General features: G+C 47.9%; 6 protein-coding genes across 11 annotated transcripts in view; 1 reads left to right on the top strand and 5 right to left on the bottom strand.

Annotated features, from left to right (window-relative positions):
* Positions 1 to 23604: 23604 nt before the first annotated feature.
* On the top strand, positions 23605 to 28656 carry LOC117861158 (lysine-specific demethylase JMJ18). 2 transcript variants are annotated; one of them, XM_034744667.2, is made up of 8 exons: positions 23605 to 24107; positions 25103 to 25153; positions 25279 to 25356; positions 25669 to 26163; positions 26243 to 26461; positions 26643 to 26804; positions 27145 to 27513; positions 27601 to 28656. In XM_034744667.2, exons 1-8 carry the CDS (start codon positions 23988 to 23990, stop codon positions 28420 to 28422), a joined length of 2316 nt encoding a protein of 771 aa, XP_034600558.1. In that variant the 5' UTR covers positions 23605 to 23987; the 3' UTR covers positions 28423 to 28656. The 2 variants fall into 2 exon arrangements, with proteins under 2 accessions (XP_034600558.1, XP_034600557.1); XM_034744666.2 differs by having other exon boundaries at positions 23606 to 24107; positions 25660 to 26163.
* Positions 28657 to 31634: 2978 nt separating this feature from the next.
* Positions 31635 to 34165, bottom strand: LOC117861052 (uncharacterized). Its single transcript, XM_034744519.2, has one exon. It carries the CDS (start codon positions 34124 to 34126, stop codon positions 31838 to 31840), a length of 2289 nt encoding a protein of 762 aa, XP_034600410.1. The 5' UTR covers positions 34127 to 34165; the 3' UTR covers positions 31635 to 31837.
* A 3560-nt stretch (positions 34166 to 37725) lies between these two features.
* On the bottom strand, positions 37726 to 38142 carry LOC140223183 (uncharacterized). Its single transcript, XM_072294728.1, has one exon. It carries the CDS (start codon positions 38140 to 38142, stop codon positions 37726 to 37728), a length of 417 nt encoding a protein of 138 aa, XP_072150829.1.
* A 4644-nt stretch (positions 38143 to 42786) lies between these two features.
* On the bottom strand, positions 42787 to 44423 carry LOC117861053 (uncharacterized). Its single transcript, XM_072294466.1, has 2 exons — positions 43226 to 44423; positions 42787 to 43146 (listed from the first exon to the last, which is right to left on the bottom strand). The coding sequence occupies exons 1-2, from the start codon at positions 44113 to 44115 to the stop codon at positions 43065 to 43067; spliced, it is 972 nt and encodes a 323-aa protein (XP_072150567.1). The 5' UTR covers positions 44116 to 44423; the 3' UTR covers positions 42787 to 43064.
* Positions 44424 to 44573: 150 nt separating this feature from the next.
* LOC117861054 (uncharacterized) lies at positions 44574 to 46848 on the bottom strand. Its single transcript, XM_034744521.2, has 5 exons — positions 46504 to 46848; positions 46166 to 46383; positions 45277 to 45405; positions 45006 to 45137; positions 44574 to 44913 (listed from the first exon to the last, which is right to left on the bottom strand). Exons 1-5 carry the CDS (start codon positions 46823 to 46825, stop codon positions 44800 to 44802), a joined length of 915 nt encoding a protein of 304 aa, XP_034600412.1. The 5' UTR covers positions 46826 to 46848; the 3' UTR covers positions 44574 to 44799.
* A 21031-nt stretch (positions 46849 to 67879) lies between these two features.
* LOC117860466 (uncharacterized) overlaps positions 67880 to 70365 on the bottom strand; it is a 6867-nt gene continuing 4381 nt past the window's right edge. For all 5 annotated transcript variants that reach the window (XM_034743760.2, XM_034743763.2, XM_034743761.2 and 2 more), the window contains 8 exons: positions 69646 to 69711; positions 69445 to 69537; positions 69296 to 69352; positions 69081 to 69209; positions 68917 to 69007; positions 68738 to 68826; positions 68323 to 68513; positions 67880 to 68208 (listed from right to left, as the gene is read on the bottom strand). In XM_034743760.2, the coding sequence (XP_034599651.1) occupies positions 68094 to 68208; positions 68323 to 68513; positions 68738 to 68826; positions 68917 to 69007; positions 69081 to 69209; positions 69296 to 69352; positions 69445 to 69537; positions 69646 to 69711 (831 nt within the window). In that variant the 3' untranslated portion in view covers positions 67880 to 68093. The remainder of the gene's footprint in view (positions 68209 to 68322; positions 68514 to 68737; positions 68827 to 68916; positions 69008 to 69080; positions 69210 to 69295; positions 69353 to 69444; positions 69538 to 69645; positions 69712 to 70365) is intronic.

The raw sequence follows: 70365 nt of genomic DNA, 5'->3' as shown, positions 1-70365 counted from the left end.
TCAGTTGTAGCTCTTCCCTCAGAGTATTTCCCTAAGATTTATCAATCTGTGGAACTTATAACACAAAATCTATTTCAACTAGCATTGTTAGTATTAAGTTGGTGTTTATGAGAGATTCTGATCCAATCTACTAAGCATGTACAGACAATAACAGATAGAACAAACGTAACCAATCTAGAGCAACCTAGACTATGCATGTGTTGTAATTCTGAGCATAGATAGCAAAGCAAAACAGATAAGATCTTAGTAAAAAGCATCTTTAAATCTACACCTCCAGTCCAGATCCCGAAACCCCCACCTTATATAAGAAAGATCCTGCCACGATCACCTCTATCAGCGTAACCAGGTTAAGGGCATGATCATAAGAACATGTCATATTCATCAATAGACCAGGCATGCAAATCTGGTCATCACAACCACAAGAACACCCTAGGCAATTTATCATCTATTCATAGATGGAAAAGCAAGCAAATCCAATAAAGCATAAAACCATCAAAGGAGATACTTAGATCGCAAAGAACATGAACACATCTATTACTTCACCATGAATAATTGTACATCACAAGATCACCACCGGGATCCTACCTTCATCTTGATGACTTCTAGCTCTAGAACTCCAGTGTGATCTTCCTTGCAGGGTGATCACACCGGCAGAGGTTTGCCTACGCTAGCCCCCGACAACTACACAGCCCTCGGCTCTTCGGAGAGCTGTCCCTCAAGCTCCTTCTGCTTCTCTGCTACTTCACGTCAAGTACGTCATCTTGGATATGAGGCTCGGTGGATTTTTCGAATTATTTATAGTCCAGAGAGCGTGTGTCAAAAATTGGAAGGCGAGGGGGCGAAGGAAACCCCAGACCGATCGGCTAGGGCCTTCCTTTTAGCCCCTCGCATCATGCTTCATCTTCAAGTCTCCTCTGGAGCTTTGAAGTCTTTTTTTCACTAACATGTGGGCATGGCATGTCGGTTGCTTCGGGATGAGATTGATCTTCAATGACATTCCAAATCTCCGCTTGATCTTCTTTGATTCCTCTTTGATCCCGAAGTGATCCTTGCCATATCTTCACAAACTTAGCCCTTAAGTCATCTCGGAGGATTGCTTGCCAAAGATAGGCATCCGAAGGCTCCAGAAGACCCTATGCCGATCGGCCTGGGCTCCTCTGGGCCGATCAACCTAGGCCCTTCCTGAGCCTGTTGGCCTCCGTCTTCGTCTGGTTTGATGCTTGTTCAGTGCTTTATCCAAAAATATACTTTTAGGTCCTATTCCCTACAAAATCAGAACATCCTCCAAAATATGTTGCATATGTGAAAATGACCGGTTCATTAGGTGTAATTAATAGTTTAGGTATTAAATTCATATCATTATTGAAGATAAATAGGGGTAAAAGTGTGTCAATAGTGAGCGTCAATATGTTAGCGCGGGGATGGGTGGCTGGCTGGCTATGGGTGGTTGGTGGTGGACGGGTGAGGTTCCTTTTAGATTCAAAATTTAATCTCATTTTTCTCTCGAATCGTAAATGTGTTTTAGATTCAGTTTGAACCATGATGCTATTTAGAATTTATGCAACAAAACAGGATGTAACATGAATATATTTTGATTTTTTTAACACAATCAACATTTCAAATGCACACTTCAACATTTGAATATACATGCTCAACATTTTGAATATATGGTTTTAACATTTTTTTTCATAAAATGTTGAGTTACTTGTATTGAAAATGTTGAACTAGTGTGTACATAAATGTTAAATCTAGTCTTCTAAATAATTGACTATATTGTAGTAATATCTTAAACATACATTTGAAGAAAAAATATTGAAATAGTATTTTTTTCAAATATTTTTGGTGTGTGTATAAAAAATTTTGAGCCATAATGTTGGCAAATGTAAAAAAAGTTGAAGAAAAATGTTGCTGTGTGTAAAACAAATGTTGAGCTATAATATTGGTGAATGTAAAAAGGTTGAAGAAAAATGTTAGTGTATGTAAAAAAATATTGAGCCAGTGAATGTAAAAAAAGTTGAAGAAAAATATTGTTGCATATAAAAAATATTGATGAACATCAATAAATGTTGGTGAAACTTAAGCTCGGCTTGAGGGAAAATGTTGACGAATATTAAGAAATATTAGTGAATGTAAAAAAAATGTTGCTACATGTAAAAAAGTAAAGAAAAAAATGTACAAAAAGAAAAATGTGGGTCAACCTCAATAAAATGTTGGTGTTTTGAAAAATGTTCAAAATAATTTGATTCAAAATATTGTTATGTGTGGTTTTATTTTGTAGATCTTATTATAAGAAATGCTACGGTTCAATCAAATTTGATTTGGACACTTAGTTTGGAAGCTACAGATTTTTTCTTCGAATTTTTGTTTTGCACGAAAGCTGAAACACGTGTCAGATCTGCTAATTGCACCAGCCAATCATGCGCTGCACTGCCTTCTTTTTTTCATTGTTGTTTGTGTTGTTGGGCCTCCTGTGTTGTTGCTGGGCCTCGTAGGCTGTGCGATAGGGCCTGTTTGGATACCCTGTGTTAAAATTTAACAAGTGTTAAAGTTTCAACACTCTCAAATAGAGTGCTAAAGTTTAACACATTGGGGTGTTTGGATGATGTGTTAAACTTTAACACCTTTGGTGGGAAATGACTCCATTATCCCCTCATTTATGGCCGGCAGAGAGAGAGGGAGGAGAGAGAAGGGTGTTGGGGGGAAATATTAACGATCCCCTAAATGCCGCTTGAAGGAGCAAACGTGAAGGCCCGGGCCCACCTAAGCATAATCAAAACTCCGCCTCGCCCGACCGCGGCCTCAAGGTCGGGAACGCCGGACCTCCCTCCACGAGGCTTCCACCTCGTCCGACTGCGGCCCCGGGGTCGAAGGTGCCCGACCCCTCGCCACAAGGTTCCGCCTCGCCCGATCCCAAGCGCAGGGGTCAGGCTCGCTAGGGCCCCCAGGGCAGGCATCCCCCTCGGATACGGACCAGGTGGGCAAGATAATCAATCCTGTGGGTCCCCCCCGTCGGCCTCGCCATAAATGCGCCGCAGGCCTGGCAGAGAGAAGGATGACCGCGCTCCTCACGCAACCCACCGCAAGTACCCATGCACGACCATACTGTACAAGCTACAGTGCTGGCGGCTCACTCCCATTCGCCGCAGGGTACTCATGGCCTGTGCCGACCGGAGCGGAGGAGAGACTCGCCTGTCCTCGGGCCCCGCGCACCCTCGGGTCCCATGCGCCTGGCAGCAAGGATGTGACGCCCTCTCTCCAGGAGCCATCATCAGAACGGCAGCATCCACCATCCTCCCCAACGGACACCGGGATAACGACGAAACGCCTTCATCATAACCCGCCGCCTACGAATGCCGAAGAAGCTATCTGTAGGGAGCGACGACAGTTGGCACACGGCCGCCTCCCCCTCCGGCATGCACGCCGGCGCCCGTCAGCGGCCGGCGGAGGCGTCGGGCGTCTAGGAACTTGTTCCTCCCTTCCTGCCGCATTCTTTACCATGCTACGCTCACACTTTACGGTCCTCTTCGCCCGATCCCAGCTGCAACTCTGGCCACTCCCCTTGCGATATAAAAGGAGGAGGGGATCGGCTTCTTCTCCCACAAGCCACAGCACACTAGTACGCTCCCTGAGAGCACAAGCACAAAGAGACTTGGGACCAGTCCCTCTCTCGTCGATCTGTAACCCCTACTACAGAACCCCGCGTGGGCAATACGAGCATCCACGATACTGGACGTAGGGCTTCCTTTACCTGAACCAGTCTAATCCGTGTCTCCCACGCCACCACCTGAGGCCTTACGCGCATAAAAGAAATTTACTAGTCTAAGTCTTGATCCGCCAATCTTGACAATGACAGTTGGCGCGCCAGGTAGGGGACCTTTGCGCGTACTTTCCCAGCCTCAGATGGCCAATTACGATAGTAGCTTTGCTCCGGGCTCCCTGATCCAATTCGGGAGCCTGGACTTCCTCGCCACTGGGGAAGGGATCAAGCTGATCCCTGTCCTCGTCCTGCCCGCTCGCCCGCCTGCCCCCGGTCCTGCTACCGGGACAGCGGCGAGCGGCCGCTCGCATACCGGAAGGACCTCGCCAGGGGGACGGCCCTTCGGGCTACGCAACACCACGGGGGCTTACGGACGCCTCCTAGCGCGATCCATGACCGCGTCGCCCGCGAGCAACGAGCTCGTAGGCGCGACGAGGACGATCTCTGACACAGGCTCCAACAGCGGGAGCCCCCACCCCTCGCGCGAGTACCTCGTGATCGACGCGCACTCCGAGGGATCCAACGGCAACGATGCCGAGCGGAGACAAAGGGCTCCCCCCTCGCACGCCGCGGCTACGACCGTAGCCTTACCAAGGGCGCCGGAGTGCTCTCAGCAACAAGAGGCGCGCGCAGGCGCGCGCCAAGAAGTCGAGCACCCCCACCACGGGGGTGGAGCACGACAACGGGCGCGCGACGTCCAGCAACGCATCTGCGCGGACGAAGAGCGTCCGCAGCTTTTCGCCCGCGCCAGCCAAAACGTCGCAGCCGCGGCGGTGTTGCTCCGACAGCTCCCCGAATTAGCGACGCCCGAGGAGCGACGGGCACGCCAAGAGATGCGCAACCTGCTCGAATGCGCCGCCGTCCAGCAGGCGGAAAGCTCCGCATCCCGGCAACGCGGGCAGAACGCTAGCAGGGCGACGCCCGACGCGGCCCCGGAAAGGCGGGGGGAATCTGTCCATCAACCCCCTCCTGGGGCGAATCAGGCCACGTCCGCCCGACGGACTCCACCACCCGCGGGAGGCGAGGCTCGATCCGTCCACCAGCGCGTCGGCCTCGTCCGCGACGCCCGCGACACCCTGAACGCGCGGAGACGCTCCCGCGCGGACAGGGAGGACGGGGTAGATCGAGGCTACCACGTCCACCGTGGCGGGCGCTACGACAGCGGGGAAGACCGCAGCCCGAGCCCCGGTCCGGCTGGGCCCCGGGCCTTCTTAGCGCGCATCCTGAACGCGCCTTTTCCGCCGCACTTCAGGCAACCCACGAGTATAGCCAAATACTCAGGGGAGACGAATCCTGGAGTGTGGCTCAGCGATTACTGGCTTGCATGTCAAGCCGGCGGGGCAGATGATGACTTGTTTATCATCCGCAACCTACCCCTCTTCCTAGCCGACTCAACGCGAGCTTGGCTAGAACATATCCCTTCGAGACGAATTCGCAACTGGAATGACCTGAAGGAGGTTTTCATAGGGAACTTCCAGGGCACGTACACACGCCCCGGCAATTCCTGGGACCTCCGGAGCTGTCGCCAGGGGGCGGATGAGTCCCTCCGGGATTATATCCGGCGCTTCTCCAGGAAGCGCACCGAGCTCTCCAACGTCGCGGACGCTGATGTCATAGGAGCTTTCCTAGCAGGAACCTCCTGCCGGCCCCTCGTCCACGAGCTGGGGCGCCGAGGCCTGCGAACCACGGAGGAGCTCCTCAATATCGCCACTAGTTACGCCTCGGGTGAAGAGGCTGTTGGAGCAATCTTCGACCGCTCCAAAGGCAAGGCGAAACGGGAGGAGGATGCTGGCGAAGGCACCTCCAACCGCCAGCAGAAGAAGAAGGGCAAGCTACGGCGTGAGGCCCCCCTCGTGGCCGCAGCCGAGTGCAAGCGAGGGCCGCCCCCCCCCCCCCCCCCCCCCGAGGGCGCTCCCGGCTTCTTCGACAAGTTGCTTGAGGGATCGTGCCCGAACCACGAGTTCCCCGTGAAGCATGCCTACAAAGACTGCAACCTCATGAAGAGATACTTCATGGGCAATCCGATGAAAGGCAACCGGAAGTAGAAGCCCCATGAGGAAAAGAAGGGCGACGAAGAGAAGGAAGACGGCTTCCCCAAGGTGGACGGCTGCTTCATGATCTTCGGCGGCTCCACGGCATACGACACCAAGCGCCAGCAGAAGCTGGAGTGCCAGGAGGTCTACGCGGCTGAGCCAGCGACTCCGGCCTTCCTGGACTAGTCAGGGCCGGCCATCACCTTCGACAGGTCCGACCACCCTGGACGCGTCCGGCATCCGGGGCGTTACCCTCTCATCGTCGACCCCATCATCGGCACGACGCGCCTCACCAAGGTGCTCATGGATGGGGGCAGCGGCCTGAACATCCTCTACGCTGAAACTCTCGACGCCATGGGGATCGACCGTTCCCGCCTCCGTCCCAGCAAGGCGCCTTTCCATGGCGTCATGCCAGGGAAGCAGGCGATGCCTCTCGGGCAAATTGACCTGCCCGTTACGTTCGGGACCCCTTCCAACTACAGGAAGGAGGTCCTCACCTTCGAGGTGGTGGGGTTCCGCGGAACCTACCATGCCATCTTGGGACGGCCATGCTACGCAAAGTTCATGGCTATCCCCAACTACACCTACCTCAAGCTCAAGCTGTCGGGGCCCAACGGGGTCATCACCGTCGGCACAACCTTTCAGAAGGCGTACGAGTGCGACGTAGAGTGCTGCGAGTACGCCGCGGCCATCACCATCATGAGCGACTCGGCAGTCCAGCTTGCGGAGGCCACCGAGGACCGGCCCGACTCCAAGCAGCCGAACATCTCCTTCGAGCCCGCTGAAGGTATCAAGGAGGTCCCCCTCGATCCCGGCTGTTCCAACGGAGGAGTTGTGCGGATCAGCGCGGCCCTATCCCCCAAATAGGAAAGCGCGCTCGTCGACTTCCTCTGCGCGAACAGTGTCGTCTTCGCGTGGAAGCCATCGGACATGCCAGGCATTCCGAGGGAAGTTGCCGAGCACTCCTTGAACATCATGGCTGGCTCCAAGCCAGTGAAGCAAGGATTGCGCCGTTTCGACGAGGAAAGGCGCAAGGCCATCGGCGAAGAGCTCCAGAAGCTTCTGGCGGCCGGGTTCATCAAGGAAGTGCACCACCCCGAGTGGCTAGCTAATCCTGTCCTTGTACCAAAAAATAACGGGAAATGGAGGATGTGTGTCGATTATACCGGTCTCAACAAAGCGTGTCCAAAGGACCCATTTCCTTTGCCACGCATAGATCAGATAGTTGACTCAACCGCCGGGTGCGAGACCCTCAGCTTCCTTGACGCATATTCCGGCTACCATCAGATCGCGATGAAAGAGGCCGACCAGCTCGCTACCTCCTTCATCACCCCCTTTGGTCCCTACTGCTACATTAAGATGTCGTTCGGCCTCAAAAACGCGGGGGCTACCTTCCAGCGATGCATGCTGAAGTGCTTCGGAGACCTCATTGGGCGGACCGTTGAGGCCTACATTGACGACATCGTCGTAAAATCCAGGAGGGGCGACCAGCTCGTTCCCGACCTTGAACTAGCCTTCGAGAGGCTGAGAGATAAGCGTATTAAGCTCAATCCCGAGAAATGTGTGTTCGGAGTCCCAAGGGGCATGCTGTTAGGCTTCATCGTCTCCGTGCGCGGCATCGAAGCAAACCCGGAGAAGATAGCGGCCATTAGCGACATGGGGCCGATCCGGAACATAAAGGGAGTTCAGCGTGTCATGGGATGCTTGGCAGCTCTAAGCCGCTTCATCTCGCGCCTCGGCGAGCGAGGGCTTCCTCTCTATTGGCTCCTGAAGAAGACTGACCGTTTCAAATGGACCAGCGAGGCCCAGGAGGCACTTGACCGACTCAAGGACCTCCTGACGAAGGCCCCGATCCTAGTCCCGCCTACCGATGGCGAGTCCCTCCTGCTCTACGTCGCGGCGACCACCCAGGTGGTTAGCGCGGCCCTGGTGGTGGAACGAGAAGAGGAGGGACACGCTCTCAAGGTGCAACGCCCGGTGTATTTCATCAGCGAAGTCTTGTCCGAATCCAAGACACGTTACCCGCAGATCCAGAAGCTCGTCTACGCCATCCTTATCACAAAGAGGAAGCTGCACCACTACTTCACCTCCCACCCGGTAACAGTCGTTTCATCATTCCTGTTAGGCGAAGTAATCTGGAACCCAAATGCTACAGGGAGAATTGCGAAGTGGGCGCTTGAGCTCATGGACCAGGGTATCACCTACGTCCCCCGCACCGCCATCAAGTCCCAGGCACTCGCCGACTTCGTGGCAGAGTGGACGGAGATTCAAACACCATCAGCGCCAGAGAAGCAGGAGTATTGGACAATGTACTTCGACGGGTCACTGATGAGGGCCCGCGCCGGAGTGGGTCTCGTTTTCGTCTCTCCCTTGGGCGTGCGCATCAGGTACATGATCTGCCTCCATTTTCCTGCATCTAATAATGTCGCCGAGTACGAAGCCCTTCTCAACGGACTCCACATCGCCATCGAGCTGGGCATCCGTCAGCTGGACATCCGGGGCGATTCCCAGTTGGTCGTCGAACAAGTCATGAAGGAGTGGAGCTGCCACGACCCCAAAATGGAAGCCTACTGCAACGAGGTTCGTAAGCTCAAAGACAAGTTCGACGGGCTAGAGCTCAACCACGTCGCAAGGCGCTTCAACGAAGCCGCCGACGAGTTGGCGAAGGCGGCATCCGGACGAATGCCTTTCCCCGACGGCGTCTTCGTTAGCGACCAGTTGAAGCCCTCAATCTGTTACCCAAAGCTGGCAGGGGTCGGCGAAGCACCCCCGGCCCTGGGATTGGGACCCGAGTCAGGGGAGGTCGGCAGCGCGCCACCTGTCCCAGACCCGAGCACCAGTCCTGATAGAGTCGGAGTGCCCGATCTTTCGGTGAGTGGAGATAAATTCGACTTGGTGGAAGTAGACCCTCACAATCCGACTACGACGAGCGAACCCAAAGCGCCAATGCAATCGCTGAACCAACTCCCGATGGTTACCAACCTCGCCGGTGCGAGATCAGCCTGATCACGAAGATCAATTCCTGTCCGCAATCGAAGAACGAACAAGAAAAAGAGGCGAGCAATCTAAATATCACTCGAAGGTGGAGTTCTGAATCAACAAGGACAGCGCGTATTTGCGTGTGTTCAAGAGTAGCTAAAGCTAGATGTAAAACAAAACTCAAGTCGTAAACAAAAAGGACTCGGACTAAATAAAGGGGGCGCAGCCCCTGGAGTCCGAAGGGGTCACGCGCGCCCAACCCTAGGCGCCCCACCTGGGCTGCCTTGTTGGGCCATCTTCCTATTCCGATGGGCCTTCGTTCTTTAACACCATGATGAAGTTTAAGTCCCTCGCACGGACCCGAGTGATTGGCCCAACTGGATGATCAACTGTAGGCGCCTGAGGTGGAGGAGCAACTGGAGGCGCCTGAGGTGCTGCTGGTGTAGATGTACTTGTGGTGTCCTCATCATCCTCCCCTTCTTGAACTAAAGTCGTCCTCGACGGCAACTCCTCATCTTCGCCCACATACGGTTTCAAATCTGCAACATTAAAACTCGTGGAAACACCAAACTCCGCAGGCAGGTCAAGGATATAAGCATTATCATTAATCTTGGTTAGCACTTTAAAAGGACCAGCAGCACGTGGCATCAATTTAGAACGACGTAAGGTAGGAAAACGATCCTTTCTCAAATGCAACCAAACCAGATCACCCGGTGCAAAAGTAACATGTTTTCTCCCTTTACTACCCACAACCTGATATTTAGCATTAGCAGCAGCAATGTTTTGTTCAGTTTGCTCATGCAAGCTAATCATTTGATCAACATGTGCAGCGGCATCTATGTGTGGGGCATCCTCGGCATTAATTGCAAAGAAATCAATAGGCGCCCGAGGAATATAACCATAAACAACTTGAAAAGGACACATCTTTGTAGAAGAATGTGTTGCATGATTATAAGCAAACTCAACATGAGGCAAGCAATCTTCCCAATGTTTCAAGTGTTTATCTAAAACAACCCTAAGCATTGTGGACAAGGTTCGATTAACCACCTCAGTTTATCCATCAGTCTGAGGGTGACAAGTGGTGCTAAACAGCAATTTAGTTCCCATTTTATTCCACAGTGATCGCCAAAAATGACTGAGAAACTTAGCATCACGATCAGAGACTATTATATTTGGAATACCATGCAAACGAATAATCTCGCGAAAGAACAATTCAGCAACATTGCTAGCATCATCAGTCTTATGACAAGGTATAAAATGAGCCATTTTGGAGAAACGATCAACAACCACAAAAATATTGTCCCTCCCCTTCTTAGTTCTAGGCAATCCCAAAACAAAGTCCATAGAAATATCAAGCCAGGGAGAAGTAGGAACAGGCAAAGGCATGTACAAACCATGGTTGTTCAATTGTGACTTAGCTTTCTGGCAAGTAGTGCAACGTGCAACAAGGCGCTCAACATCAGCGCGCATCCGGGGGCAAAAGAAGTGGGCAGCCAGCACTTCATGCGTCTTGTAGACGCCAAAGTGCCCCATGAGACCGCCTCCATGCGCTTCCTGTAACAACAAACGACGAACCGAGCTAGCTGGAACACACAGCTTGTTAGCGTGAAACAGGAACCCGTCCTGTATGTGAAATTTGCCCCATGGTCGGCCATGAATACAGTGGGCGAAAGCATCTTTAAAATCAGCATCATCCACATATTGATCCTTCACAGTTTGCAAGCCAAAGATTTTAAAATCTAACTGTGACAGCATGGTATAGCGACGAGACAAAGCATCAGCAATGACATTTTCCTTCCCGCTCTTGTGTTTAATAATGTAAGGGAAAGACTCAATGAATTCTACCCATTTAGCATGACGACGGTTCAGGTTTGTTTGGGTACGAATATGTTTTAAAGCCTCATGATCAGAATGAATTATAAACTCGCGATGCCAAAGGTAGTGCTGCCAAGTATGCAAAGTGCGCACTAAAGCATAAAGCTCCTTATCATAAGTAGAATAATTCAAGCTAGCACCACTTAATTTCTCGCTAAAGTAAGCAACAGGTTTTCCTTCTTGTAACAAAACAGCACCAAGCCCAATACCGCTAGCATCGCATTCAAGCTCAAACACTTTAGTAAAATCAGGCAACTGCAAGAGAGGAGCATTGGTTAACTTATCTTTCAAGGTGCTGAACGCAACCTCTTGCGAATCACTCCAAGAAAAGGGGACATCCTTCTTTGTAAGCTCATGTAGAGGCGCTGCAATGGAGCTAAAATCACGAACAAACCGGCGGTAGAAACCTGCAAGGCCAAGAAAGCTTCGAATTTGTGTGACCGTCGTCGGTGTAGGCCACTCCCGAATGGCATCAATCTTGCTGCTATCCACCTCAATGCCCTGTGGAGTAACAACATAGCCAAGAAATGAGACACGTTGTGTGCAAAACATGCATTTTTCAAGGTTAGCAAATAAATGGGCTGCACGCAACGCATCAAAAACAGCACGCAAATATTCTAAATGCTCTTCCATAGACTTGCTGTAAATGATGATATCATCAAAATAGACAACTACAAACAATCCTATGAAGGGCCTCAGAACTTCATTCATCAAACGCATAAATGTGCTGGGCGCATTAGTCAAACCAAACGGCATAACCAACCATTCATATAACCCAAATTTCGTTTTAAAAGCCGTTTTCCATTCATCACCTAACTTCATGCAAATCTGATGGTAGCCACTACGCAAATCAATCTTAGTGAAAATAATGGCACCACTAAGCTCATCTAGCATATCATCAAGCCGTGGTATAGGGTATCGGTAGCGAATGGTAATGTTATTAATAGCACGACAGTCTACACACATACGCCATGAGCCATCTTTCTTTGGAACAAGTAACACGGGAACGGAGCAAGGGCTAAGAGACTCACGAATATACCCCTTGTCAAGCAACGCCTGTACCTGGCGCTGGATTTCCTTCGTCTCATCCGGATTTGTACGGTACGGTGCGCGGTTCGGAAGCTGTGTGCCGGGAATGAGGTCGATCTGGTGCTCAATGCCACGAAGTGGTGGGAGTCCTGGTGGCAAATCTTTTGGAAAGACATCAGCGTACTCCTGCAAAATGTTAGCAACCGCAGGGGGAATATCCAAAGATGGTGCATCAACAAGTGAAACGAGCACACTAGAGCATATAAGGGCATAGCATGGCAAAGGAGCATCGCGTAACTCATCAAAATCAGCACGTGTGGCAAGCAAAACAGGAGCATTCAACTTGATTTCAGAATTAATAGATGTCGATGGTTCAAGTTGTTTAGCAGTTTTAGCAGCTCTAGCAAGATCATCTTTAAGAATTTGTTCAGGTGTCATTGGATGTATAATTATTTTCTGACCCTTAAACATGAAAGAATAGTGATTTGAACGACCATGATGCAAGCTATCAGTATCATATTGCCAAGGTCGCCCAAGTAATAGAGAGCATGCTTCCATGGGAATAACATCACAATCGACAAAATCAAAATAAGCACCCATGGAGAAAGGAACACGGATGATCGAGTAATTCTAATTTTCCCACCATCATTAAGCCATTGAATGTGATATGGATGTGGATGCTTACGAGTGGGTAAAGACAACTTTTCAACCAGCGTGGTACTCGCCAAATTGTTGCAGCTGCCGCTGTCGATGATGATGCGAATCGACCGCTCCTGCACAACGCCCTTGGTATGGAAAAGAGTGTGTCGCTGATTCTTCTCGGACGGGGCGACCTGTGTACTAAGAACACGCTGCACAACAAGACTTTCATACCTATCGGCGTCGCCCGGGTTGACATGTACCTCCATAGCTGCATGGTCAGTGGCAAGCATCGCATGTCGAGTATCTTCAGAATCACTAGCGGAAGAGTACTCACCATCGTCACGAAGAAGCAAAGTGCGCTTGTTCGGACAGTCCCGAATCACATGGCCAAATCCTTTGCAACGATGACACTGAATATCCCGTGTACGGCCTGTGGGAGGGGCGGCGCCTGTGGAAGGGGCAGCGCTGGCAGGTTTCGCCGTTCGCTCGCGCGGTGTAGTGGTGGGCGTGGGTGGCGCAGGGAGAGCGGGTGAGGAGTTGGATGTCGAGCTTCTTCCTGCAAAAGAGTTATAATATGTCTTCGAGCGGCGTCCCTACACTTCACGTTCAGCTTTGCAAGCATATTCAAATAATATTGTCATATCTGTGTAGTCCTTATAATCAAGTATATCCTGAATTTCGCGGTTCAAACCACCACGAAAACATGCCATAGCAGCGTCGTTTTCCTCCAATAACCCACAACGAATCATGCCTATTTGTAATTCCTGGAAATATTCCTCAACAGATTTGGAACCTTGCTGAAAACGTTGCATTTTATTAAGCAAATCGCGAGCATAATAAGAAGGCACAAATCTGTGGCGCATAGCAGTTTTTAATTGCTCCCAAGTGGTTGGAATGGTATTGGGATGTTTGTGTTTATATTTACGCCACCAAATTAAAGCAAAATCAGTAAATTCACTAATAGCAGCTTTAACTTGAGAATTAGCAAGAATATCATGGCATGAAAATTTCTGTTCAACTTCTAATTCCCAATCAAGATATGCAGCAGGATCATATTTGCCATTAAAAGGTGGAATTTTAAATTTAATCTTGGAAAAGGAATCATTACCGGGACGGCGTGGCACGCGGCGGGCACGGCCTCGGCGGTCGCCATCGTCCTGGTCCGAGTCACCACCATAACCCTGCTGCAACTCTGCGACTGTTGTGTGCAATGCATCGAGTCTTGCCACAACTGAGTCGAGTGTGGCCTTAGCGGCCGTCTGTGCAAGGTCGAGCTGATCACACCGCTCGGTCGACGAGAAGATCGTCGAGTCCAGCCGTTCATGAATCGTCTGAATGTCGGTGACAAGCCCTTCAACTTGTGCCCGTATGCCCTGCAGCTGGTTAGCCCCCGCGTCGACATCATCTGCCATGGTTAGCGCAAATACAAGAACCAAAGCGACGACAAAACAGGGGTGTAACGGCTCACAAGGCGCTCACACTAGTGCTGTTATCAAATTCTTATCCGTTCTTACCACGCACACAGGGGCGAACTGCAACCAACCAGTGGAACTCACGAAAGATTGGAGGAGCGATTGCCTGGAGAAACAAAATATGCTCGTCGTAGAACTATGTGGAGTTCTGGGAAGGCTGCACTCAAATGAAGCATTAGCACAATCAAACAATAATGCAAAGTTGAAAGATAGTGCCAAACACGTAACAAGAGTTGCTGGTAACAAGGGAAATGGAAAGAACAGAGGCAAAGGTGGAGAGGGCGCACCTCTTTTTTTTCTGTTTTTGTTTCACAGAGGGTGCCCCAAAACTGATAATATGAACACAGAGGATCTCAAATATCAAATTGCGGCACACACTTTTTCCGAAAGTACAGGGGTATTCCGGTAAAAAAAAGAGAGATACGGATATGAAAGGCTGGCACGGAATGCGTGGGGGGGGGGGGGGAATTTGCCCCAGAGAGTCGTGACCCAGGGGGAGTCACGGCGCGCGCAAAGGGAGTTTCCACCGGAACAAATCCGAATCACCTTCCTTCTTCCTGTGGGATTCTTCTTCTTTTTTTTTTTGCTTCTTTCCCTTTTTTTTTGATTGCTTTCTATCTTTTTTTTTGACAGGGGAGGGGCGATCGGAGTAGTGGGGTGGCGCGGCGCGGTTGTCGCGGGGGGAGGTGCGGTGGGCGCGGCTGGTAGGGTTGGCGAGTAGCGGAACGGCGGCGGCGGCGAAAACTAGGGTTAGATGAAAAATGAGAAACAAGAGATTAAACACAAGTAACCAGCAACAATTGAACAAGTAGGCACACAAATTCAACAAAGACACTTATTGAAAGAATGTGCGAGGCTAAACGGTTGCTGGGACAAAAAGGATCTAACCTGAAAAAAAATTGTTTTGGTTTTTGTGGACTGTAGGAAGGGAAAAACACTCGGTAAAACTCACCGATCAACATGGAAAGCTGATACCACTTGATAGAGTCGGAGTGCCCGATCTTTCGGTGAGTGGAGATAAATTCGACTTGGTGGAAGTAGACCCTCACGATCCGACTACGACGAGCAAACCCGAAGCGCCAATGCAATCGCTGAACCAACTCCTGATGGTTACCAACCTCGCCGGTGCGAGATCAGCCTGATCACGAAGATCAATTCCTGTCCGCAATCGAAGAACGAACAAGAAAAAGAGGCGAGCAATCTAAATATCACTCGAAGGTGGAGTTCTGAATCAACAAGGACAGCGCGTATTTGCGCGTGTTCAAGAGTAGCTAAAGCTAGATGTAAAACAAAACTCAAGTCGTAAACAAAAAGGACTCGGACTAAATAAAGGGGGCGCAGCCCCTGGAGTCCGAAGGGGTCACGCGCGCCCAACCCTAGGCACCCCACCTGGGCTGCCTTGTTGGGCCATCTTCCTATTCCGATGGGCCTTCGTTCTTTAACACCATGATGAAGTTTAAGTCCCTCGCACGGGCCCGAGTGATTGGCCCAACTGGATGATCAACTGTAGGCGCCTGAGGTGGAGGAGCAACTGGAGGCGCCTGAGGTGCTGCTGGTGTAGATGTACTTGTGGTGTCCTCATCAAGTCCCGAGGGGGTCGACACCGCTTTGCCCGACTCGGCCCCGGGAGCCGATCTGTCCGACCCCGGGGTCATAGAAATCACGGCAGACCCCGCGGCGGGTGCCGACCCCCCGATCGACTGGAGAGACCCATACTTCGACTACCTCGTCCGTGACACGCTCCCGGCAGACAAAACGGAGGCCCGTAGGATTGCGCGCCGCGCCAAATCCTTCGCCATCATCGACCAGGAGCTCTACAAGAAAAGCCACACTGGAATCCTCCAGCGCTGCATCTTGATCGAACAGGGAAAGGCGCTGATCCAGGATATCCACGCCGGAGCCTGTGGTCACCACGCCGTGCCAAGGACCCTCGTTGGTAACGCCTTCCGACAAGGTTTTTACTGGCCGACCGCGGTTGCGGACGCTACCCAGGTAGTCCGCACCTGTGAAGGATGCCAGTTCTTTGCCCGCCAGACTCACCTGCCCGCGCAGGCGTTGCAGACCATCCCTATCACGTGGCCATTTGCGGTTTGGGGGCTGGATCTCGTCGGACCCTTCAAGAAGGCGCCTGGGGGCTTCACCCATCTGCTCGTCGCCATCGACAAGTTCTCCAAATGGATCGAGGCAAGACCGGTGGCGCAAATCAGGTCCAAGCAGGCGGTACAGTTCTTCACCGACATCATCCACCACTTCAGGATCCCGAATTCCATCATCACCGACAACGGCACGCAGTTCACCGGGAAGAGATTCCTCCAATTCTGCGACGACCACCACATCCGAGTGGATTGGGCGACCGTGGCACACCCCCGCACGAACGGGCAAGTCGAGCGAGCCAATGGCATGATACTCCAGGGTCTCAAGCCACGGATCTTCGACTGCCTTAAAAAGTTCGGCGGACGGTGGGTTGCGGAGCTTCCCGCAGTCCTTTGGAGCCTGAGGATGACCCCAGCCGGGCGACGGGCTTCACCCCGTTCTTCATGATCTACGGGTCAGAGGCCATTTTGCCCACTGATCTAGAGTACGGGTCGCCGAGGGTCAAGGCATACTACGAACAGGGAAACCAGGCATCACTCGAGGACTACACTCAGCTAAATACCAGCAGGCCCTACGGTGTTACCACAGCCGCAAGGTACAAGGCCGAGCCTTCAACATCGGTGATTTGGTGCTCCACCTCGTCCAGGACAACAGGGGTTGGCACAAGTTGACTCCCCCATGGGAAGGCCCGTTCATCGTCGTACAAGTACTATGGCCAGGCACCTACAAGCTGGCAACCCCCAACGGGCAGGTCTTCAGCAATGCCTGGAACATAGAACAGCTAAGGCGCTTTTACCCATAGCTTTTATTTCCAAGTTCTGCATAAACTTGTCTTCAATTCCGATAATTCCTTTAAGCTCAGGGGTATCCAACCCTGGCCTCGTTCCAGGGCCGCATACCCCTCGGGGGCTACCAGTTTTGCTCTTCTGCGAAAAAAGAAACCCCGAGTCGTCTCGGTTCAGGCTTTTTCCTTTAAGCTCAGGGGTATCCGACCCTGGCCTCGCTCCAGGACCGCATACCCCTCAGGGGCTATCAGGGGTTCCGACCCCAGCCGCTTGGCACCATCTAAAAGAAACGTTTTTTCTTTTCAAACCGAACACTCCCTTTCTAGACTTTTGGGCGCAAAAAAGAGAAGAATGCGCGAACGGTGCTCAGGCAAGTTTGATCGGACTGCGAAAAAACCTACGCCCCAGCGGCTACGGCACCTTCGCTCATCAAAACTTAATGACGCACCCGACAACGCATTCTAAACTTTCAAGCCCAAAGGAACAGCAAAGGGGATCGGGATCTTTCGCACAACAAAGTCATAAATAGGCCCCTATGGCCATCGCAAAATAAGTTCGAAACTAACATAATTACATTTTGGGCACAAGCCCGGTAAAGTTAACTTGACGAGGGGTCGGCAGGAGGGATGACCTCATCTTCCAGGAGCTTCGCGAGGGCCTCCGCTGGTGCGAGCATCGCTGCATCGATCTCGTCCAGCTCGGCTTCGGAGTAATCGGCGGCGTACCCCTCGCTCATCCCGGCAAAGTTAATGCCGGAATAATGGGAGCCGAAGACCCCGAAAGCTCGCCGCACGCCGACGTGAAGCGCGTCCATGGCGATCTCACGACGCCGACGGCGTACCTCGAGGACACAAGCCGGCAGAGAGCTCGACCCCTCCTCCGGAACCACGCCAAAGTCGTCGCAGACGACGCGGACCGCATCCTGCAGGGCGCTAAGCTCACCGCGCTCCGCGTCGAGCAAGCCCTTTAGCTTGGCGATCCCGCCTGCAGGGATCATCCGGAAAAGCCTGCCATGTTAAGAAAAAACAAACCGCGACACCATGAGAACGCGGGGACGGAAAGCAGACTCACCGTCAGCCCAGGCCTTCAGCTCGCGCTCCCGGTTGGCTCCTCGAGACACGGCGGTCTGGAGTCCCTGCTCGGCCTCCTCTTTCTTAGCCCACTCGGCGTCCCGGTCTTGCAGAGCCTGGTGCCGCTCGCGACGGACGTGCTCGATGGTCTTCTGGAGGGCTTCATACTCCCCCCTCAACCGGGCAAGCTCCTCAGCGTCGTGGCGGGCCCTCTCAGCAGCTGCCTGGGAATCCTCCTGGTCGAGATGGGCCTTCTCGATGACGGCCTGGAGCTTGGCCTCCGATCGCCGTGCCTCATCCAGCGTCGCCCCCTCACGCCTCTGCAGGTCACGGATGACCCCCTGGGCGGCAGTGACTTGCAGGGACAGGTCCCTGGTGCGCTCCCTCTCCGCGTTGAAGCGCTCCCAGAGACCCCACTCCAGCCGGAGGAAATCAGATTTCCCCCGACTGCACTCTTGGAGGGCCTGCAAAGCAACGTGCTATCAGGGAAAAAAGCAAATGTGAAGGTGCTGATCACCAACAGTAGAGGCAACATACCTGGCTGCCAGGGAGGACGGTGTTACCCAGAACCCCCAACGCTGAAGACAGAGCCGCCTGGGCGTGGACAAGGCCGCCCTGCACCGCCTGCCACTTGTGCCACTCCGCGGCGTCGTCCAGCGTGAAGAGATGCCTCGGCAGGTCCTCGCGGGATGACAAGCGGAGGACGGACCCTCTTCACGCCTTGGGAACGGTGGGAACCGAGGCCGAGGTAGGAGCCGACCCTGACGCTGCCGTCGAGGTCGGCACCATTGCACTAGAAGCCGCTGGTACCTGCACGCTCGTCGCCAGGGTCGCAGGCGGTACCCCCGTGGCCACCTCGCCCCCCATCGCAACCACCTGGGGAGGGTCCTCCGTTCCTGGCAGAGTCCCCCCAGCGGGCCCCTCCGCCTCCGCCGCCGGAGCCACTTCTGCGGGGGTAATCGGAGCGGAGGTCCCCGCCTCCGTCGCCATTGCCTCCGCCGCCGCGCCTCCGGGGGCAGGCGCTCCCTCCGCCGCCGATCCCGCCACGGCTGCGGGGGCATCCGTCCCACCTTCCGTCACCGCCGTCTCCTCCACCTCGTCGGTGTTAAGGTCGATCACCTCCCCGGCCTGAGAACCCGGCGGGATCGCGCCCTGCGCTGTGGGGGCGACCAGGGGAACCGAAGGTGGAGTGGGGTCCGCTCCCCCTCCCGCGACCGTCGCCGCCGTCGCTCCGCCAGCCGCCATCACAGGGGCCGCCTCCGCGGAGGGGTCCGCGGCCTCACTAGGGACACCGCCGCTCGCCGCGGGCGGAACCGCGGGCCGCCCCCCGGAGGAGGAGGACAACCGTAGCGCCTTCTTAGGCGCCAGCTGCAGGGCAAGGCCACGAGGAGCTGCGCTGCACATCGATGAACAGACATCAGCAGAAACGAACGTGAAAAGAGGAGAGGAACGAGGTGCAAGGAAGGCCAACTTACGTCCTTGAAGCACAAGGGCGGCGCGCGCGCTTCGACTCGGAGCCCGACGCCGACCCCGGGGCATCCGGCAGCGGCCGCTTGTCGCCGCTTCACTGATCTCCAGCCGCGGGCACGGCGGTGGAGGCAGTCTCCACGGACCTCCGAGGAGCGCCCTGAGCGGACTCCTGAGGAGCGCCCCGCGCCGGCTCCAAAGCGGCGGCGGGGGCAGGCTCCGAGGAGCCCCACGCGGCGCTCCGCGCCGGCTCCGGGAAGGAGCCCCGTGTCGACCCCTGGGGGGCACCCCTCGCCGACCCCTGGGGAGCGTCCCGCGCCCGCTCCTTGGGGGCGTTCCGCATCGACTCCTGGGGGGCACCCCGCGCCGGCTCCGAAGCGGCGGCGGGGGCAGGCTCCGAAGACCCCCGAGGGGCGCTCCATGTCGACCCCTGGGGGGCACCCCTTGCCGACCCCGGGGGAGCATCCCGCGCCCGCTCCTGGGAAACGCCCCGCGTCGGCCCCTGTGGGGCATCCCGCGTCGACTCCTGGGGGACGCGCTGTACTGGCCCCTGGGGCACAGCCCCAGGGCCTGATGGAGCCGAAGCCCGGGCAGGCGCCTCCTCCGCTTCACCCCCCGCGGCCGTCCGCGGGGGTGCCTCCCGAATGGTGAGTGCGCCCGAACGGAAGGAGAAAATCAGTTCCTCCTCATCATCATCTTCCTCATCTTCATCCTCTTCATCATCGTCGTCGTCGTCGTCGTCGTCATCGGACACGACTGACCCCCTCCGCCGCCGTTGGAACTCCTTGGCGGCCTTCTTCCTCTTCTTCGCCGTGTCCTTGTCCTTCCGGCGCTTCTGCGCCTCGGCAAGGAGACGGTTGCGCGTCCGCCACTCAGCATCTTCCGGCACCGGCGGGCGCGAGTCCACGACCCGGGTTAACGGGCCCTACGAACGCAAAGCAGCTCCACGTCATAGTGACAATCGCAAGACACGAAGAAAGGAGGACGACGCCCCAACTCCTTACCAGATCTATGAAGCCCGCATCCGGGCGCATCGGCGGGTGCCCGGGAATCGGGTACTCGACGTCCTTGTCCTCCAGCGCCTCCCGAATCCGTTGCCGGGTCTCGGAAGCGGCGAGCGCACCCGTCGCCAAGGCGGTGCCCTCGATCGGCGCGTCGGGGGTCATGGCGGCAAGCGACCGGATCCGGAGCATCAGTGGCGCCACCCGTCGGGCGTGGTACGCTCCGATGACCCCGGCGCCGGTGAGCCCGCCCCGCTTCAGCCGCTCGATGGCCTGCAGCAGGTCGAAGAACCACTTCTTCTCCTTCTCCACCAGCCCGTACGCCCACACCTCCGGCGCCGTGTCGATGGTACGGCCGGTGAAAGCCGGCAGGGGGGAGTCCGGGTAGTTCTTCACATAGAACCACTGGTTGTGCCACCCCTTGTGGGACGCCGAGGTCTTCATCGTCATGTACTCCTTGGAGCGGGTATGACGAAGGTGGATCCCGGCGCACCCGATCGGCACCGGAGGCGACCGCTGCTGACTCCCCCTCTTCTCCGTCTTCTGGTACAAACTCACTGTGAAAAAGTATTTCCACAGCGAGAAGTGGGGCTCGATGCCCAAGAATCCCTCGCACAGGGCGACGAACGTCGCAATGTGCTGGATCCCGTTGGGGTTGAGGTGCTGGAGCTCGAGCCCATAGTAGTGGAGGAGCCCCTGGAAGAAGCGGCTCGGGGGAGAAGCGAACCCCCGCTCATGGAAGTGAGCGAAGGAGACGACGTAGTCGGGGGGAGGCGTCAGCACTTGCTCCGGCCCCGGCAGTTCCCACTCGCCCGCCGCCGTCCTCTCGCAGAGGAGACCCTTTCGCACCAAGCCCTCGGCGCGCAAGGAGGTGAAATGGGAGATCCCCCAAGAACCCATCGCCGGAGGAGGCGGAAGATCGACGGAGATGGGAAAAAAGGGCGCGGCTTGGAGCGGAGGAAATGAAGCAGGCGCGGATGAGCAAAGCGCGAAGCTAGAGGGCAAAAAGGCTCGAATGCAGAAGGCGGGCGGAACCGGCACGGCGGGCTCCCGTTTTTATAGGAAAGGTATGGGAGAAGCCAAATCGACGCCCCCGCCGCCATAAATGCGGCGCCAGGTACGCCCCTGCCACGCCTATTTCCTTTTCGAAAACCGCGTGCACGATCGGCCGCGAAAACATCCTATCCTCCTCGATTCGCGGGACGGCGCTTCCCATAACTCCACCTCCCGGATGGCACGCCCATGACGTCCCCCACGTTCGGCCCAGACGCCACGACCGCTCCGTTCCGGCCCAAGGCCCACCGAAAGGTAAGGAAGGGATACGGGGCTGAAAACGCCCCTACGGCCCATTACAGTCCAGAGGTTTGAAGGCTGGCCCACCACGGGTTCGACAGCTGCCTCAGGATATCTCCCGAGCAAGAGGTGAGAAGGGATGGGTCCACTAGCGGCCAACACCCAGGCAAGCGAAAGCCAAGGGCGTCCCGACCTCACGTTCGAGTCCCGTCCGGTATAAAGTTCATGGTTTTTCCACGGGGAAAGGCAACGAGCCCCCGGATCCGGTCGAACGGACCCGGGAACTATATGAACTGGCCAACTGGAAATTGGAGTACGCCACCACCTTGGCCCGAGCCGGACCCCCCCCGAACGGGGACCGGGACTCCACTCGAACCTACCCGTTCGCAGCTCAAAGCGAGCACCACGGTTCGTCCAGCGAGGATAACGTGGCACGGCTCAACCCCTCCGTCCTAGCGAACGGACGCTTGAGGGGCAACGACCAAAAGTTGACCTGGCCTCCCAACCGGTCTCCCGCAACGAGCAGGGGCTCGGGGGCTAGCATCGCAACTAACGGCCACGCATGTGGTCACGATTCGTAGGCTCCCCGGCCAAACTGGGATGAAGCAAGCGCACCATAAACAAGATCCGCGGCGAAGCGGCGAAAGAAGCCTCCGGAGGAGCACTTTTGCTCCACCACAGGCTCGGAGGCTACTGTTGGGGGGAAATATTAACGATCCCCTAAATGCCGCTTGAAGGAGCAGACGTGAAGGCCCGGGCCTACCTAAGCATAATCAAAACTCCGCCTCGCCCGACCGCGGCCTCAGGGTCGGGAACGCCCGACCTCCCTCCACGAGGCTTCCGCCTCGTCCGACTGCGGCCCCGGGGTCGGAGGTGCCCGACCCCTTGCCACAAGGTTCCGCCTCGCCCGATCCCAAGCGCAGGGGTCGGGCTCGCTAGGGCCCCCAGGGCAGGCATCCCCCTCGGATACGGACCAGGTGGGCAAGATAATCAATCCTGTGGGTCCCCCCGTCGGCCTCGCCATAAATGCGCCGCAGGCCTAGCAGAGAGAAGGATGACCGCGCTCCTCACGCAACCCGCCGCAAGTACCCATGCACGACCATACTGTACAAGCTACAGTGCTAGCGGCTCACTCCCATTCGCCGCATGGTACTCATGGCCTGCGCCGACCGGAGCGGAGGAGAGACTCGCCTGTCCTCGGGCCCCGCGCACCCTCGGGTCCCATGCGCCTGGCAGCAAGGATGTGACGCCCTCTCTCCAGGAGCCAACATCAGAACAGCAGCATCCACCGTCCTCCCCAACGGACACCGGGATAACGACGAAACGCCTTCATCATAACCCGCCGCCTACGAATGCTGAAGAAGCTATCTGTAGGGAGCGACGACAGTTGGCACACGGCCGCCTCCCCCTCCGGCATGCACGCCGGCGCCCGTCAGCGGCCGGCGGAGGCGTCGGGCGTCTAGGAACTTGTTCCTCCCTTCCTGCCGCATTCTTTACCATGCTACGCTCACACTTTACGATCCTCTTCGCCCGATCCCAGCTGTAACTCTGGCCACTCCCCTTGCGATATAAAAGGAGGAACCTATGGCCGGAGGAGGGGATCGGCTTCTTCTCCCACAAGCCACAGCACACTAGTACGCTCCCTGAGAGCACAAGCACAAAGAGACTTGGGACCAGTCCCTTTCTCGTCGATCTGTAACCCCTACTACAGAATCCCGCGTGGGCAATACGAGCATCCACGATACTGGACGTAGGGCTTCCTTTGCCCGAACCAGTCTAATCCGTGTCTCCCACGCCACCACCTGAGGCCTTACGCGCATAAAATAAATTTACTAGCCTAAGTCTTGATCCGCCAACCTTGACAACGACAAAGGGGTAACCTGGGAAAAAGTGGAGAGGGGGACCACTTTTAACACATTTAGTAAGTTTTAACACCCCCACATGAAAAATATGTTAAACTTTAACACCTAACTTTTAACATAAGTGTTTGGATAAAAAAATATTAAAAGTGAGGTGTTAAACTCTAATACTTCAGAGCCTAAATTTATTATCGCACGGAAGATGTATACGAACCCCCAGCTCCACCCCGCCCCCTCCGCGATGACGTCGAAGGCGTACTATGCCTGGGCGCCAACGCCGCCTCGCTGCCAGCCGGCGCCCCCACCCCGTCATCCCCAACCTCCAGCCACCCGCCCGATCCTGTGCAGCGCCGCCGCATCTTTCATATCCCGCAATCCACGAACGAGCGAGCCAGCTTGCGAGTTTCACTCGGCGTCCAGCCCTAACCGCCTCCGTCCAGGCTGCCTAGACAGAGTCGGAGCCGAACACCGCATCGGGGCCCAACTACCAGCGACGTCCGACTACTGGGCCCGGGGTGCGCGGCACGTGCGACGAGGTCGTTACCCCCTCCCTCCCGTAATTAAAGTTAAAACCAAGGGCGAGGTCTTCTATTCCGCGGTAGCGTCGTCCCCCGCCCACCAAATCTCGCCCATGGTTTCCTCTTCCGTCTCCTCGGAGGAGGCCAGCCCCGCGCGGCGGCGCGAGAAGAGGCGAATGCTCTGCAGCGTGGCGGCCTCACCGGGTCCCGGAGCCACGGCTGCGGCCTCGCTGGTACGGTTCTTCTGCAGATACGCACGCAGATCAGGCATTGTTTGTACCGCGGATTCCTTTCTAGCTCCGCTTCCTTTGTTTTTTTATGTTATTTAAGGAACTATTCTCTATGAACAGCTGTGTATCAAGAAGCCTTTTTACTTGTGTGGTTTGGTAACTGGTATTGTGTTCCTGTTTCATTGATGAGAGAAAATTGCCCTGCTGCATGTGCTGTTTGTTTTCCTCCATGGAATTATGCGAGGCTGCTTGTTTTGGTACTGAATCCTGATTGTATTGGATGGCAAAACTTTGATTGGATCAATAGTGATGAAATGTGAATTTCTGGAGGGTGTTTGATGCAGTTTCTTTAGGGAGATGAGAATTGGGATTAGGATGGAATGACGTTTAGTTAGATCAGAGAATATGATCTAAAGAGGAGAAGTTTTGCGTGTTTGTCAATTACTAGGATTTTAATCAAGCCTAGATATTCAGATGCACAGATTGAGTCGCATATAATTCCAGACCAACAATGGATTCCAGTGATTTGCTTGAATTCGGAGAAAGGATCAATTCTTACCGCAACTTATTTTGTTAGTTTCTAGAGTTGATGAAGGAAACCTATCTAATCAAATAGTTTCTTGTTGCTCCTATTCTGCTTGGGGTTGCCATTGCACATCAGTGAATTATTTAGACCAAGATAGATAGGTCTATGAAAAATTGCAAATTGGTCATGGTTAACAGCTGTGAACTGATGATACCATTGGTGATTCAACAAGTTTATGAATTCATGCACATTGAGAGTTCAAATAAGTTTATGGACTCAAATGCAAGTTGAGACTATATTATTTGAACAAATTTATAATGTACGGCAACAGCTAGAGTTATCTATTTCTGGTCATTGAATCATCACGCATTATGTAAAAGTTTAGTTAGAAAGTTCTGCACACATTCTGAACTTAGTGGAATATTTTTCTGAGAAAGTTCACACTGGGATGGCTAACTTTTAGTTGTTTCAGGATCACTGCCCATCAAGAAGTTGCGAGGAAGGCTTTGACAGAGCTACAACTGTAAGACCGTGATATTCTTTAAATTATTTAGCTCAGATCTGTCATTTCCAACTCCCAACATTTATTTGATTATTATATGCCTAATTTATGCTGCTTTCTCTCTTTCTCTTCAATTTTGTGGATAGAAATGTGGAATCTGGCATCCAGGTGAATCACAGAGACCTGAAATTGATGATGCCCCTATCTTCACTCCAACTGAAGAGGTTTGTGGACATATTTCTGCTACAAACTGTGCATCGGGATATGCTTTATAATCTGTTATTTCTATTGATGATTTAGGTTTTGTGTGTTCGAACTTTCTGAAATTTAGAACACTAGTATGTTAAAACTATCAAGGTTGTACATATAGAAACTAGATAATGAAATGTTTTTTGCAAGAATTATTACTCTAAATTTGTTAATTCCAAGCAGAGTTAGAGAAAGTAATTCATATACGGAATGATAAAGAACCAATGGAAGGAGTAGTAACATTATAGTACCATTTGAATAATATTGTTTTCTCATAGGAATTTAAGGATGCAATCGGGTACATTGCTAGCATTCGTCCACAAGCAGAAAAATATGGAATATGTCGTATTATTCCACCATCTTCTTGGAGACCACCGTGCCCTCTGAAGGAGAAGAGTTTCTGGGAATCTACAGAGTTCAATACCCGAGTTCAACAGGTTGACAAGCTTCAAAACAGGGAGCCCATAAAGAAACAAACACAGCCTCGAATTCAGAGGAAAAGAAAGAGAAGAAAGAGACTTCGATTTGGGATGACCCACAGGCGTCCTAGTTCTAGGGTGGACTCTGAAGACAAGTTTGGCTTTCAATCTGGTTCTGATTTCACATTAGAGGAGTTTCAGAAATATGCGGATGACTACAAGCAGGAATATTTTGGAATGAAAGGGAGCGATGAAATTTCTCTTTCCGAAATTAAAAACCACAAAAAAATATGGGAACCATCAGTCGAGGAAATTGAGGGAGAATATTGGCGGATAGTCGTAGGGTCTACTGATGAAGTTGAGGTATGTTGGTATATTATACGTAGATTATGTTCTTATGTATTTATCAAATTTTTACTGATATCAAATTTCCTCTGCCTAGGTGGATTATGGTGCCGATTTGGACACTGCAACATTTGGTAGTGGGTTTGCTAAATTATCTTCAGATGCAAATAAGCAGGATCCATATAGTGCCTCTTGTTGGAACTTGAATAATCTACCACGGCTGCCTGGATCTGTTATCTCATTTGAAAACGAGGATATATCTGGTGTTGTAGTTCCATGGCTTTATGTAGGAATGTGCTTCTCTTCATTTTGCTGGGTATGATTCTTAGCTAATCTGTTTCCATATTGTGGTTGGACCACACAAATAGTTTTAGTCTGGGCATGCTGTTCAGTGCTCTGTATGGATTAGCTTGATATGGTGGTTGGTGTGTAAGTGATCTATGACATCTTTGTTCGTGGAGTATGTTCTCATATATCTTTTTATTACTTTCCTGCAGCATGTTGAAGACCATTTTCTCTATTCTCTGAATTACATGCATTTTGGTGAACCAAAAGTTTGGTATGGTGTTCCTGGTGGTGAAGCAGTAAAGCTGGAAGAATCTATGAGAAATAACTTACCGAAACTGTTTGAAGAACAGCCTGATCTACTTCATGAGCTGGTAACCATCTTTTCCTGTTATTTGATTTGCAGAACCCACTGACTAGTTCATGATGTTCTGACATAATAACGTAGTCGAATACTACTGAAGCTATTAATAAGCCTTAAAATTTAATGCAGTTCATTATGCCTTTTTGTTATGAGTGCCGTACTTGGTATTATTGCCTGTTGTTGATCATAAAAGTTTTAGGATTTTTTACTAGATTATGAGGGGAAAAATTTGTTGTTAGATATGGATTGTTGATCATATATTCTTGAATTGTTTGTCTGAGAAAGGTTTCCCTTTCTGTGCTAGAACTTCTTTATCTCATCCTGTTTCATTCTAAATTTTCTTGGAGCAGGTCACGCAGTTATCTCCATCTGTTCTAAAATCAGAAGGAGTTTCTGTTTATCGTGCTGTTCAGAAGCCAGGTGAATTCGTTCTGACACTACCACGAGCATACCATTCTGGATTCAACTCTGGTTTCAACTGTGCGGAGGCAGTAAATATTGCTCCTGTGGATTGGCTGCCCCATGGACAGTACGCTGTTGAGCTCTATAGAGAGCAGCATCGCAAGACATCAATATCACATGACAAGTTACTACTGAAGACTGCAAAAGAAGCTGTCAAACAACTATGGATGAACCTTTTCAATTGCAATATTGGTGAGGGGAAATACAGATGGCTGAACACATGTGGAAAAGATGGTGTCTTGACAAGTGCAGTTAAGGTAGTAGCTTGCATCTCGCTAATACTGGAACTTATTATCTGTTCTTAAAGAATTAACACGGTCTTAATTTGTATTTTTCTATTTTAGACAAGAGTTACAATGGAGGGTGCAGCAAGGGAGGTGAATGGTAATTTGAAAAGTAAGAAGATGGACAAGGATTATGATTCCACTGACCGGGAGTGCTTTTCATGCTTTTATGATCTCCACATGTCTGCTATCAGTTGCCAGTGCTCACCAAACCGCTTCGCTTGCTTAAACCATACAAACATTCTTTGCTCATGTGAAATGGAGAGGAAAATCGCATTCTTTCGATATAGCATGGATGAGCTTAATACTCTTGTAGCAGCTTTGGAGGGTGATCAGACTGCAGTGTGTCTTTGGGGACAGGACCACCTAGGTTTAGTTTGCCCATCTGGTAATGTGCAGAAGAGAAAGATGGACTCAGGTAAAAGCACAGAATTTTCAGGTTCAGCAATTGATGTCAATGTTGTTTCCGGATTTGGTGGCAGTCAAGATGGTTGCCGTGACCTTCAAAAGCTTGCTGGATTCCTCCAAGAGTATGGAATCCAGAATAATTATGTAGATCTCAATTCTAGAATAAAAGAAGAGCATGGCAAGGACAGGATGTTTACCGATCATGGGCTTCTACAGAATACTGATAGTCCATTTAGATTGACCTCTGAGTGCAGTTCATCATCGTCTTTGAATTGTTGTTCGTCCAATTTAATCACTCCTTCAAGAAATCAAGCCAGCAATTCTGACCTAACTTGGAACACTACTAAGAAACTATTTGGTGTTGACATTGGAAATTTGGCCAAACATTCTGACAGTCAGGTTAGTCAAATGGTAAAAGTTTCAAGCAGATCTGATGCGGCGTCTAGGCCAACATCAAGGCACCAGGTTCCGTAACAACCATTAGACTGAACTAGGGTCACCATTGATTTTGCATTCTTTAGACCTAGTCCTTTTAGATTTACATGATCCCAGTTCATTCTAGCAGATGGCAGGATGGTTCATTTATCCCCTAATTAGCCAGTTTCATGGTAACCAATATAGCAAGTTATTTGTTTCTTAGCAATAGTTCGTATGTACAAAATATTCATTGCTGGAGACCGGAAAGGGTAATGAAGAGAGGTTTTTCAATTGTATGGTGTTACCTGTAACAATTCTTGTGGAATAATTAGTCGTTTCTGCCAGGGTTTTGGGGCAGTTGCAACCTGCAAGCTGTCCTTCGTAACAGCAATGTCTATTAGTGAAGAAATAGTAAAGCTAAATCATTATCTTAGGGGCTGTTTGGCAATAGGGTGTTAAAATTTAACACCTGTCACATCGGAGGTTTGGATGCTAATTAGAAGTATTAAATATAGACTAATTACAAAACTAATTGTACAGATGGAGTGTAATTCGCAAGACGAATCTATTAAACCTAATTAGTCCATGATTTGACAATGTGGTGCTACAGTAACCATTTGCTAATGATGGATTAATTTAGCTTAATAGATTCGTCTCGCGAATTAGCACAGGATTCTGCAATTAGTTTTATAATTAGCTCATGTTTAGTTCTTCTAATTAGCATCCGAACATTTGATGTGATACTGTTAAAGTTTAACACCTCGTATCCAAACACCTTATTCTCGTGACCTTAACGTGAAGATTTGCAACTTTTGGGAACATCGTTTTTTGAGCAAAATGCAGACCCCTATGTCACTTATGTCAATCAACTTCGAAAATGGCCCATATATTTTTTTTAGTTCATTCAATGCACTATCGAGTCACCCTCTTAGTCCATGTTATTTAGGGCCTGTTGGGAACGAAGGAATCCAAAATACATGAGGGGAAAAATGCAGGAATAAAAAATTAGGATCTGTTTGGAATTGAAGGAATCCAAAACACATGAGAGGGGAAAAAATGCAGGACTAAAAAATGAGTGTAGTAGGAAAAAAAAGGATTGGAAAAACATAGGATTTTGTTGAAAGGGGTGTTTGGAACACAGAAATCAGATACATAGGAATTTTTAGTAGTAGCAAGAGAGATCTTTCATTCAAAACTAAGAAAATTTTATTTAATATGTTTTAAAGACTATTAAATTCATTTGAGCATTTTTTTCAAAACAGATGGCCCAGCATTTTTTTTATACAGATGGCCCAGCGTTGAGCTCTCCGATCCACTCGTTCTTCTCCAGAACCCCCTCAAAAAATAAAAAAAATAAAATAAACTCGTTCTTCTCCAGAAGTCCAGAGTCCAAACTCGAAAGGCACATCGACGACATCGTTATATTCCTAACCAGAAAAGGATAAAAAAGACGAAAAAGAGAAGACAACATAGTTTTCCAAGATCTGCTTTGCCCCTTCGTCGATCTCAATCCTGTGGAGTGAGGATGGCTTTTGGTGGGGGTGGATGGCAAGATTAGTGCTCCTGGTTTGCGGCGGCAACCACGGTAGCATGCGAGGAGGCGAGGAGCTCGACAACCTCGTCCAGCGACGGCCGCGGCGGCCGACGATGACTGGCGATCTCGAGCAACATCGGGGACAGGCCGGCGCCCACGAGACTGAGTCCTTTTTTTACCTCGTTGCTTTGTTTTTTTCTTACTCTAAATTGATTTTTTCGAGCAGTTGATGCTTCGTTTATCTCCCTCTCGCTCCGTTCTTCCGCGAAACCACAGCTCGGAGTGGATGATTTTTTTCCTGTGTTTTGTGAAGGCAACCGATCCTTTCCTCAAGATTAAGGACAAGTGTGGTTACGTGTACGTGAGCATCTGCATCCCTACTGTGTGATTCGTTAAAAAATGAAGAATGGTAGAGAAAAAAGGACACATGTGGAAGCTGGTACAATAATCAAAAAGTCATCTTGTTATTCAAATTTGACGAGACCCAAAACTTTTAAATTGAATACTCCGAATCCAAAGAGGCCATAACCAGAATCCAGATGTCAGCCCAGCTAAATAGCTAATACAGAGTATTACCAGCTTTTTTTTTTATTTTGCGAAACAGAGTAATACCAGCTTAACGTAGCTCTTGGCTCTGGCAACTCAGTGCTGGTGTAGAATTTAAACCGTCTGAACATGCTACGTTCAGCAGGAAACCACAGAGCACAAAGTTGTTGCTGAAAGTTGATGGTTCGGCAAGCGTTTGGAGTTGGGAACCCGTTGGTATCTCACCTGACATATGAACCAAGAGACATCAATTTTAAAATGCTTGAAGGAGTGGAACCAGATATATCATTCCAAGATAAGTCAAGAGACTCCAAAAATTTCAAATTACCAATGTCATTCCAAATGAGGTTTGTCGCCGTAATCGTTCGGCAACATAGTGGACTTCCATTGGAGAAGTGATGCAGCTTCTTGCTCGATCACTCTGGATATGGCTGTGCAAAGTGGCAGAAGAAATGAGGTGTACAAAGGATTTACCTGGGCTTTTGTCGAGAGACTCATGGCTTGGGAGGCTTCTCGGAGTGATGGCTGGGTCTGATCGACCTTGGTACCGACGACAGCAGAATCTTACATGTATCTATCTGGTGGTTATCAGAACTCAGAATAATAATATCGTAGATTGCAGGAAACTGCTTGAGGGCTACATTTTTGACGTCTGAAGGTTTATTTATGACACATGTGACATGGTATTTACAAGTGTAACAGGCCAAAACACCCAACTCAAAGAGGTACTCAAAAGTGCATGAAGGAGCATGTGATTTTCTCTGTATGCGATGTTCCGCTTCCTCCAATTCTTGCACCCGAATGGTTTTGGAAGGTGACATGCAACCGGCAACCCCGATGGATTGGGCTGAAGATGGGGTTTCAGTGGAGGAATTCAACGTCAGTTTAGTTTGCTAATTTCTTCCAAATTTGGAGGTGGAATTAACCGCCTAATCCCGTAGGAGTTGGAACCCTGTTCTTTTGTTTTTTCCTCCAAAAGAACCCACGCTAATCTTTTACTGCTTCGATAAAAAGTATGATACAGCTCATTAAAACCTTTTATGTTGAGTTGGGATGCTGTTAGGTCCTGTTTTAAAACTGGTAGGCCTAGCTCAACGTCCACTTTCCTGCTAACATTTTGATGACAAAATCTAGGCTGCTAGTGCCAGCACCTGAGCTAGTAAACATTTCATTGGCATACCCAGATTACTTCACAACATCTAATATCACATAAACACATTCAGAGTTCTGTTTGCAACCGTAAGATTTGTTACAAAATAAGAACAATGCAGAAAAAAACACACAATGGAAAACTATTGTCTGTTATCCAAACTTGAACTGGATCCAAAACTTTCCAACGAAATCACCCGGTACAAACAAGCCGTAACTACTTTTTACCATGTCATACAGATATTAGACAATGAAAACCTTTTGTACAGCCCTATCTTGTATATGATCGATGCAGCGGAAGATAGCAACCCTCCAAGGCTCGAAGAGAAGCAGTGGTCCAGACCATAACCAGAATCCAAATGTCAGCCCAGCCAGTACAGAGTAATACCAGCTTAGCGCTTCAAGCTCTTGGCTTTGGCTGTTCGGTGCTGGTGTAGAATTTGAACCATCTGAACATGCTATGTTCAGTGGGAAACCACAGAGCCCCAAATTGTTGCTGTAAATTGATGGTTCGGCAAGTGTTTGAAGTTGAGAACCGGTTGGTATCTCACCTGAAAGCTTGTTGTTGGACAGATTTAGCGAATTAAGGGACATCAGTTTTGAGATGCTTGAAGGAATGGAGCCAGATAGTTCATTCCAAGATAAGTCGAGGGACTCCAGAATCTTCAAATTACCAATGTCTTTTGGAATACTGCTAGAGAGATGATTTCTTGAAAAATTTAGGAATCTGAGACCTTGAAGATTTGATAGCTCCAGAGGGATTTCACCAGAAAGGTAGTTGCTCGACAGATCGATGCCTGTCATAAGTGCAATGGTTCCTTCAAAGGTATGATACTGTCCCTTCCAGTTTATGTTTATTCGCTCTGTGTATGCATACCTGGCAAATTTACCCAGAACTTGATAGTTGACTTCCAGGGGTATGTTCAACTCTGCTTTTGGCTGCATCATGGCTGTTAGATTGGCCAAACTTCTTGGTATGGAACCTACGAAACTGTTGTCTGCTAGATCCAGTAGCTGGAGGGAAGAAAGATGTGACAGCTGCCAAGGAATATTCCCATGGAGCATATTTGATCGCAACCGGAGCACCCTTAGCAAGGGATTGCTCGCTCCTATCCATGAAGGAATTGTGCCAGAAAAATTGTTCTCACCAAGATCCAGAATAGTTAGCCTTCTGCATCTCTTGAGGACAAGTGCAAATTCTCCCATGAGATTGTTATTCGCCAGATGTACTGATTCTAGAAACAAACTGGATTTTGCTGAGGTTTGGATATTCCCAGAGAAGGCATTGCTCGACAAATCAATGAACTGTATCTTCTGCAAGCTCCACAGGCAGGGAGGAAGTTCTCCATACAGCTGGTTGTTTGATAGGTCCAGGATTTCCAAAGAAGCTTGCTGACAAAATGCCAGAGGAAATTCCCCTGTGAATCTATTGTTTTCCAAGGATATGGCATGCAATTTACTGATGCTGAGGTATGGTACCATTCCAGACAACCTGTTGCTACTAAGATCCAGGTATTGGAGACTTTGGAGAGAGGACATGGCTTCCGGCACCTCACCCTCCAGCTGGTTGGTATCAAGGTCAAGGGCTTCCAGTGCTGCCAAATTGGAGATTTCTGGTGGTATTCTCCCTGAAAGGTTGTTAACGAATAGACCCAAAAGCACAAGTCTTGACAGGTTCCCGACCGTATGCGGAATCGGTCCGGTCAGGGAATTCCATGCCAAGATCAGAAATTGCAAGTTTTTCAGTTTCCCGATCTCCACTGGGATTTGGCCGGATAAGCTGTTGCGGTAGAGAAGCAAGGACTGTAGCTTGGTTGCATTGCTGATATCTGGAGGGATGCCACCCATCAGGAAATTGCTCTGCACGTGAAATTCTGTGATCTCTGGCCATTCCATGAACAACTCTGGGGGAATTTTCCCAGTGAGCTTGTTTTTTGACACGTCGAATGCGCGCATCTCTTGCATACCGGAGATTGACCGTGGTATTGGCCCATGCAATCCATTGGATGACAGGTTGAGGTGCTTCATCCTTGGCGTCGCCCTTGCCAGGGTGTCTGGTATCACCCCGGACAAGCTGTTATGTGACAGGTCAAGGTATGCCAAGCCGGTGACGTTTGCGGGGATGGGGATGTGCCCACTGATGTTGTTCCTGCGGAGGTCAAGCTTGGTGAGAGCCGGTAATGCGGCGAAGTTCAACGCGGTGAGCGTGCCATGGATGCCAGCGCCGGGAAGGCTGAGCTCGGTAACACAGCCAGCTGCATCGCGAAGGATGCCATGCCAGGAACATGTGGGCCTGCCAGGAGACCATGAGAGCAGAGGGGATGACGGATAATCACCGCCGCCATTGGCCGGCGACAAGGTGGACTTCCACCGGAGAAGTGAGCCTGCTTCTTGCTCGATCGCACTGGATGTGGATGCGCAGGGTAGCAGAAGAAAGAAGGCGTGCAGGAAACTTGCCTGGGTTCTTGTCCAGCGAGCCATTTCTGGGTAAGCAATGGCTGGATCGGCTCTGAGGGTGGGTGACTGAACCATGATGCCAGCCTGAATCTGCGTGCGGTGCAGTAGATGCAACAAATTAAATTCATTTGCAACTGTTTGTGACGGATAGTCAAGGCACGTGAGAGCATTTTAGGCCGGTGTTCCCACAACGATCTTGACACTTCCTTGTTAGGGGGAACCACCTGGCCTTTGTGATGAGGCTTAAGACGTGACTTAATTTTTTGAGAAAGACATAACTTTAATTTCCCCTTCTCTTAGAAGCAAGTGAAAAGAGAGTAAAAGCTGTGTGAGGTGGAAAGCTTTCCAGCAGCAACCTACTCCCTCGTCCCACAAAGACTGTTTGTTTAGAAAATTTTAGACAAGATAGTTTATTGTTTTAGAAAATTTTAGACAAGATAGTTGCAATGTTAAAGTACTCATAATAGCTCTTGTTAATCAGATGGATTACCGAGTAGAATTAATTATGCATGCACGCTTGCAGTAATTGTCAGACCCATTAGTCTTCCTTATTTAGTGAGTCTGGCTCGTACATCGATGGTGGAAGTAAATGATTGATTCGTTAATTTTTTTTTAAAGAAACAGGAGGGGCTAGCCCTACTGAAATATATTAAAAAGAAGGTCTGAAAAGGTTACAAAGCAAGCAACACCAAAACAGAAACAAGTGAAATAGAATAAACAAATTACAAGAAGGAAAATCAGAGGGAGTGGATCCAATCTAAGCATTCTTGACTTAAAACAGAGTTCATCCTGTGTGAGGCTACCAACGAGAGCTCAGATAGAAATTTAGATCGAGTTCCTGGAATCAACGGATCCACATTGTTAAATGTCCGGTCGTTCCTTGTAGTCCAAATACTCCAAGACATGAGGATGATGATTTCCATGAAGAAGGAGGTGTTCAAATGTCTTCTAATCTGATTGAAGATATGAACTGACGATCTTGTGGATACAAAGGAAATCCCAATCGAATTCCAACAAGCTTTTGCAAAATTGCATCTTAGAAAGAGATGTGCCGCCGTCTCCCTTTTTTGGCGGATGCACATTTCGCAGACGTCGGAATCCAAATGCATCCCCCTTCTCTGTAGAACATCTTTTGTGTTTAGCCTGTCTATAATCAGAAGCTAGAAGAATACTTTGTGCTTTTTCTGACATTTCGATTTCCATAGCCAGATGGATTGGGTGTGTTTCCCTTTGTCCTGTTAAGGCCTTGTATGCTTTACTGACCGAGAAGGTTGAGGATCCCCAGACATAAGACCAAATATCAGTATCATTCTGAGAGACTATATTATGCATAAATTCCTGGAGCATAAGAAATTCCGAATGAGCTTCTGTGGATAAAGGCAAGTGAAACAACAAACTGAGATCTGTCGTGCTTATCGCTTTGTGATACGAGATGTTTTTGTTCCGAGCAAAAGAAAGGAGGTGGGGAAGCTCAGATGGCAGGAAGTGATCATTCCATGAGTCTTGCCAAAGCAGAACAGTGCTTCCATCCACAACCCGAGCAGATGCAAATCCTTTGTATTTATGTAACAACTTGACGATATCCTTCCACCAGAAGGAGCCCTTGTTCTGGACACCCGGAAGGGTACCATTGCTGTACAATTTATCCCATATCAAGTGTACCCAAGGCAGATCAACCTTGGAGAAAAATTTGTGTAAGAACTTTAATAAAAGAGCCTCATTCTGTGTAATTATGTTGAGCACCCCTAATCTCCCTTGACTTTTGGGCAAGCATACTAAAGGTCAAGCTGCTTTGGATGGTTTGGCAGATGTTAGATCTGAGCCTCTCCAGAGGCAATGTTTTCGGAATTTATCAATCTGATGGATAAATCCTTTAAGTATTATGAGGACCTTTGTTGGATGGTTTGAAAGTTATATAAATACTTTTTGTGGGATAAGTTTTGGAGGTTAAACGAACACTCTTTTTATGACGGAGGGAGTATTGAGCACTTCTACGTGAGGAGTTAAAAAACAGCCATTCCTCCACTTGAATTGTCCAATGGAAATGTGTATATATTAATTTAGCAGGAAGTAGAACAGGTTGCAGCTCCTTAATCCTTTTTTTTGGGAGATAAAGGACCTGGCAGGTTTTACTGTACAGTACATTTTCAGTGGTAGGCAGTTCAGACTTCATAATTTTCAGCCTGTACCATTTTCTATCACGACCTAGGGTAGTGAGCGTATGGGGTAGCTATGGGAGGTTGCCGGCCGCTGAGTTGCTGGCTTCTTGCCCGTGTTGCTCGGGGGAAGGTTGCATGGGCGACAATGGCAGCAGGGATGAGGAAGACAGAGAATAGGAGATGAGATAATAGATTGGTTTAAGTTTATCTATTCCTCCTCTGCGGCCTCTATAAATAGGCCGGATTATAATTAGAGATAGAGTCCTGTAATGACTCAAACATCCATATCTCAACTAATTGCTCAACCAAAACTCAACTAATAGATATCCAATGCAAAAAGGACTTTGCTAGCCGCCTACTGACGCCGCCTCCTCTGATAAGTAATCCCGACCATAATATCTCTCCCCTCCTTTGGAAAGAGCTCATCCTCGAGTTTGAAGGCGGGATACCTGTGCTTGAATGTCTCCACATCCTCCCAGGTGGCCTCACTGGCAGGCAAGCCTAAGACCTGCCACTGGCCACGAGCAAGGCGACTTCGGATGACAGCAGACGGCGTGGGCAGCACCCGGCCGTTGAGCATTGGAGGCAGCGGCGGTGCAGCACTTGGAGCCTGACCATGGAATGGCTTGAGCACACCAACATGGAAGACGTTGTGAATACGAGCCCCTGTTGGAAGCTGAAGCTTGTACGCGACATCGCCGATGCGTTCCAGCACTTGATACGACCCATAGAAGCGTGGAGCCAACTTCCCTTTAGTGTGTTCTGGCAGGGATGCTACTGGCCGGTGTAGAAGTTTTACCCAAACCCAGTCGCCCACGCCAAACGCCATGGCAGTGTGCTTGGCGTCATAGTAGAGCTTGGCATGTTCTTGAGCCTGCAGATGACGTTCCCGAGCTACCTGAAGGAACTCATCTCTGTCCAGCAACATCTGATCGATAGCTGGCGCACGAGCGTCCCTCTTGTCATAAGCAACCATTGAAGGAGGATCCTGGCCATACACCAGCTTGAATGGCGTGGTGTGCAACGCGGAGTGATAGGCCGTGTTGAAGCAATATTCTACCCACGGTAACCAACGAAGCCACTGCTTGGGCTGGTCGCCGGTGAGACACCGGAGATACATCACGATCACCTTGTTGGCCGCCTCAGATTGTTCGTCGCTCTGGGGTGAAAAGCGGATGTCATATGGAGCTTTGGCCCGGAGAGGCGGAATAATTGAGGCCACACAGTGCTGGTGGAAACCGGGTCGCGGTCACTAACGATGGACGCTGGTAGACCGTGAAGCCGCTCCACCTCGTCGAAGAAGGCCCGGGCCACTGAAGTGGCGGTGTAGGGGTGCCCGAGTGGGATGAAGTGCGTCGCTTTGGACAGGCGGTCCACCACCACGAGGATCACGGTCTTGTTGTTGACGCACGGCAGGCCCTCCACGAAATCCATGGAGATGTCACTCCAAATCAGCGATGGGACAGGGAGCGGCTGCAAGAGGCCCGACGGATGCAGGTGACTAGTCTTGTTTCGCTAGCAGGTGGAGCAGTCACGGACAAAGCCTTGCACCAAGGCCTTGTCGCCTGGGATGTGGAAGTCTGCCCGGAGGCGATGGAAGGGTGCGTTGGGTCCCCTCATGTGCGACATCATGGGCCTGAGACAGGAGCTAAGGAATGAGCGGCGCTGCTCCGGCACGAACACGCGACGCATCTTCAGGACGAGGCCATCCTTTATTGCCCATTGCGACCCCTTGCGCCCAGCCTCCACTTCCTGGCGCAGGTGCTGGTAGTCTGGCATGCCGCCCAGCTGCCGACGGAGCTCTTCCCATAGGTGGAACGTGGGCGAGGACAGAGCCATGGCCTCGGCAGCGGCAGCCTCGCGCTGTGACAACGTGTCCACCACGACATTAGTGCTGCCCGGCTTGTATTCCACGGTGAAGTCGAAGCCCATGAGCTTGCTGATCCACCAGTGCTAGGGAATTGTGGACAACCGCTGATCAAGCAAGAACTTCAAGCTGTAGTGATCTGTCTTGATGATAAAGGACCGGCCCCAGAGGTAGGGCCTCCAATGCTTGACCGCCTAGGCTAGCGCGATAAGTTCCCGCTCGTAGGCTGCCAGCCCTGCGTGCCGAGGGGCCATAGCCCGGCTGAAGAAAGCGACAGGACTGCCTCCCTGATGCAGGACACCGCCCATCCTGGATCCTGACGCGTCACACTCCACCATGAACGGTCGTGAAAAATCAGGGAGCTGGAGGACGGGCGCCGTGGACAAGGCATGCTTGAGGGCCTGAAATGAGTTGTTTGCCGCGTCAGACCAGACAAATCCATCCTTCGTGAGTAAGCCATGTGCGGCGCAGCCAGGCTACCATATCCTTGGATGAAGCGTCGGTAGTACCCGGCGAGCCCGAGGAAACCACGGAGTGCCAGCACCGAGCCCGGGCGCAGCCAGTTCACCACGGCTTCGATCTTCTGGCTGTCCATAGCCACCCCGTCCGCGGACACCACATGGCCCAGGTAGGATACATTGGGCACCCCGAACTCGCACTTGGACCGCTTGAGACGAAGGCCGTGCTGGCGAAGCATGTCAAGGACGAGACAAACGTGTCGCAGATGGCCCGCCCAGGTCTTGCTGTAGATTAGGATATCATCAAAGAAAACAAGCACGAATTGGCGGAGATACTTGCCGAGGATGTCGTTCATGAGAGCTTGGAAGGTGGCTGGGGTATTGCACAAGCCAAACAGCATCACCAGGAACTCGTAGTGGCCTGGATGCGTCCGGAACGCCATCTTTGCAATGTCACTGGCGTGCATGCGTACCTGGTGGTACCCGGAGCGGAGGTCCAGCTTGGTAAAGAATCGCGCGCCGTGGAGTTCATCCAGGAGCTCCTCTACCACCGGGATGGGGAACTTGGCCTTGATGGTGATGGCGTTGAGGGCGTGGTAGTCGACGCAGAACCGCCATGAGCCGTCATGTTTCTTGACGAGGAGGACCGGCGAGGAGAATGTCGACGTGCTCAGGCGGATGATGCCTTGGCGGAGCATCTCTGCACACTGCCGTTCCAACTCATCCTTCTGCAGTTGGGGGTAACGATATGGTCGTACGGCGACGGGTCGGGCAGCAGGCTGCAGGTGGATGCGATGGTCGTGGAAGCGTGCTGGAGGGAGTCCCATGGGCTCGGTGAAGAGACTAGCAAAATCCTCCAGTAGATGCTGCAGCAGGGAGTCCGCCTGGAGCTGGTGGCATGAAGGCGCTTTGCGGCCCCGCTCGTCGAGCCACGTCACGCGGCGACTATTGAGGCAACATGTCAGGGAGAGCGTCGAAAAGTCCCAGAGGATGAGCCCCAACGTACGCAACCATTACGTCCCAAGGATGACGTCGTAGCCGCCGAGAGCGAGGGAGAAGCATTCCACTTGGAACGGCTCCGCCCCTACCTGAATGTCCAGGGCGGTGCAGACGCCAGTGCAGGGCAGCCTGTCGCCGTTGGCGACGACGACGTTGAGGCCAGACCGCACCGGCTGTAATGCAACGCCCAGCCGGTGCGCCACATCGTCCCGGATGAAGTTGTGGGAAGAGCCGGAGTCCACGAGAGCCAGGAGTTCCTGGTCGTGGATGCGAATGAGGAGGCGCACAGTGTCCGCCGCCGTCACTCCTGCCACCGCGTAGAGCGAGATGTGTGGCTCGTCGTCGGCCACCTCGCCGCCCCCGTCCACGAAGTCGTCCAGCTCCGAGTCGTCGTACTCGATGAAGAACAGGTGGGCGCACTTGTGGCCGTAGGCGAATTTTTCATCGCAGTTGAAGCAGAGGCCTTGCCGACGGCGCTCCACCATCTCTCCGGGCGTCAGGCGACGAACTGGGTGCGGCATGGGAGACTCCAAAGGTGTCGAACCCACAGGCGCTGAAGACGGACTTGAGCTTGCAGCTGGGAACGGAGGGGGCCGTGTCGAGCGCGCCAAGCCGGAGCGGCTGGAGGCGTGGAAGCGGACCTTCTTCTCATAAGCCCGGGCGAGGCTGCAGTCATGCTCTAGATCACGGGGCCGTGCAGCTCCACGTCCACGCGAATGTCGTCGATAAGCCCGGACGTGAACATCTGTTGCTCCTGGCGGTCTGTCAACGGATCCGCACGGCTGAGGAGCGTGAGGAACTTGCTCTGGTAGTCTGCAACAGATCCAGTCTGGCGCAAGTGTCGAAGTTCCCCCAGTGGATTGCTGCGGATTGATGGCCCGAAGCGCACATTACAGAGGTCCCGGAACTCCTCCCATGGCGGCACGCCGCGGCTGCGCTCCAGATGGGCATACCAATGGTACGCGTCGCCGTCAAGGTGGAAGGTGGCCAACCACATCTTGTGTTGAGGTTCTGTCCGCTGAGCCCGGAAGTACTGCTCGCAGCGATTGAGCCAAGGCAGTAGATCATCCTTCCCATCATAGCGCCGGAAATCGAGCTTGAAGTATCAAGGCACCATGCCATCTGTTGGAGCACTGGTATTGGTCGAAGAAGAGCCGAAGAGCCGAGGAGAAGGGAGCTCATCAATGTGCCGCTTGGGCAGGAGGTCGGAGCCATGCTGCAGGGAGCCGTCGCGTGGCAGGATGCCCTTGCCAGCGAGTGCGGGGCGCGCGCTCTCAGGTGGAGCTGTCGGGCCAGCAGGCTTGAGAGTCGCAGCCCCGGATTCTAGGGACACTGAATCGGACGCAATCGTCCGGGTCTCCAACTGAGCGATACGGTCCAAGAGGACCTGCACGGAGGAGGCGAGTTTGTCGACACTTGTTGCCAGCTTGGAGCTGCGATCTTCGGAGTCCTGGCGCAGGAGCTTGATGGCGTCGCCCTGGGCAGCCAGGAGCTTCTTCACCTCATCAAGATCAGCCGGAGTGCCCATGGATGCAGACCCAGATCCTGATACCAAGTTGTCACGACCCTGGGGTAGTGAGCGTATAGGGTAGCTATGGGAGGTTGCCAGCTGGTGAGTTGTTGGCTTCTTGGCTGGGGGGAAGGTCGCCTGGGCGACGATGGCAGCAGGGATGAGGAAGACAGAGAATAGGAGATGAGATAATAGATTGGTTTAAGCTTATCTATTCCTCCTCTGTGGCCTCTATAAATAGGCCGGATTACAATTAGAGATAGAATCCTATAATAACTCAAACACCCATATCTCAACTAATTGCACAACCAAAACTCAACTAATAGCTATCCAATGCAAAAAGGACTCTGCTAGCCGCCTACTGACGCCTCCTTCTTTGATAAGTAATCCCGACCATAACATTTTCAATATCCTGCCAGGTGTCCCAATAGCTGGGTACGAGCAAGGTCAAAGTTTTAAACTAATCAGGATGTCATCAAGGACCCAGAGTCTGAGTTACAGACTTACAGAGCACCCTGGTAAGTTTCAATATACTTCTTTTGTGCAATATGTCAATAAGTCCATCTTAAGGTAACTAAATTGCAGTTTCATATTGTAGGGATTGTTTAATGCGAAAAATACCCAAGGTAGTAAGGAGAAGGCCCTGTTCTGTCTAAGACTGGTAGGCTTAGGTCAGGCCGTTCTCATCCATTTTCATGCTTAGGAGTTTCATATTAAATCTAGGCTACTGCTGGTGGCACACACTGCCTTGTAAATATTTGATTTGTAAATCAGAACTACTACACTAGAGCTAATGTCAAGTTATTACAAACCAGAGTTCTATTTAAAGTAAAACCATAACATAGGTTACAGTTGAATAACATCAGCAAAGAAAAAAAAAAGAGCATACATGGGAACTACTACATTATACGGGGTATTTCATTGGAAGTTCTGTTGTTATTCAAATCTTAACTGGATTCAAAACTCTCCAATGGGATACTCCCAATCCAGACAGGACCTATCTATTTTTGTGATTTACCACGTTATACAGATGCCGAAATTCCATTTTTGCAGCCTTCTCTTGTATATGATCGATGTGGTGGAAGATGACAACCCTCCAAGGCTTGAAGAGAAGCAGAAGTCCAGACCATAACCAGAATCCAAATGCCAGCCCAGTTAGTATGGAGTAATAGCAGTTTAGAACTTCAATCTCATGGCTGTGTGCACTAAGTGCTGCTGTAGGGTTTGAATCATTTGAGCACGATATGTTTAGTGGGAAACCATATAGCCCAAAGTTGTTGCTGTAAATTGATGGCTCCGCCAGTGTTTGGAGTTGGGAACCCGTTGGTATCTTACCTGATAGATGATTGTTGGACAGATTTAGCGAATCAAGAGACATCAATTGTGAGATGCTTGAAGGAATGGAGCCAGAGAGTTCATTTCAAGATAAGTCAAGGGACTCCAAAATCATCAAGTTACCAATGTCTTTAGGAATACCACCAGATAGATGATTTCTTGACAAGTTTAGAAATCTGAGACCTTCAAGATTTGCCAGCTCTGGAGGAATTTCACCAGAGAGAGAGTTGCTCGACAAATCAATACCTGTCATAAGCACTATGGCACCTTCAAAAGTATGATATTGCCTCTTCCAATTTATGTTGATTCACTCAATGTACACATAGAAAACAAGTTGATGTGAAATTAGATAGCTGATTTGCAGTGGTATGTTGAAATCCGATTTTGGTTGCATCATGGATGTTAGATTGGAGAGACTTCTTGGAATGGAACCTACCAAACTGTTTCCTGATAGATCCAGCAGCTGGAGGAAAGAGAGCTGTGATAGCTGCCAAGGAATACTCCCATGGAGCTTATTCGACTGTAACCGGAGCACCCTTAGCAGGGGGATTGCTAACTCCTATCCATGAAGGAAATGTATCAGAAAACTTGTTCTCACCAAGATCCAGAATCAGTAACCTTCTGCATCTCTTGAGGACAAGTGAAAATCCTCCAACGAGACTATTGTTCGCCAGATGCACTGATTCTAGGGACAAATAATTCGAGTCCTTCGACATTTGGACATTCCCAGAGAAAGTGTTGCTTGACAAGTCCATGAACAGCAGATCCTGCAAGTTCCAAAGGCACTGGGTTAGTTCTCCAGACAGTTGGTTGTTTGACAGGTCCGAGATTTGAAGAGAAGCTTACTGACAAAATGCAATAGGAAATTCTCCAGTGAAGCTATTGTCTGCTAAGGACGTGCCAACCAGCTTTGTAATGTTGAGGTATGGTATTACACCAGATAAATTATTGTTGCTAAGAACAAGGAATCGGAGACTTTGGAGAGAAGAGATAGTTGCAGGCACCTCACCCTCCAGCTGGTTGATGCCAAGGTCAAGGGCTTCCAATGCTGTCAAATTGGTGATTCCTAGAGGTATTTTTCCAATGAGGTTGTTGTATGGAAAACCTAGAAACACAAGACTCGTTAGGTTTCCGACCGAATGTGGAATCGGTCCAGTCAGGGAATTCCATGCCAACATGATACGCCGCAAGCTTGTGAGCCTTCCAATCTCCACCGGGATTCGGCCAGACAGGCTCTTGCGGTACAGAAACAAGGATTCTAGCTTGGTCGCGTGGCTGATCCCCGGAGGGATGCTTCCAGCAAGGGAATTGTTCTGCGCATGGAATATTGTTATCTCTGGCCAATTCATGAACAGCTCTAGAGGAATTACCCCAGTGAGCTTGTTCCTTGACACATCAAACATGCGCACCTCTCGCATGTCAGACAGCGACCATGGTATCGGCACATGCAATTCATTGGAGGACAGATTGAAGTACCTCAGCCCTCGCATCATCGATGACAGGGTATCTGGTATCACACCAGACAAGCTGTTCTGTGACAGGTCAAGGTACACCAAGTTGGTGGTGTTAGCCAGGATGGTACCTGTGATGTTGTTCCCGCGGAGGTTGAGCCTGGTGAGCGCTGGTAAGGCAGGCAAGTCGAACGCACCAAGGGTGCCACTGAGGCCAGCGCCATGGAGGCTGATCTCAGTGACATGTCCAGCGGAGTCACATGTGAGACCAAGCCAGGAGCACATCGGCTTGGCAGGCAACCATGAGAGCAGAGGAGATGGTGGCTGCTCACCACCGTTGGCCAGGACCAAGGTGGATTTCCACCGGAGTAGCGACCCTGCTTCTGATCGATCACACTAGATGTGCAGACTAGCAGAAGGAGGTCTGCAGGAGACTTGCCTGGATTTTTCTCCGAGTCATGGCTTGTTTCTGGGAGTGCTCAGTGATGGCTGGATCTTCTCTGACAGTGGATGAAGTAAGATGCCACTTTAAATCAGCATGTTGTGCAGTATGAATTGACAAATTCAATGGAAACTACTAGAGGCTGTCTAGGCACGTTAGGCGATCTTGACATTTTCTTTTCATATGAAAGAGCCACCCAGCCTCTGTGGTAATGTTGTGGCTATCATAATTCAGAATAACCTTCTTCATCAGTTTAACCTTAACATACTGATGACAGAAAAACTTATATGCATCTTGTGGCTATCATAATTCAGAATAATTGCATTGGCCATCACAACAGCGTAGTTTAGTGCTAAATTTTTACACACAAAGGTTTTATTTATGACACAGGTGACATGGAAGTTACAAGTGTAACAGGAGAAAACACCCAATTCAAAAGTAACTGAAGGTGCATGCAATTCTCTATATAGATAGCAGTATAGCACCTACTGTCCTGTGGATCTGTGCCTCATGTACATGACTACTTTTTATATGACCTTAATCTCCTTTAGCCAAGCTGTGTGGAGTGGGCAAGGATCTGGCTTTCCTGCTGCAAGTGCCTTCTCGGTGAGAGAGTAAAACCAACCATTCCTCCATTTGAACTGCCTCATTGAAATGTGTTTATATTAATTTAGTTGGAAGTAGAATAGGATGCAGGTTAACTGTTCAATAGATAGTCAGTGGTAGTACTTGCCTCTTTCACAGCAGTAGGGAAGTGTGCCACAGCTCTTGAGTATGCACAGAGCCGCTCTTCTATACCTTCATCAAATGTAAGCCCCCTCTCTGCAGCTGCAGCAGACGCTAATTCAGCAATCAGGCTCGCAACCTGCCAAGAAAAAAGCACAAATGAATTTCTCTTACAAGAAAGAATCTTGCTTGCCGGTCCTAACTGAACAAAAGTAACCAAACAACAATAGCCCTAATAAGTAACCAAACAACAATAGCCCTAATAAGAGAGAAAGAACCTCAGCTCGGTAGTCTTTTTCCACCACACCGACAGTAGCCCCTGGATGCCGAGCACCAACAAGCATGAAAGCTGAAATCCATATCAACTTCTCTAGCATTTGCTTCTGAAAGGCTTCCTTTTCAAGCACCTTATGAGTAGGTTGCAACAGAACTATTACAAATGATTATACTTCAATGCTTGAAAATGCACAAAGTACAAGGACCATCACATGAGAGGACAAGGAGAAAGAACATCAATAGACAAGCACGACAACAGTATGTAACTAATATTTAGCCTCTCATCTAAGAAGTTAACTTTGGTGCCAAACGGTAGCTCTCTGAGATCGCTGATTATGTTGATTTTCATAAGTCTCGCCCAGAAATGTATACTTCCATTTTCAAAGTTGTTTTCATTGGTACTCATTTTTTGTCTACAATTACAAACATTTAATCTTCCCAATTTCTATTCACACCTTAATAAAGTAGGAACTAAGAACAATCACTACAACAAGATATTAAGATGCCACAAAAATTATGCTCATATTACATCATCTTCCAGAGAAAAGCAAAAGGATCTCTTGCACAAATGTTGGACATGATGAAAATAAACAATGCACAAGATAGGGACCAAATCAAACCAGAAACAACGTTATGTTCTAATTTTTATCTGATGCCATTCAATATAAGGATGTCGTAGACCTTTTGCAGAAGTTGCAAGGCCTGAGCCTGACCAACCAATTCTTTTGAGTAAACATTCCATGTTGTTTGCACCTTAGTATTATTGAAAGATGTCATAGTACTTTTGGTGTGCAAAAATGTAGCAACTATGGTGAAGATGCAACTGATGGACGTGGGAATTTATCAACCAATGAAACGCAGAAGTTGTGAATCACATGCTGAGGAGCCCACCTTGCAGGTAAGTCCGCCATTTTGCAGGCGGGCTGCCACAGCAGGAGCCCAGCTGCCAAATGCAGCGGTAAGTCCGTCTGGATTGGTGTCAGTAATCCCATCGACTGGTGGCTCCCCGAGTTTGGACACGGCGAAGTAGGCCAAGACCTGGTTTGCATCCACTAGCCCCTTGCTCTCGAACCACGGATCCAGCATCCCATTCTGGAAAAACACCAAATCTGCTCCAATATTAGCCCAGAAATTTCCGCGATGCCGGCGCGCACGAACTCACTGCCACAGCAAGCACACGGGCAGAGGCAGACAAGCTGGGTGGGAGGAGTTAGGGGGCACGCACGTACCGCGCCAGCGCGACTTGGGGGTGGACTCGAGCACGGCGTCGAGGTCGTCGTTGCGCGTGCACACGAGTATCGGCCCGGGCGCGTCGTCGGGCACCTTCTCGCCGCGGCCGACGAGCACGTCCCTTCCCGGCGGGCCCATGGACAGCAGCGCCTGGCCCACGCGTCCTCCGCCGACCACCACGGCCGGCTGCACCGCCGTCGCCGCCATCGCCGCGGAAACCCTCGCGAGCCTGCGGACCGCCGTCCTTGAGGAGGAGGAGAGGAGGCGGCGGAGGGGAGGCGACGGCAGCGGGGTGACGGAGACGGCGGCTTTGAGGGCCATCTCGACGGGGAGTGGGTGGGGTGAGAGGGGGGAAGTGACGGCGTTTGGTTTAGCGAAGTGGGGTTAGAGCGGTAAACGGGAGCCACCCGATTCGGGTTGGGCTTATCTTGTCAGTTTGTGGTTGAGGTCTGATGGGCCGTACTGGGCCTGCGAGCCTGGAATGGGCTTTTCTCATATACTTAATTTGTGTGGTAGACAGATTTTTTATATATGGAATGGGATTTTGGCTTGAGATTCACCAAGACAAATTTGAAGTGTTCATGTCACGTAGAGAAAATTGCAGTCTAAAAAAAGTAGAGAAAATTGCACTTTCTTTCCATGTACTTTGAAGTGCCTCTTTGAATTGGGTGTCATGGCTTCCCAGACTTGCTTGAAAAATTTTAGAACCTATTTGTTTGAGCTTTGTGGCAATTTCTCAACGTGGCAAACCGAAAGTTCAAATAAACAACGAATTTGTTGTGTATTTTTAGGAAAGCTGGAAGCTCAAAAAAACTAAGTTTATATAGAAAGTTGAAAATCTCAGTTTTATACGCTTTTCATAGCTTTCTAAGCTCTGAAAACTAAATACATCTTCTAAAAGCTAGTGTTAGCTTTTTTTAAAAAAAACAATATCAGTTTTTTTAGAAAAGTTCAAAAGCAGCAGCTAATACAAATAGACCCTTAGTGGCAGAGCATGATGCTACAATGGATAAAACCGCTACTCTAAATTCCGATAGCCACCAAATGCATGTAAGGTTTGCTGTTGTCAGCATCATGTTGCAAAAATCAACTTAGATGTGGTTCTCCTACACTACACTAGAAACGATTAGTGCTGGCATGTTGAAAATAGCATGTTGGCGGGCGAAATTGGCACCCGCCAGCACAAAGGTGACTGGGGCCGTGGGTTAGTGCCCGCCAGCACAGATGGGATGCATCTGTGTTGGCGGGTGCGTTAGGTGGCCCGCCAGCACAAATATCATCCAGATAAAGCCGCGAACAGCTTCTTCCCTAGTCAACCTTCCATTTGGAGCTTGCCTGAGAGGAGTTCGGGAAAAACTCCAAAAATACCAAATCTAAGGGGGAAGGTTTTGCTCTTGTTTTCTTTAAAGGATATGGTTATAAAAGGTAAGTTTGTGCCATTCCAACCTTCTTTTTCAACATCTATCCATCATTTCTAACTTCATTAGGTTGTCATATAGATCTAGATCGAGACCTAGAAGAGAGAGGAGGGAAGAGAGAGAAAATAATTAGAGATGGATTATTTTTTAAATAAAATTCTATGGTCATATTAAAATTCTATGGTCATATTATAACTATTACAATGCTATGTTTTTCATTTTAATGTATTATAGAATTGAGTTTGATTATATTTTTCCTACTCATTAATTATTACATCCTTAGTTTTTATTAATGAGATTGATTGAATTTAATATATAATTGAGTTTGATTTTTTTTCTTCTACTTATTAATTATTACATCCATGGTTTAATTGAGTTTCCTTTAAGGTAATATAGAATTGTTTTTATTATATTTCTTCCTACTTATTAGTTACTACATCCATAATTTAATTGAGTTTATAGAATTGCAACCTATAGCTCATTAAATTAGTTAATATAACATAGAATTCTTGTCATAAGTTGTTAAAGATGAATCATAGAGCATGGATGTATGGCATACAGAGACATTCGCATACATTCACATCAGAGGTATCAAAGTTTGTGGAGGCTATGGAGAAGCACGCTCGCATTTGCAAGACAAGTAAATACGTTGTCCGTGTTTTGATATTGTGTGGGAGGATACTGATATCATCAAGAGGCATTTGATAAAGTGAGGTTTTGTGGATGGATACACAATTTGATCCTACCATGGTGAGGCAGAGGTACTTTCAATAATACAGATATCGATACTAGCTCTAATGAAGTGGGTGGTGATGATGCAAATAAAAATGATCATGTTATGATGGATGATGATTATGACCACGAAGATCAAAATGGTGATCAAACACATGCACGTGTGGAACCACATGTGGACGAGGAACGTGATGTTGATATGGAAGGCATGTTGCGCCACATTGAATTGGAAGTGTTGCTAGGGAGTGCTAAAGGGTTAGAGAATTTTGAGACTCTCAAGATAGCAGCAAAGGACCATATGTATGAGGGATGTGGGAGGAGTGGACAGTGTTGCATTTCGTTCGTCATCTTCTGATCCTGAAGGCTAAATTCGGCTGGTCAAACAAAAGTTTCAATGATCTCCTTACTCTGCTGGGCAAGTTTCTCCCGAAGCCTAACTTTGTGCCAAAAAACACATATGAAGCAAAGAAAATTATCAATCCATTGAAGATGCCTGTGCAAAGAATACACGCGTGCAGGAACCACTGCATATTGTACTACGGTGAGTACGCAGCATTGGAAAAGTGTCCAAATTGTGATGCTAACCGTTGCAAAAGTAATGCCAATTTTTGTGAGGACCGTGCCGATTCCTCCATCGAGAATAAGAGGAAGAACGGTGCAAATAAAAGTGTTGATGCTCAAGTGGAGGACGAGTCCTATACAGGTACTGACACGACAACTCATTGCAGAGTCCCTACCTTGGTGATGTGGTACTTGCCAGTGGTGGACCATGCGAAGTATTTGTTCTCAAACTCAAAGATCGGTGAAATGATGACTTGGCATGCTGATCATCAAGTAAAGGCTGACGGAAAGCCTCGACATCCTTCGATGCTCGCTAGTGGAGGACCTTCGATGCTAATCATCTAGAGTTTTCAGATGAAAAAAGAAATGTACGGTTCGCGTTGAGTACAGACGGCATAAATCCGTTTGGTGATAGAAGCAGCACACACAGCACATGGCCAGTGTTGATGACCATATACAACCTTCCCCCATGACTATGTCACAAGAGAAAGTTCCTTTTGCTAACTATTCTAATACAAAGCCCGAAGCAACCTGGCATCAACATAGATGTTTTCCTTGAGCCACTTATGGAAGATATGTAGAAGCTTTTGGAAGATGAGGTTTGGATGTGGGATGAGTACAAATAGGAGCACTTCACACTAAGGGTCATTATCTTTGATACCATCAATGATTATCCCACCTTATTTTCCCTGACAGGTCAGGTAAAAGGTAAGACAACATGCGTAGTTTGCTTGGATGGAACATCATATGTGTACCTTAAGGGATCTATGAAAATAGTGTTCATGCGGCACAGGCGCTTCTTATTGAAGATGCACAAATACCGCAGGATGAAGGACTTTTTCGATGACACCAATAAGAATGATTTTGCTCCAAAACTGGTTACGGGTAAAATAGTATTTGAAACATGTGAGAAGATCAAGTTCAAACTTGGTAAGAAGTCATTAGGTGGTGCTGATAATTCGAAAAGAGAAAGGAAGTAGGCTAAAACTACATATGTCGCAGATGTGCCGTTTAAGAAGATGTCTATCTTCTTTAAGTATTTTCCATACTAGCGAGAGCTAGCGGTGCACCGTGCTATTGATGGGATGCATCTTCAGAAGAATGTGTTCGATAGCACCATCGAATTCCTGGAATTATCAGGCAAGATAAAGGATGGACTAAAATCACGTAAGGATCTGGTTCACCTTCAAATTAGGCTAGAGCCCCACCCACAAGAACTTCCTAATGGTAATCAATACCTTCCCCCAGCTAGCTACAACTTAACACCAGATGAGAGATTGGCTATGTGCAAGTGCTTGCACGGGTTGAAAGTGCCGACTGAATTTTCATCCAACATCCGGTCACTAGTCTTATTGAAGGACATGACGCTTGCCGGCTATAACTCTCATGATTTTCATGTGATGATTATAATTTTTCTTGCTATTGCGATCCGGGCTATCAAACCAGTATTTATAAAGATAGTTATCACACGGATGTGTTACTTCTTCAATGTGATTTTGTAGAAAGTGATCGATTGTATCGAGTTGGCTAGGCTTCAGCTATTTGTATCGGAAATTCAGGCCCAGCTCGACATGTGATTCCCTCTATCCTTTTTTGATATCATGGAACATCTCATGGTCCACAAGGTCCAACAAATAACTGAACTAGGGTCTATGTACTTCCATCAGATGTGGATACATGAGAAACAAGGTCTTTTCCGAGGGCAGCATGATTAAGAGCTACCATACAGAAGAGAGTGATGATCGAGATTACATAAAAGATAAGAAAGCTATTGGTTTACCGGAATCTCGACACGAGGGCAGATTATCAGGGAGAGGTACCATTGGAATAAAAAGATCCATCGACAAGGACAAGCAACAATTCATGAAATGTTCGGAATAAAAGATTGTCCAAAATAATGGAAAAAATTTACAATTGTTGGTTTAGATCTCATGTATACTGTTATAACTAATCATAATATATTTGTTATCATGTTGCAATTACATGGAAAAAATGGAAAAAAGGTAACAATTATAACCTTAAGCAAAAAATGATATATATTGTAAAAAATATAAAAATAAAACAATTATTATCCTAAAATTGATAATAGAGAAGCATCAAATTTAATAATCGAATACATATTTAAGGTTTGTCTAGTCAATCCATTTTCCTTAATGAATTTACTTAAAAAAGGAAAAAACAACTGCCGGCCGGGGAAGAGGTGGCCCAGCGGGGAGGAGGCGGCGCTCGGGAACGAGGCGTTGCTCGGGGAAGGAGGCGGCCCGGCTAGGATGAGAGGCGGCCCGGCTAGGGTGAGAGGCGGGTCGGCGAGGAGGAGGAGGCCCGACGGGGATGAGGAGGCCCGGCGGGAATGATAGGCAGCCTGACGAGGAGCAGGCGATGCTTAGGGAGGAGGCCGCCGGCGCTCCGGGGCCGCGGTGGAGTTGGGCAGCCTGATGACGTGATTTCCGTTGACAACGTCGGGACTTAGAAAATTTCATGTGCTCCCCCAGCCTTTGTAGGGAGGCATCAGTGCTGGCGGATGCTAATGTCACCTGCAAGCAGAGAGGAATCTGTGCTGGCGGGTGAGATTAGCGTCCACCAGCACAGACGATCTATGCTGGTGGGTGGCATTAAGCACCCGCCAGCATAGAGTTTTCACCAAATTTTAAACAATTTAAATACTTGCTAAATGAGTTCAAAATTATTTCAAACTTCTACACTTGAACATAAATGTTATATACATAACACAAATATTTTGAGTAGCCAGTTCACATGTCACTATAGGTTGAAACACCTCATGAGTTATAGGTTGATTATGACTTGGATATCCATTTGGGAAGGACGTACCGTTACACTATCTCAAAATTATCTTATTATTTTTGATCCATGTTAGTGTACTGGTAAAGTGGTTACCTGCCAATTATCATGATTGTTCAATAAATTTGTATTTTATTAAAATTAAATTAAACCTAGATGGAATGGCACAATCCATCTTCCCCCTTGGATTTGGTGTTTTCTTCTAAAGATACATTTTAGTTTTTATCTCAAATCATAGAATTTTCTTAAATATGGACATGTTTAAAAGGTTTAACACGAAAATCCATTTACTTTTCGATTTAACTAAATTTAAATAAAATATAATTTGGTCCAACAATCATGATATTTGGCATGTAACCAATTTACCAGTGCACCAACATGGACCAAAAATAATGAGAAAATTTTGAGATAGTATAACAGTATGTCCTTCCCAAATGGATATCCAAGTCCTAATCACCCAATAACTCATGAGGAGTTTCAACCTATAGTGACATGTGAACTAACTAGTCAAAAACTTTTGTGTTATTTATGAAAATATAATTTTTACAAGCACTATAAAACATTTATGTTCAGGTGTAGAAGATTCAAATAATTTTGAACTTACTTAGCAAGTATTCAAAATGTTTGAAATTTGCTGAAAACTCTTTGCTGGCGGGGGCTTAATGACACCCACCAGAACAGAAGAGCTGTTCTGGTGGGCACTAATGCTGCCCCCAGCGCAAAGGCTTTGTGCTAGCCGGCGGCATTAGCGCCCGCCAGAATAGATCTCTCCTATATAACGTGTGACCAGGGCACCAAATTTTCTAAGTCCCGACGTGAAAGTTTCACTACGCCGTTAGACTACCAAATTTTTGCATCGGAACCGCCACCCTCCTCGACACCACCGCCGCTCCCTGTGCACCGCCGCATCTCCCGGAGCACCGCCGCGGCCCCTTCCCTGTGCGCCGCCGTGACCCTCATCCACAAGCGCCGCCACCCTCCTCCCGTGCGCCACCGCGGCCCTCCTCCACGAGCGCCGCCGCGGCCCCCTCCCCGACACCACCTCCTCCTCGATGCCACCGCTCCTCCCCGTGCGCCGCCACCTCTCCTCCCGTGCACCGCGCTGCCACTCCGTGATGCCGCACCACCGCTCCTCTTCGAGCACTGCCTCCTCCACGACCACCGGAGCGGCGCCGCCTCTCCCAGCGCTGCCGCTCCTCCCCGAGGCGCCGCTCATCCCCAATCCCACGCCGCCATCAGTCCTCTCCAAGGCTGTCGCGCCTCTTCCTCTCCCCCGAGCCGAAGCGCCTCTTCCTCTCCCCGAGCCCAAACGGTTGGTTTCTTTTCATGCAAATATAATTACTGGATTGCAAATTATTATATAAAAGAAAATATAATAATAAATTTGGTGTATAAATATTTATGGATTGCAATTTTCATGAATAATACATATGTATAAATTGTGAAAGGAAAAGTTTGGTGTACAAGTATTTATTGATATGCATAAATTCAATAATAATAAATATTTATAAATTGTGATAGGAAAAGTTTGGTGTACTAATATTTATTGATATGTATAAATTCATGAATAATAAATATGTAAAAATTGTGATAGGAAAATTTTGGTGTACTAATATTTATTGATATGCATAAATTCATGAATAATAAATATGTATAAATTGTGATTGGAAAAGTTTGGTGTACTAATATTTATTGATATGTATAAATTTATGAATAATAAATATTTATAAATTGTAATAGGAAAAGCTTGGTGTACTAATATCTATTGATATGTATAAATTCATGAATAATATATATGTTTAAATTGATGATATTGATGTGTATAAATCCATAAATACATTTTAATTGCAAGTGTTACAATTTTGCATATTAAGAGTGATGGACAACAATGAGAACAATGTTGAATCGTCCGAGGAGGATTCAGATTCTGCCGATGATTGTGGATCGTATTCTAGTCCACCTGAGTATGAACCAAGCCTACCTAGGTCTCGCAGGCGTCTAGATGAAAATGACCCTGAATACAATCCAACCGCGGATCATCAAGTACCTACATGCACATTCATATACTAGCTAGTGATATGTTTGTTGTTCACATGAAGATGATAAACTCCAACTATTATTTTCTCTATAGAACGATGACCAATCCCCGGTGCATTCCCCGCCGCGACGTCGTAGAACATCTACTCTGCATGAAGAGGAGGTAGCTGCCTCTGCACCACAACCTTTAGCTACTACTGCTTCTGGTAGTAATCTGAAAAGGAAACGTGGGCAACGAAGCTAAAATTAGATCCCTGAAAAAGGTAGTCTCATAATAGAAGAGCTTGGTGCCAAAGATGAGCCCATATTACCTGAGAGATATCTGCTAGATTTCAGAACATATGTGGAGCTATTGTCAGGGATAAATTCCAAACCTGGATCACAACTAGAAATTGTAAGAAGGTGCCTACCAGTACAAAGGATGTATTGTGGGCCATAGTGAAAGAAAGGTTCACTTTTCCTGAAGGTCAAGAGAAATTCGCAAGAAATTTTGCCAAGGGCCTCCTTGGGAGATGTTTTAGGAATTGGAGGTCTATTATTAATAAAGAATATGTACAGAAAGGCAAGAATACTAGGGATGACTTTGGTAAGATTCATCCAAAAATGTGGGAAGAGTTCAAACAACAGAAGAACATGCCAGAAGCAAAAACCCTGAGCGAAGAAAATACCATGAAGGCTATGAAAGCCGTCGAGAACCCCCATCACTTGGGTGTGGGAGGGTACGCTGCCAAGATCGCTAAATGGAGGAGAGAGGAAGAAAAATAGAGGAGAGCTGGTTTACCGGATATGTTTGCAGGCTTGGATGAGCGCAGCAGGAATTGGGTACTAGCTCGAATTTCGACTCTAACACCCAACGACAAGGTTAAATTCAAACACCCCTCAATAGAGCTAATTGACGAGAGGTTGGAACAGCTCACCGAGGTGCAAAAGAAGGGTCTTTTCAAGCACGATAGGTTGAAAGATCAGCTAACTGCCGCGATCGGAATCGCGAAGCACTCTAGGCATGTTCGAGGGATGTCATCAACATTGCCCTGGGGTAAAGCATTCCCCAACGACCAAGCAAGCTACAGCAAGCGCGACCGTTATAAGAAAAACCTTGAAGAGTAGTTGAGAGAAATTGTTAAGTAGGAGTTCTTAGAGTTCTTGGCCAACCATGTGATGAGCCAAACGATGGTTGATTCAATAGTATCCGATGGTCAACGATAGGCAAAACCAACCATGCTACTTTCCCATACAGGATTCATTGCTCCGAGTAGTGCTAGCTCCATTGCAAATGTGAGGTATCCCGTTGACAACATAGAAGTGGATACACCATGCAGGTTGGTTATACCTTATGGAAAGAAACAAAATAAGTTTCGAGAGGTCGCAACTGGCATGGCAGTAACGGTTCATGTGTTCCCAAAGGCACCCCCGCCAGAATACGCCTGGGTGCAAGTTGTTATGGTGTTGGATGAGTCGTGAGAGATAGACATCCCTACTGATGAGGGGATTGAGGTTCTCGGTGATGCGATGAACCAGTACTTACTGTGGCATCGTCGAGATATCATTTTGAATGCATTGCCAGAAACCTCACGGCCGAGCCAAGAACTACCCCTTCTAGATTCAAATGTTGACACAGAGCAGCCGATGCTATCACATGTGCAGGGAGCTAACTATGAGGACGAGCAGCTAATGCTATCACCTGTCCTAGAAGCTCTCAATGAGTACAATGGGACATTAGCACTAGAAGGCGACGAATGGGTAGATGATTTAGAAGTTAATGATCCAACATCACCTTCGCCGGCATCTCCACCTCCCAAGAGGCCAATGGTACCTCGTATGGTCAGCACATATGAAAAGGCTCCATCAGCATATGTCGACAAGTTTTGAAACGTATTGAAGAAGAAGGCTTTATCTTCCGATGAAAAATCTGTAACTCCCAGTGCCTCTCGGCAAAAGGAAACGGATCAAAACCTCAATTCTTTGCGTCAGATGATGTCCCAATGGATTATGAGCATGGCAAACCATTCTTGTATTGAGGGGATCTGCTAGAGGGCCCATGGGAACTGAATAAAGTGCATGGATGGATCATGAATGTAATGAAGCAAGGTATTCGAGCAATCACCATATATGTCCCAACTAAGGTTTTCCTTGGCATTCTCCCGTACCAGATTGTGATTGATTTCGAGAATTTGCACAGACTTTACCATCAACAACAACTCGACATGAATCTCATTTCTGTATGGTGCTTGTAAGTCTACATGTACCACATACACGAGTTTTAAATACATATGTATTTTATGTCAAGTACCTGAGCAACCTATTCTGCAGGATGCAATGGAGGGAGGAAGAATTGATGCATGGCAGATTCAAGGTAACGTACCTTGACCCAACACGAATAAGCGAGCCAGAGCACAAGCTCAAAATGATGGAAACGATCAAAACACAAATAGAAGGAGCAAATACACAAGCGAAGAAAGATGCTATAAAAAAAGCCCACTGAGAAGAAATGCACAAAGTGTCCGTATACATTGCTAAAGTAATGAAGAAAAAGTCTGACAAGGATTATATCATGGCTCCTTACGGTTTTGAGTAAGCTAGTTTTAATTACTATATATATACTAGGTGCTATTTAATGTCGTCTGTAATATAAATTATTTTAATATAATGCAGACACCACTGGATTTGCATCATTATTTTACCCAAGCTAGGAGAAGCAGTGATCCTCGACTCAGCTAGCTATCATAGAGATAGGTACAAGGATTTCATAGGCATTATACAAAAGTAAGACATTCCTTGGCAGTATTTAAATGCATGTTGACATTCTATACACCTAAGTTGTATTACTAACTCTTGTCTTTATATCCTCAAAGTGTGTACAAGCTTTACATACTAAAAGGCGGGGTTTACAATCCAAAAAGGACAAAATCTATGAAAATAATATATCATAGATTCGTAAGAACATAAAAACTTGATTTTTTTCATATAATGTAGACTTGTCATTAATAAAAATTCATCATTTTTCTATTTGTTTGCAGTGCCACAAGCAACCTCCCGGCTCTGTGCTATATGGATATTACGTGTACGAGTTCATCAAAAATAATGGGAGGTACCGGACGAACCCTGAAGACGTAAGTCTCTTATACACTGCCATGTTGCTAACTTCCTAATGGTAATACATCCTAATCTTCATTTACTGTATACCTGCAGATGCCTACCGTCGACAGTAACTATAGCAAGATCAAAGACAAACAAATCGACATCATTTGTACGGACATGGCGAGAGGTTCATCCTACGTGAGATTTGTCATGAGGATGGAGCATTCTTTGATAGAGATGGCGTGTTGATGGCGGACAAGTGCACAAATCTTTGTAGATGGGTGTAGTAGATTTAATATTAGCGTGGCAAAGAACAACTCTATTCCAAATGTTGGATTTTTAATAATGTGAATTATATATTATGTAGGATGCAATTTTTAATAATGTGAATTATTTATTATTCAAGTTTGTTGTTACGTTGTTGGAGATACATATTTTAATTTGACAGCTAAAAGCTGGTAGAAAATAAAAGTAATAAATAATTCACGAAAAATAATATATTGAATGGAAAAATACATATTCCTGGCGGTCGGCCTAAGCACCGGCCAGCACAGAAACCATCTGTGCTGGCGGGTGATGTAACCACATCGCCAGTACAGAAAGTATCTGTGCTAGCAGGTGGCTAATGTCGCCCGCTAGCAGAGAGCGGTCTGTGCTAGCGGGCGAGCACCCGCAAGCATAGACGGTATTTGTGCTGGTTCAAGGTTGTTGGCAGGTCAAACTTGTTCTAGTCGTCGTCACAAAGTTTTTCTAGCGTAGTGCTAGATGAAACCGATGAGGACAACTGCGGAAATGATTTAGAGCAATGCAAATAATAGCATCCCTTCATCAATAGGATAAATGTTATGAGGAATGGGGTTGATGACGATGCCTCATCCAATCCTCGTACTGAACATAATTTTACTTGTTTAATTTGAGAGACGTGTATTGATCCATCGCCATCTCATTATTTATAGGCGCGTCCACCACCTTCACATCCTGATGTCCATGTTTTTTTAAAAAAGAATATAATAAATTGACATGTACCTCGACCTAACGTACCTCGACCTGTCGCACAACAGCCTCTCCGGCAAGATACCGGAGCCATGGCGGCGAGGATGCGAGGAACCAAGCACCTCAACCTGTCCTCCAACGGCTTACACGGACCGCTACCACGGTCGCTCTCCCTTCTTCGAGAGATGCGGGCGTTCGACGTGTCGAGGAACATGCTCGCCGGCGTCATCCACAAGCTGGCCGGAGGTCACAACGTTCCACGTGCAGAACAAATCCATTCCCATTTCCCGGAAGCATCCCGCCGGAGATCGGCAACGCCACAAATCTTCACTCCGTGATCCTCCACACCTACCGCGTGCCGGCCAGCTCCCGGCGGAGATCGGGAGACTAGCGAGCTTGCAGCGTCTCAATCTGCAGTGGAACTCGGTGGCCGGACCGATTCCCCCGTTCCATTGGGAACCACTCGAGCTTCGTGTTCCTGGGTCTCTTCTGCAACGATTTCACCGGGAAGATACCCGCAAGAAATGGCCAATCTGACGGCGCTGGAAGCCATTGATCTTAACGCCAATCAGCTGGAGGGGGAGGTGCCTGCGCGCTTGTCGCTGAAGAATCTCCGGTACTTTGACATCAGTAAGAACATGTTCCAGGCACGGTACGTACCATACTTCAGCACGAGTAGTAAGGTCATGTTTAGTTGCCCAATTTTGGAGTGCTAAAATCATTGTGCCAGTACTGTTGCGCACTGTAGCATTTCGTTTGTATTTGTGAATTATTGGCCAAACATTGACTAATTAGGCTCAAAAGATTCGTCTCGTAAAGTACAACAAAACTGTGCAATTAGTTTTCAATTTCGTCTACATTTAGTACTCTATGCATGTACCGCAAATTTGATGTGATGGGAAATCTTCTTTTTGCATAGTGCTAAAGTTAGGATTCGAGGATGAACTAAGGCCTAAATTTCTTGCCATTTCGTTCAGGGGCGAAGCTGCCAGTTCATTGGGGTCGTCGGACCCGACGAAATCTGTAAAATATTGTATAATAATGTTCATCTATATATTTAACTCCGCTGTCCAAAGGAGCCGACCCCGGTGGCAAAGCCTGGCTTCACCCCTGATTTCGTTGGCAAACAATAGCTTCACAGGAGGATTTCCTCTGGCATTCTGTCGACAGGATTCTCTAAAAATCTTGGACCTATCACACAATCATGTCTGGAGAAATCCCTGACTGCCTGTGAGACTTGCGGGATCTCATGTTTATGGATTTGTCAAGCAATACCTTCTTCGAGATCGTGTCGATATCGGAGAATTCCAATTTGTCACTAGAATCAGTGCACCTGGCGAACAACAATCTCATGGGAGGATTCCCACTAGTTCTTAAGAGATGTAGGAGGCTAATGATTCTGGATCTTGGTGAGAATAAGTTTTCTGGAACAATTCCTTCATGGATAAGATTTAGTCATCCCTTGTGAAGGGATCGTGACACCCTAAGAGGAGGGTGAATTGGGTATTCCAAAATCTAAGACTCCAAGCACGTATAAAAACATATTTCAATTTCTATCTAGACGTGCATTAGGTTTTCTATGTGTTGCTAGCTCTATCGCAAAAGAGTTTTGCACCCTAGGTTCCAATCCTACAAACTACACATGGCAATTCTAGAAAAGGTAAACGCGAAAAGTAAGTGCAATAAGAAATGCAGAAGGTAAATGAGGTAGAGAAGGCAAACTCCCAACGTGGCGACACGGTGATTTTTACCGAGGTATCGGAAAGCAAAACTTTCCACTAGTCCTCGTTGTTAGAGCCCCTCTCAAAGGGAATGCCCGCGCGTAAGGGCATAAACTCCCCGATGAAGTAACTCCGTAGGATAGCCGACGGGCCTTCCCCACGTGCAAGTGGGTCTCCGCCTAACCTCTCCCGGATGGTCCTTACCGCTCTTCACTTGGTAGAGCTTCAGCAAAACGCTTAGGGCCTCTCCTCCCTATCACAAGCACCGGCGGCCACTCCACAAACTCAGTTGGAGGGTCTCGCAAGACTTACAAGTCCCGGATTTACAACTCTGGGTGCGCACAAGCACCGATACAAAAGGAGGTTTGCAAACCTCACCTAACTCTAGACTAATCCCTAAAGCAATGCGCTAATAGGCCTAAACTAACACTAATCAAGACCTAAGCCTTATGCTAATTGCCTTAATCTTCTCTTAAGCAATTTGGTGTTGAGAGCACTTGTGTGAATGTGAAAACCAAGCCTATAGCTTCTCCAAGCTCTAACACAACTCAAATGGCCGGGCATTGGGGTATAAATAGAGCCAACCCCAAAAACTAGCCGTTGCTCCAATGGTCACCAAAACCGAAATCATTGATTGATTCGGTGCTCCTCAGAGTGCACCACTGCATGAATCGGTGGTCTCCCTCAAGGTAGCCGTTGAGCCACCGACTCCTAGGCTCTTTGTCACCGACTGATTCGGTGACCCTTCTTGAACCTCACCGTATGAATCGGTGGCTCTGCTGAGCCGCAGCCTTCTTGCTTCATCGACTGATTCACTGCTATGCTTCTACACCCACCATATAAGTCAGTGCATGCTAAATTTAACTCCAAAACTACCCGAGCCGAATCTGAGCCAATCCTGAGCCGAGCCGATCACACTGACTGATTCGGTGGTGATATGCTCACCGAATGTGTCGGTGCTCACAGTACATGCTGCCATCTTCTGGTTGATCCTTGTCACCGACTGATTCGGTTTCTTGATCTTAGACTGATTCGGTTTCTTGATCTTATGTGCACTGTATGATCCGATGACCATAGTATCTTGGCCTTGCTACTGTTCTTTAGTCACCAACTTATTCGGGGACACTTAGACACATCACCGTATGAATTGGTGAATGCGTCGGTGCACTGTCTTTAGCAGGATTCGCTTCAATTCTTCGCGTGTCTTTGTCCCAGCTTCATTACCATCTCTAATTTTTTGCTATCATTTGGATGCCATAGAATTCTTCTAAGTCTTCCTTTTTCTTCTCATTTTGATGGTTTTGTAATTCATCATTGGAACCTATAAAACACCTACAAAGGTTCATCTTGCAAACACATTAGTCCAAATAACTATGTTGTCATTAATCACCAAAATTAATATGGCATAGGGCCATTTTCCTTACACCTTACTACGGGTGCTTCGACTGCGATGGAACATGTTCAATGGGAGCATCCCTTGGCAGATATCTCAGCTCTCCTCTCTCCAGCTGCTGGATCTGGCAGACAACAGTTTGGTAGGTTCCATACCAAGAAGTTTCGCCAATCTAACATCCATGATGCAGCCAAAGACCTAATTCAACATACCTTTGGAAAGTGACCTGTCAAATTTTGAATGAGTCTGTAATATTTATACTTCGAGCGAATCAAGATATCATACTTTTGAAGCAACCATTGCACTTATGACAAGTATTGATTTGTCAAGCAACTTTCTCTCCGATGATATTCCTTCGAGGTAGGTCTTCAGCATCTAATTGGCATGATAGGAGACATGGGCTAGTAGTGTAGCAGCTTCTTTGGTTGTGTAATTTTCTCTGATATTGTTGTCTTGCTACAACTCTTATGGTTTTAACACAGACCAAATAGAACTCTTCTAGTTCTTGAATAACTATATCACGAAACTAGATGTACATCATGCTCCAGGTTGTCATATTAACAGCAATACTTTGCCAAATTAACTATCGTCATGTGCAGTGGGCAGTTGGTTCTTAAGGCATTAAGATGAACACTAAAAAATTGCACCAATGCCTACTTTTGGATCAACAAGTACTGAGGTAGCACGGTGTCAAATTAATTGCGAGTTACAACATGCCACAAGGGAGACAATATCAAGATCTCCTGGATGAATACTGGCACCATGATGTTTTTAGTACACCATGGTAAAAGAATAATATGATGACCTACATTATACTGATTCCACAGACTCAGCTCTATAACTATTAGATTTGTTGCCTCTACCGGTACAGTAAATCTCGCAGTTCAAGTACATGGGCATGAAATACAAACCACCCACCACCAAAAATATACAGATTGAAGGTATGAAGAATAAGACCTGTGACCAGAGCGCATATAAAACTCAATATTTTGGTTTTCACCAATAAGCCTCCAACAACTCAAAGTCAGAGGAATTTCAACTTTCCATGGCGCAGAAGAGATTTTGCCTGGCACTCAATCCTCTCTGCCCCAGCCAATCCAGCGCAAGCATCTGATGCCCCCAAGGTTACTGCAAAGTACAGATAGATGGTGCACAGGAAGGCAAGCACAACAAGCGTTGTCAAGAGGAACCGGTGCCGCTCAACCAATGCAGACCAACTGTCATCTCGAGATGACTGAGGCTTCTTTGCGGATGACACAAAGAATGTGTTTTGGGACCTCCTGTGAGGAGATGATAACGAATCCAGAACCATGGTGGCAATGTAATTGATTAGTTTGAATCCTGTCCAAGCAAATAATAAGAAAATATTCAGGAGTATACACAATGTGAAGCTATCAAAATCCATCAGAAGTAATAATATACCACCACACCACACATGTACATATGCTGTGAGACATAGGTGACTCAACAAGAACTCAACATACAGTTACTAGTGTAAACAAACAAATAAAGTTCCATCCGGAGATACAGCTTTGTCAACTATCAAGATACTATTACTAATCGGTCACTCTTCTTCTCTAATGGAATGATGGGCAGTTCTCTGGCCATTCTTGAAATAAAGAAAATTGGTTGCCTACTGATTAGCACATATTCAGTGTATATTGCATCCTTGATACTTCGCATTTCACACTTTTCTCCTGATCTTGTAAAGCGGTAAATCTTATATTCAAATCATCAAAAGTATTTTAAGAGCAAAAGGAATCTATAAGAGATAAAACAGATGACACAGAAATTTCAACATATCTTTTAGGGGATGAAATGATTTATTCATAATGGACAGAACAAAGAAAGTCATTTCAATGAGTAGAACCGTAGAAGTCACTCCAAAGCCCAATCATGTTGCAGTAAAAGAAAGAACAAAGGGACTGAAATTCAAGTAGCAATTGTTGTTTAAGATGGTTTATTTTGCTGCGAATTTTTAGGTGCAGAAAAAATGAAAATTTTCCCACTGGTAAATGAAAGCAGAATCTTAGCAGACAACCATCATTTCTGGAAAGAACTATCACGAACTGTATTACACCACATCCTAAAAGAAATCTTTCCACCATAAAATTGAAAGTAGAACCTTAATGGACATTGGACAACAACCCATTTCAGGAAGAATTATTGCCTACTGTGCGACATGACAATTCAACACTCCTAGCAATTACACTAAAATGGACAAGGACTAGCACTCATACACTAATATATAGTAAGCACTGGGAGCTTACGCCAATTTGTCACAAAGGCAGCACTGAAAGCATGTGCGAGCATACAGTTTCCTATCGCCAGCAGCATGCTTTAATTGCCACATAGGAGAAAGCTAGTTCATTAAGCAAAGAAACTGTAAGAGACAGTGCATGTTCTCCACATGGTTGCACCTCTTTTTATTCCAAGAAATTGAACATCATATATTCAGCAATAAATCTGGAGTAACATAAGACTATATTTAGCGGGTAAGCTCAATAGTCTAATCTATATCAGATAAGAGGATGGCAAGCAAAGCAATGGATAGTAATGCGCATATTTACCCATCACATGAGCAGGTTCTCAAAGCAATGATAAAGGCTGGCAAAAGCCCTTTAAATATACTAACATGAAAGAAATTAGAGGATTCAAATGTAGTACTATATGTCCCTGATTCCCTGATTTGAGGTTTCTCACTGTAGGGATAAAAAAAATCTGAACTAGTATCCGGGTAATAGTCTTCGTTGGTAGTGGGATTGCCAAAGTGAAGTGTGGAACGACAGCATGCACTGCACATAGCGAAAACGACTACTTAATGCGGCACTATCGCGGTCCCTGTCGCAATGGAATAAGCTTAAACATTACTTTCTTTTCTTTTCTGCTAATGGTTCAAGATCCAGGCCAGAAACCCACCCCCAGCATAAATCAGCAAGTATCGTGAGGACGCATCATCTGGCCACATTTACATTGCCGCACCAATTGGTGACCCGAATTGACGGATTCCAATTCTAGTTAAGAAAACATCTATCCACGGAATTATCGATACAACAAAGGTACAGCCACGCAGAAGCCCGGGGGCAAATCCCTAACAAAATCGTCAAATTGTAACAAAGACGCGGCAAAATAGACCAAATCCGCAACAAACTGGATTGATCGATCGATTGGTTAATTGGAAAAATAAACAAGCAGTTGGATTCCAGCGCTCACAGCAACGAAGGGGAAAGATCCCGCAGCGCAGAGCATAACGAACAAGCGAGGCGATCCTATCCTAACCAGCCAAAAAAAAAAAAGGCGAAGTCGACAGGAATGAAACATTGCGACCCCGTCCAGATCCCCACTCCGCGCCAATGGAGTCTTCCGTCCAGGGAGGGGATGAGGACGCCAGCCGACGGGGGAAGCAAGGAAGGATAGCGGCGCGGTTGCCGCGCAAGAAAGGAAGCGAGGGAGGGAGGAAGGAAGGATGCACACCTGGATCTGGATCGGGCTTGGCCGGCCGGCGCGGAGGGGAGGGCGGTGGGGAGAGGCACTGCGAGGTGGTGGGGCGGAGCGGAGAGGAGAGGACGCGGCGGCCCTTGGAATGGGAGAGGGGTCCCGGTGAACCGTCCGAATATTGGCGACGGTCGAGGGAGGACGACAGTCCGGCAAAACCTCTCAAATAGGATGGGCATGTCGCATGTGCATATCCTTTTTTTTTAAACAAGATTATATATTCCTTTTAGAAATTTCCTTTTGTTATCTATACATCTGGTATATACCCCAATAATGATTGTATACCCCAATAATGATTGTACATTATTTGGGCGAGAAGAAGCCGCTTATTCACGGGACACAACGCAGAATCACACCAAACGGTGCACGGCTGCCGTGCGGCGCTTCAGCCTACGGTGAGATTTGAACTGCGTACGGCGAAAATGCTGCCGCGGAAAAATCGTCGCGATACAATACCGTGCGGCCGCTGTACGCGCTACCTACCACCTCCGAAACAAACACGGACGATACGATATTTGTAGAATTTTTATCGCTCTATGTGCAGATAGTTTCCTTTAGTTACCCATAATGCTATACTCGGACACTAACCAGCAAATAAAATAATCCAATAAATAGCTCATGAGCTTCTATTGCAATTAAATGGAACTGTTGGCAGTGGTATGCAAAAAGGACCGGCAGCTAGCCGCACTGCACTGAGCCTGCTCGAGTGAGTGAGATCCGCCAACTGTCCCAGGAAACAATCAGCTTGGATTAGGTCGGATTAGGGGAAGGCCTGTACTGTACTATACAGGAACCAGACCAAACAAGCATTAATAAACAAATAACCTCTGACTACCAGTAGATGCGAGTCTGGTCAACTCACCAAGAAGGCAAGAACAGGCCGTCCAAGCTTGGTTGCACACAAATCTTGACCAAGGCATTACCGGAATGCATGCCACCGCCGACCAGTATTTAAATTCTCGACGCGACCTTTTCAAAAAAAAAAAAAGGACCCGATTCTTGCTGATTCTGCACGGTCAGGCAGAAACCATCATGCCATGTCTGTGGCCGCTGCTTGCGTCCTGCAGAAGAAGGGCCCCCTCTAGAAGCACCACCAATTTTATTTGGAGTTAGGAGCAACATATGAAGATTCAGTGTGAACATTTTTATCTATACTGTTGCTCCTAGATATAAAAGTTTATAAAGTTGAGTTTATACAAAACAGTATAAACTTATGATTCGTTAAAATTATGGAGAAATTCCTGCGAGTCCTAGGATTTTTTTTATAATGGTTATAATTTTTTTAAAGAAAAGCAGGCAATCATACTGTCATACTGACCTTTCACTGGAGTTAAGCTTGGATTATTATGACACTTGAGGTGGAGGAGGTGGCCCTTATTCTCTGTAGGAAAATACATGATGCAGTTTAGATAGTTCTATATGGGCAGCTTCTACTACTTTTTGATAATTATATTACTTTTGCTAAAAAATTTACAAAATAGTTTCACTATGGTACAGATGCTTGCGACTCGTTTCGGAAGCTGCTTCGGAATTGCAATATAAGGGGGAAAAAATCAAAGCCCGTGCCTTGAGAGATAATTGCTGACTTAAATGCAGACATATCGAAAAAAATTCAACACACGGCCCTACATAACGATGACAACGAGTCGAGTGAAAATTCATCTCCTTTAAGATTAAATGCAGCAACAAAAGAATGGAAAATGGTACAACATTTGAAAACAGAATTTTAAACTAGTGCATCTTCACACCACGCCGAAAATAAAAATGCATAAATCACATTCCCTAGGAAGAGGAGGTAGCTACAGCAAGCATCAGTGGTCAAAATGTTTTCGTACCGTCTCCCACTTAAGCTATCTTCTGCTTGCATCACTCCGGTTTGATTTTCCAAGCGTTGAAGGAAGAAACTCTCTAGTAGCGACCAAACGATATCATGCAATTGTTGTGACTTCTTGCATCTAAAGAGTTGCAGTTGACGTCTGCTGATACCTTTGTGCGCCTTTCTATCTTTCCATCTTTGTTGATTCTTTATAAAAAGAAAACTTTGTTGATTCTAGAAAGAATACAGACAAGATTAGAATACATCTAGGTGGGTATCCATTCCCCTTATCTTCTTACATTATACATAGCTTTTTTAAGAGGAATATACGGAGTTTTTTTTTAAGGATATACAGAAATTTTAGGTAACCAGCTTTATAAACGCAATACTTGTTTTGTGCACTGCAATTCTGGAAAAAGGCAGCTTTCCTTGAAAAAGACAGATATGATGCAACAGCAATGAACAGAGCTTTCCTGCCAGGGCAAGGATGTCAGGAAAGCCAGGAAAAAATAATGAAATATGATAAATGGTTAGCCCTTTTTTCCTATTTTATAAAGTTCAGTGTTGCTTTTAGCCTGGTATTATGGACTACTGCAGTGAACCGATGCATTGGGCTATGATACTATGTCCATCAAAGTAGTGGTCCTCTTAAGATGTAAAGACAACAGCAAACGGTGAGAAAACCATGAGGCTCTCTGGAACATACTGTTGGGTGCCCAAGAGGCCAACAGGGCCTGGCCCAAACATGATCTGCAGGCCCATTAAGCAATTTCTATAAAGGCTGATCATTAACCCTAATCACCATGCAGAAAAACAGCCGCCGCACAACTTGTGCTCGCCAGGAACCTGCACAGGCTCCTGACGCAGGCACCTGCTGCCGCACGCCATCTTTTGCTGCCGCACGCACTAGGCCTTGGTGCGCCGCCGCCGCCCGCTGCCGTCGTCACACGCATCTGCTTGGTGATGTGCTACTGCAGCTCTCCCATCCAGATCAAAGGTTGATCACGGGAATCTTCGAGTACGTACGTGAAGAGTTAGCACGCTCCGGTTCGTCGTTACATTCCGTATGTATGGACTGCCGTAGAAGCACGCTCGGTTGCGCACTTCGTCAGATCACACGGCTACTTCCTCGACATCGATCGGATCGGCTACTCACGCTTCATCAAAACTTCCAATACGACGAGTGAAGGTATAATCCATAATTATCTACTCATAAGTGATCTTGTTCACGCGAACGCGGTTATATTCATATTCTGATGTGCTACCGCGTTCCCTAACACATACTTTCCAGGGCCAACTCGTTTTGAGCTTGGGCCTCTCGGGAGGTTTGAATAACATGTGCTACAGTACAATTTTCTTTAAGAAACTCAGTAAAGATTGAGTAACATTTTATGGGTCACCCACCCGTTCGGGAAAATACTTAACACAGCTTATTGCACATTTACATGCTTCACTGTTGGAAAAGCAGAGCTTTTCTGTTGCCTATGTAAGCCAAGTGGGGCGAATACAAGATCATTTCAAATGAGGCAAACAGTGATGTTGCCACTTATGCTAGTACAATATCAGCACCATTATCTACGCCTTGCAATGGCTGCTGCTGCTGTTGAAGCAACCTAGCTTCGAAGCCCTCCAAGTATTCTCTACTATTGATCTCTGTCAACCTGCAAAAGCAAAGAAGCATAGCACAGCATCAGTTGTATTGACATGGCAGGCAGAGCACTAATATGAAATCTGCAGCCTGCAGGAAACTTAAAAGTGCACCCATTTCCGGTTACCTGCTAATAGTACGATCCTTGGCAAATCCAAGCTCGTTATCCACACATAGATCGGGATCATCGCTTTTCTGTGAGCGTGATGACCTTGGTGAAACCTTGTGTGCTTCAGCAACAGTCACGATATTCTCAAACAGTTCTATTGGTCCAGCTTCTGCTGTACACAACAGCCTTGCTTTGTTCTCATACATAACCTGAGAAATCACCATTATTTGGAGATAAGCAAAGCGTAGGCTGCAGTGTGCAAAATCTATCACCGGAGTTTTTTCAGAAATCAGATTGAGGGGAAATGCATTTCTGTTGTTTACATTCGAGTATAATTTCTAACTATGACGGACCACTGCATATAATCGGATTAAATGCTGAGTTTTTATGGATGGATTTGAACATAATAAGTGGAACGTAACAAGGATCATACATCAACCAGTGTGACAAACCGATAAGCTGCTGTTCTGTTACTAGATCCAAACTTTGGAACACCATCGAGTGCCAGGGTGTGAAATTTTTCTGCACAACAATGATTGGGTATCAGCAAGGTTATGTCGAGTAAATTTCAGAATCCAAATACTAGAAATTACATTGCAGCAATATACTTACTGAAGAGTCCAAAATAATCTGCTGCACCTAAAGGTCTGTCACAAAGATCTTCAAATGGAAAATATGCACAACCATTTGCTCCCAGGGGAACCTGCAAAGTCATGGTTAAGTAGTAATAACAAAAATATGTTCTAGAGAGTAGCTTTTGGGTACTTCTACCAGACCTGTAATTTCCTTCCCATAATTACTTCAACAGTTTGTGGGCTGGGTTCCTCATCTCCAATTAAAGATTGGAGCTTCTGTTTCAGAAGCGTACTGTAATGTTTGCCAACGAAATAGAAACCTTGCTTAGCCTGCTCAGACATCAGTTCAAAGATGTAAGAAAAAGGAAATGGGCAGAAGAAACCAAACTGACACTACTAGCTAGCTGGTCACATACAGAACCCAACTGACGATAGTCCACTGCAGATCCAATGGGATGCGCAATGCACCTTTCCTGCAATGGTCCATAAAAGTAAACAAAACCATACTAGCATATTGAACTTCTACTGACAGCCCAGAGAAATAAATAAATGCAAAACAACTCACTTTCAAGGTGTCAATGAAAGGCAAGAAAAGATCCCGCTGTAAGCCACCTTCATAAAGCTTATCTGGAGCGCGGTTAGAAGTCGAAACAAGAATCTGAGCACAAGAGATGCAAATAAATCCATGTCAAAAGTTGATGTATTGTATAGATAACCTGAGAATTTTAGTCACTCCAGAAAGTGGAAGAAAATGGTAGCTACGTACAACGCCTTTACTGAACAATTGTCTGAACAGCCGGTTTAGAATCATAGCATCAGCAACATCAGTTACCTGCACAGTATAGTTGGGTGTGTTACCAACACAAATACAGCACATTGACGAAATGCTTAACCTCAGAAAAAAAATACCATAGGAAAAAGTCCAATTTACTACCCTCAAGTATAGGCTAAGTCCAAATAACCCCCTAAACTACAAAAGGGTTTACTTAACCCCTTACTTTTGCTATACCAGATCAAATCACACCTTTTAACACCTAGCCAAACCAGTTTGCTGATTTAGCTTGTTTACAAGTCTGGTTTACTGATTAGGATTGACACGTCGGCGATCTACATGGCAGGTATATTTAGAATAAAATCATTCTCAGCCTCTTCCATGCCAATCCAACATTCCAGTGTATCCCTTTCCCATCTCCCTCTACCGCCGGTGCCCAAGTCTGCCGCCCCTGTCGCAACACACCCGTGCCCTGCCCTGCCGTGCAGGCCGTGCCCCCGTGGTGCCCGACCCTGCCCTGCCGCCGCTTGTCGTGCAGCCCGTGCCAGGGTCACGGCACCTGGCCATGCCCTGCCGTTGTCTGCTACACGGCGCACGGCCCTACCCTATGGCGGATGATGAGCCGCTTCAATTGAGAGAGTCTGAGACTGATTTTGAGGGGGTGGACACGGGTGGTGCACTGGTGCTCCAAATCCTAGATGCCAAAGTAAAATT

This window comes from Setaria viridis, chromosome 6 (assembly GCF_005286985.2).
Source record: "Setaria viridis chromosome 6, Setaria_viridis_v4.0, whole genome shotgun sequence".
Lineage (NCBI taxonomy): Eukaryota > Viridiplantae > Streptophyta > Magnoliopsida > Poales > Poaceae > Setaria > Setaria viridis.
This window is presented reverse-complemented; position numbering and strand designations above follow the sequence as displayed.

Coding starts and splice junctions, on each gene's coding strand:
- LOC140223183 (XM_072294728.1), bottom strand. CDS start 38,142: ATGGGCTTCGACTTCACCGTGGAATACAAGCCGGGCAGCACTAATGTC.
- LOC117861052 (XM_034744519.2), bottom strand. CDS start 34,126: ATGGTTCAGTCACCCACCCTCAGAGCCGATCCAGCCATTGCTTACCCA.
- LOC117861054 (XM_034744521.2), bottom strand. CDS start 46,825: ATGGCCCTCAAAGCCGCCGTCTCCGTCACCCCGCTGCCGTCGCCTCCC. Junction 46,384..46,503: donor CCCCAAGTCGCGCTGGCGCG/GTACGTGCGTGC, acceptor ATATTGGAGCAG/ATTTGGTGTTTTTCCAGAAT. Junction 45,406..46,165: donor ATGGCGGACTTACCTGCAAG/GTGGGCTCCTCA, acceptor CCTACTCATAAG/GTGCTTGAAAAGGAAGCCTT.
- LOC117861053 (XM_072294466.1), bottom strand. CDS start 44,115: ATGTGCTCCTGGCTTGGTCTCACATGTGACTCCGCTGGACATGTCACT. Junction 43,147..43,225: donor TTTCCTATTGCATTTTGTCA/GTAAGCTTCTCT, acceptor TGGAACTTGCAG/GATCTGCTGTTCATGGACTT.
- LOC117861158 (XM_034744666.2), top strand. CDS start 23,988: ATGGTTTCCTCTTCCGTCTCCTCGGAGGAGGCCAGCCCCGCGCGGCGG. Junction 24,108..25,102: donor CCACGGCTGCGGCCTCGCTG/GTACGGTTCTTC, acceptor TAGTTGTTTCAG/GATCACTGCCCATCAAGAAG. Junction 26,462..26,642: donor GCTTCTCTTCATTTTGCTGG/GTATGATTCTTA, acceptor ACTTTCCTGCAG/CATGTTGAAGACCATTTTCT.